Genomic DNA, 67854 nt, shown 5'->3' with positions numbered 1-67854 from the left:
TTACTTTTGAGTTCTACAAATTCAGAGCAATACACAACAAAGACATTATAAGTATGGAAAATTGCAGCCTACTCTCACCAATGAATGTTGACATAAAAATAATAACAAATAAAATCTGGCAGTAAACAAGGGAAAATAAAGTGATATTGTCCCACTTAGGTTTATTTAGAAATACAAGATTGAATTTGAAAATTCACCAATGTAATCAATCACGCTAACAACATGAAAAAGGAAAATCATATGAATCATAAAATTGGAAATCACAATGGACAGAAAATAATTTTATGAAATTTGACATCTGTTTCTTTTAACAGATGCATTTGCTTATTTGAAAGGCAGAGAAGAGGGAGAGACAGGGGCAGAGAGAGAGAGAGAGAGAGGTCTTCTATCCACAGGTTCGCTCTCCAAATGGCTGCAATGGCCAGAGCTGGGCCGAACTGAAGCCAGGAGCCAGGAGCTTCATCCTGGTCAACCATATGTGTGCAGGGACCCAAGCACTTGGGCCATTTTCTGCTGTTTCCCCAAGTGTATTAACAGGGAGCTGAATTGGAAGTGAAGCAGAGACTTGAACTGGTACTCATATGAGATATCAGCATTGCAAGAAGCCGCTTAACCCACTAGGCCACGCTGGCCCCTGGCATCTATCCTTGATAAAAGCCCTTATTATATGAAAAACAGAAGGTGGTCATATTATCTGATAAAGGTAGTTCTAAACAACAACACATTCAGCAAGCTCACTGACATGTTGAGAACTTTTACCTGTGATATGTGCAGAGAGAAAAGAAAGCAGTATTTATCACTCTGCCAAACACTGCACTGAAGATCTTAGCTAGTGCAGTATACAAATAGATTAAATAAAAGATGCAAGGATTGAAGGGGGCTGTGTTGTGGTAAAGTGGGTTAAGCTGCACCTATGATGCCAGCATCCCACATGGGTACCAGTTTGTGTCCCTACTGCTCCACTTCCAGTACAGCTCCCTTCTAATGGCCTGGGAAAAGCAACAGAAGATGGCCCATGTTACTGGGCCCCTGCCACTCACAAGAGACCCAGATGAATTTCCTGTCTTCCAGCTTTAGCCTAGCTCAGCCCTGGCCATTGCAGCCATCTGGGGAATGAACCAACAGATAGAAGCTCTCCCTCTATTTCCTTTCCTTTCCTTTCCTTTCCTTTCCTTTCCTTTCCTTTCCTTTCCTTTCCTTTCCTTTCCTTTCCTTTCCTTTCCTTTCCTTTCCTTTCCTTTCCTTTCTTTCTTTCTTTCGACAGGCAGAGTGGACAGTGAGAGAGAGAGAGACAGAGAGAAAGGTCTTCCTTTGCCGTTGGTTCACCCTCCAATGGCCGCCGCGGCCAGCGCGCTGCGGCCAGCGCGCTGCGGCCGGCGCACCGCGCGGAACCGAAGGCAGGAGCCAGGTGCTTCTCCTGGTCTCCCATGGAGTGCAGGGCCCAAGGACTTGGGCCATCCTCCACTGCACTCCCTGGCCACAGCAGAGAGCTGGCCTGGAAGAGGGGCAACTGGGACAGAATCCGGCGTCCCGACTGAGACTAGAACCCGGTGTGCTGGCGCTGCAAGGCGGAGGATTAGCCTATTGAGCCATGGTGCCGGCCCATCCCTCTATTTCTGTAACTCTGACTTTCAAATAATTAAGTGAATCTTAAAAAAGATATAAAGATCAGAAAGAAGAGAGGAAGAAGCTGGCATTACTTTTGGAGTTGTGAATTGGCACACAATAAGATCTAAAAAGTCTACCTATAGCTTATTTTTTTCTTAAAAGATTTATTTATTTTGAAAGTCAGAGTTATAGTGAGAGAGGGAGAGGGAGAGGGAGAAGGAGAGAGAAAGAGGAAAGAGAGAGAGAGCTTCCATCCACTTGTTCACTCCCCAGATGACCACAATGTACAATGCTGGGGCAAGCCAAATCTAGGAGCCAGGAGCTACTTGATGTGCCAGGGGCCCTGTACATGGGCAATCATCCACTAGTTTTTCCAGGACATCATCAAGAAGCTGGATCAGATGCGGAACAACTGAAAAATGGACCAGTACCCATAGAGAATGCTGGCATCACAGGGGCAGCTTTATTCACTATACATAATGCTGGTCCCCTTATAGCATTTATTTTAAGATTTTATTTATTTATTTGAAAGTTAGAATTAGAGGGAGAGAGGGATGGGGGGAGGGAGAGAGGGAGGGAGAGAGAGACAGAGAGAGATAGAGAAAGGTCTTCCATCTGGTGGTTCACTCCCCAAATGGCCGCAATAGTCGGAGCTAGGCTGATCCAAAGCCAGAAACTAGGAGCATTTTCTGGGTCTCCCAGGTGGGTGCAGGGGCCCAAGTACCTGGGCCATCTTCCACTGCTTTCCCAGGCCTTAGCAGAGAGCTGGACCAGAAGAGGAGCAGCTAGGACTAGAACCGGCACCCGTATGGGATGCTGGCCCTGCTTAGCCTACTAAACCATAATGCCGGTCCTCCTTATAACTTATTAAAAGCAAAAATAAGTTGAACAGTTTTTCTTGAAAAAGGTAAAATCTAAATTGCTTTTTTTACAAACTAATAACACAGATTTAGAAAAATATAACTTATAAGTGCCATTTACATTTACCTAAAAATGAATGTTCATTAAAAAGTAATGAACAGTGAATTTAGTGTTCATAATCCTAACCCAATGTCATCTTCAAAAAGAAATGCTTACAACAATAGAGAAAAACACAAACCCTTGACTAATTGAGGTCCATGTTCATGGATTGTAATATCTGATATTCCAAATTTTTCATTTCTCCCCAAATTGATCTTGAATTTCAATACATTCTCAGTGAAGTTTCTCAGTATACTCTTATGTCTTGTTAGAAATTGGTGATTTATTTCTAAAATCACAGAGGTAGGATGACCAAGATGCAAAGAACAATAGTGTGCTGGGATGCCGTGTTCATGAAGAGCAATGGAAGGCCCTTGCTCTATAAGGTGATTATATTGTTTTCACTGAACAGAGTTATTTGTTAGCCACGTGTTTAATAAACATTAATTAATGGCAGGATTCAAGCTTTCTTATGCAAATTAACAACATGCTGCCAATTAAAGCTGAGGTTTCAGTATTGCAGTGTGTCAGGCGGTCATTGTGAAATAATTATGTTATGCTTATTTTAGCAGAGAAAACTATTGTATTTCAAAGAAAGGATAGGGAGTGGTGCTTAGAAGCAGAGATACATTTCTGCCGCAGCTGTGTTTAAGGGCAGTTTACATTCATTTCATCCCCGGGGATCCAGCTGACTCTCACACCAATACCCAATTTTCAACTCCACGTGAAACCTGGAATACTTAAAGAGATGGCAGAATCATTCAGCTCTCACTACAAAATCTAAGGTTTTCAAGAATGAGGTCCACAGTGAACCAGAATTGCAGTGTGTGTAATTAGCACAAGCTTAATCTTCAGATAGAGATGGAAACTCCTCTCAGGTGAGGGGTAAGCCAAAAGAGCAACAGTTGAAAGCACAGAAATATGAAGAGATGTGGGAAGAAATACAGAGACAATAAATGGCAAGATCAAAAGAAATGTGAGCAAGAGGTAGAATATGAAATATAAATATATTTAGAGAGTAGTCAAGATGATAGAAGAAGAGAAAGTCACAGAAGTAAGAAAAGAAAAAGAATGTGACTTTAGCTACAGTGGAGGAAACTCTAGTCAGAGAAATGCAAAACAGAACTGTGATTCCTTGGGAAATACACTAATGCTTGTAGACTGAGCAGTCATATTGATGCAATTGTCTTATATATAAATTTGAGGTAAGTATTAATTTTTAAGTTACAACTAAATTGTGGATAGCTTTTAGTATATTTTGTGTTAAGATATAGTGCCAAATAGAGTACAGTTGTTAGAAATACAATGTACAATATATTCAAGACAGAAAAATGTGACATTCCCTGTGAATATTTTTGAAATTTGTGACATATATCTTTCTCAGCAACTTTAAGAGAAACTGTTCTGTGTGAAAGAAGTTTTGGAGTTTTCAGCTAAAATGATGGACAGGCTGTAAGAGAGTGGTTGTAGCCTCAGTGGTTCTCCCTCAGTTACTTGGAAGAGGTGAGTGTGACATGAATTTTTCATGCTTCTGCCCTTTGAAACAATCACTGTTACTTCTAGTTCCTTCCTGTTACTTCTCTTTCAACATTGATGTGGTTAAATTGTACTACCACAAATAAATAAGGACAATGAAGCATTGTCAATGACTTACAAATGGAGTAGGAAGAAAATGACCATTTAATACTTGAGTTGACTATTCCATTGTCTATTTCTCTTTTTTTTTTTTTTCCTAATTGGCATGTATGCTTGAACCATTATTCTTTTTTAATGGCTTATTTATTTAAAAAAGTTACAGAGAGAGCGCGAGAGAGAAACAGATAGAGATAGCTTTTAAAAATATTCTTTTTTTTTTTTTTTTTTTTGACAGGCAAAGGTCTTCCTTTGCCTTTGGTTCACCCTCCAATGGGCGCTGCGGCCGGCACACCGCACTGATCCGATGGCAGGAGCCAGGTACTTCTCCTGGTCTCCCATGGGGTGCAGGGCCCAAGCACTTGGGCCATCCTCCACTGCACTCCCTGGCCACAGCAGAGAGCTGGCCTGGAAGAGGGGCAACCCGGACAGAATCTGGCGCCCCGACCGGGACTAGAACCCGGTGTGCTGGCGCCACAAGGCGGAGGATCAGCCTAGTGAGCTGTGGCGCTGGCAAAAATATTCTTCTTTAAAAGTGTTATTAAAATTAAAAAAGTTATAAGAATCATTTTAGGAAAATAAATCAATTAAGAAATCAACACAAATAGAGTGAAACAATACCCATTTTATTTATTTAAGACATATGTAGCAGATATTGTTGTTTGCATATTACTTTGTCCTTTAAAAATTTTTATAGTTACATTGTGACCTTTTGCCCTAAAGATTTATTTTCAAAGTGTGAAAGGTCTGATATGATGATATATATGTATATATATAATTTATTTAAATGTGTATATAAGTATATATTCATATACACATATTTTATATGGGTATTTCAGAAGTTCATAGAAAACAAATTAAAGAAAACTTTAAGGAAAATGCATTTTTTCTAACAATTAAAGCATCCATATTGCATATTGGAATCTTTCAGTTTGATACCTGCTTCTAGTCCTGATTCTGCCTTCCTGCTAACACAGATCCTGAGAGGCAGTAGTGATGGTTCAAGTGATAGGGCTTCTGCCACCCTTACGGGAGGTTTAGGCTGATTTCTGGCTCCCAGCTTGAGCCTCAGCTCAGCCCAGGCTTTTGCCAGCATTGGGGTGTGAAACCACGAATAGAAGCATTTCTCTCTCTCTCTAACTCTAGTTCTCTCTCAAGCAAAAAAATTCATCTTGCACAAAAATTGTTGAAACCCATGCATAGTTTTCCTAATATGTGTTTTCCACAAACTTATGAAAATCCTTCATACTATAAAGCTTGTATATATGTGTGTGTGTATGTATAACTTTTGTTTTTTTTTTTTTTTATCATGAGCATGAGTGGTTTTGAGGTTAGGGGACTATTTGCTAGAGTTAATAGCTAAAATAAAGCAAATGTCCTGAAATTATGCATTTTTTTGTTTAACATATTTTTTTCATTTAATGGAATTTCATCTTTTATCTTTAAAACATAAATGTTTAAATACCGTAAACTATCAAATAAAATAAAAATTTGAATGGAAATTAGGTTAATTTTTAAAAAATCAGTTAAATTTCACAGAAGCAGTAACTAATTCATTTAGGAACATTATTGCCAGGAAGTTTAGTCAAAGCTATAGGTATTCTGACTTTTCTCTATTTTCATATTTATAATTTGTAGTAAATTTTTCTCTCTCTATTCCTGTGTTGCTTAAACTTTGCAGCGTGCTTGATGCAAATCCAACAAACTCCTGGTAAGAGATGATCATATTTGTGCAGACTACATTTTTGCTACAGTTTGCTTCTCTTTAATATTGGAAAATGTTTCTTACACAGAGACCATGCTATACCTTCATTATTGCTCTGTGAAATTAGAGGAAAGATATAGTTTGACTTGATCACATCATGTATGCTTATAGATAATTTTGTAGGAATAACACACAGTGTTTCTCACCATATGCCACATTACTGGAGGATCACCATGGTGATGTGGAATAACAGCAATGCTATGGAAACCATCTTTATCCTGAAGGGTTTTCCTGGTCTGGAATATGTTTATTCTTGGCTCTCTATCCCATTCTGTGTTGCATATTTGGTAGCATTTATTGGTAATGTTACCATTCTCTCTGTCATTTGGGTAGAGTCCTCTCTCCAACAGCCCATGTATTACTTCCTTTCCATCTTGGCACTGACTGACCTGGGTATGTCCCTCTCTACACTTCCCACCATACTTGTTGTATTATGGTTGGATGCTCGGGAGATCCAGGCAAGTGCTTGCTATGCTCAGCTGTTCTTTATCCACACATTCACATTCTTGGAGTCCTCAGTGCTGCTTGCCATGGCCTTTGACCGTTTTGTTGCTATCTGCCGTCCACTGCACTATGCCTCTATCCTCACCAACAGCGTGATTGGCAAGATTGGTTTGGTTTGCTTGCTACGAAGCATGGGAGTTGTACTGCCAACACCTTTGTTACTGAGACGCTATCACTACTGCCGCATCAACCACCTGTCCCATGCCTTCTGCCTGCACCAGGATGTTCTGAAACTCTCCTGTTCTGATGCCAGAATCAACAGCGTTTATGGACTGTGTGTAGTCATTGCCACACTAGGTGTGGATTCAGTCTTCATCCTTCTTTCCTATGTTCTGATTCTGAATGCTGTGCTGGGTATAGCATCCCGTGAAGAGCGGCTAAAGGCACTCAACACGTGTGTATCTCATATCTGTGTGGTGCTCATCTTCTTTGTGCCAGTCATTGGGGTGTCAATGGTCCATCGCTTTGGGAAGAATTTGTCTCCTACAGTTCACATGCTCATGGCTGACATCTACTTGCTTCTTCCCCCTGTACTTAACCCCATTGTCTACAGTGTCCGGACAAAGCAGATTCGTCTAGGTATTCTCCGCAAATTTGGACTAGGAGAGAGGTTTTAGGTAACTTCTGTCCTTTAGTTTACCATTGAAAATCTTGGGGAATCCATTTTTGCATAGGAGAAGTAAAATACTTATATATTGATTATCTGGTTAAATTACTAATTCTTTCATTTCCTCTTTAACTTTTATAAGATTCAAATTTCTTATGGTCAAATTGTAATAATAACAAATATTTTATCAATTCCTGATATCTTTACAAGACAATGTATGTAATAGAATTTATTTTTGAAAACAGTGCAAATTTGTTAATAGTAGTTATTAATTATAGTAATAGCAATAATTTTACTTATGAAATGTAACCATGCATACACAGTTTCTCATATCAATAGTAAAGATGGAAATACATCTTTCTACCTTTCTCCTTTTAGAATAGCTTTGTCCATATTTGTTTCTCATCTCACAAAGTCAGAGAAAGTTTGGAAATGGAATTTCTATGTTGGTTTTGAACTAATCAATCCTAATTATTATTTGTAACATCATCACTGGGCAATGATATGTCCTTCCCCCATTGCCATCCTACATATACTCTCTCTCTCTGTCAATTTGCCGGTACATATTAAGGCCCATATAAGAGTGTTGGCCAAGAAATTCTGCCAGTACATTTCTGAACCTCTGAACAATGGTGTAGAAACTCTATTGAGAACCATAGGACAGAATTCCACATCTCAGTCTGTGAATGGGTTGGGACTTGTGCAAAGTTTCCATTCTCATAGTTTGGTACTATTTCCTCTTGTTTTATGTCTGTGTGGCTCTTTAGTATTTTGTCCTTATCAATTTATCTCTTTTTGATATACAATTACCTCTTCATTTTTCACTGGGATGATCCACATGTATGATTTTGAATGATATCTTATTATTTCATGCACATTCACTTTCTTCTCAGCTTTATTGCCAACTTTTTTGTATTCTTTTATATTTTTGAAAGAGTTACACAGAGAAGAACAGACACAAGGAGAGAAAGATTATTTTGCCTAAAGTCTGTTTCCCAGAGATACCTGGTAGATTGGTTCCTAGAAAACCTATGACACAGAGGAGAGATAAAACAAATTCTCAAAAGCATTATTTTTCAGGCATATGGAATAGGATGAGAACTTAAGAGGAGATATCTGTAATTTTTAACTCCCTAAGTTTTAAGTAGAATATAAAATGTATATCAGCCTATGACACTGGAGACGATATTGTAAGATATATAGTAAAATATCTTTTATACTCTATGTATCCTCTTACTGGTTTCTTTATTCCATTTTATTTGAAAGGCAGACACACACTCACACACACACACACATATTTGCAACACCAGGGCCAACCAGAAGTCAGGAGCTAGGAACTCAATTTGTTTCTTTCATGTGGTTTTCAGGAACCCAAATAATTGAGCCATCACCTACTGCCACCCAGAATACACATTGGCAGGAAGTTGGAATTGGAAATAGAGCCAGAACTAGAACCTGAGTGCTCCAGTAAGGGAAGTGGTATCTTAATCGCTGCACCAAATGCTTGCCTTTCTAAATGACGTCTTTGATGACCATATGATTAAGTTGAATTTATAATTCTTTAAAACTTATTTTTATTACTGTAAAGAAATATTTGCCTACTACATCTATCATTCATGTTTCAAACAGAAGACAAAAAAACTCACAGTGAGTTGAATCAAGTTAGTTAATACCTGTACAAATAATTATTAACTTTGTCAAGGAATTAATTTTAAAGGACAAAGATAACTCTGAATAATACCACAGGGCTAAAGGAGAACATTTAGGGAAGGAGCAAATTTGAGAGCTTGGACGGAGGAGGTCCTCCCAGAACCCAAGTTAGAGATTTCTTTGGAGAATGTGTGGCTTCAGTACACATTAGATGTCATCCATGAGATGACAGAAGTTTGGCTCAATTATCTTGGGCAAGAAGGAAAGACCCCTTTGCAACATAATCAATTAATACAGGCAGACTGAGATACCTTGTCAGGGCTGGGAAAGAGTCATTCTCCCATAGGTATAGGCTGGCTGAAGCTGCTGGTAGGGAATCATTTCTGGGTTTGGCAAGCAATTCACACCACTTTAAAGTGCATAGGTAGGAAGGAAATGAGAGAGCAGAGAGGTTAGGGCTAGAAAGCCAACCACCAAGATAACTGCAAGACTCAGTGAGAGTCTAGCCATAGAAGTAATGCTGAAATTTGGTAAGATGAGTGTCACTGAATATCTCCCACACATACCTCAGTAACCTACTTGGTAGAGCAAGAAGAATCAACTAGAATTACAAAAGTACTTCCCACCAGTGTCCCTGCAGCATCCTCTACTGGCCACACTAATGATATGCTGTCTGAAAGGGAAAAGTGTCTTGAGTGCCATTGCATTACTGCAGAATAGGCGATGAAGGCTATGTTTGAGGCTGGGGGAAATGAATATATAATTAACACAGTTATTGATATTGTCAAATATACTCTTCTGTGTAAATTTTCAAAATTTTATGGCTTTACTTTTTGTATTTGGATATATAACACATGAATTTAATTTTGCAAATAGGAGATCAGAGCAAGGCATATAATTTGATGCATATTTATATATATATATCTCAAAATGATTTACTGAGCAAAGCATTATCATTTTGCCACAGTGCTGTCTTTGTCATATAATATAAATGTATATGTATTAGTTATTTCTGATCTTTGTATTCTGTTTCACTGAAAAATATTTTCAATTTATGTACTAATCCAATGTTGTCATTAATTACTGTGTTTTTTGTCAAGTTAAGCCTAGCAAACAGGTTTTTTGTATTTTAAGCAGTCTTAACCATTTTTTGTGTTCATATATTAAAGTTTCTATTAGATATACAAACTTCTAAAAATCCTGAGTTTGCTTTAGAGACTATTTGCAATGATTAACCATTCTTACAATATGGCATCTTCTGTAAACAGTGCATCTCTTGATTGGCTTGTCTTCAATTTAATTCAGTAATCTTTGAAATTTTCAGTGTGATAGTCTTGTGCATATTTCATTAAATCTCCCGCTGAGGGCTGGAGCTATGGTTTGAAGGGTTGAGCCACTGTTTGTGATGCCAGCAATCCATATGGGCACCAGTTCAAGTCTCAGCTGCTCCATTTCTGATTCAGCTCCCTGATTATGTCAAGCTGACCTCACCAGGTCTTCTCAATTCCTATAAACTCGATTTCCTAATCCCATTAGCAGGTATTTCCTGTATATCTCATTCATTAGCTCTAGGTTAAAGTCTAATTATCTTGTTTGCAGACAGGCAATTTTTCTATCTAGATTCCCATTAGATATAGTCCCCACATGGCCTGAACTTGTATAGATAAGTTTCAGCATGTCTCTGGTATCACCTACCTTCTTTGTTAAATTCCCTCTTTTAGGTCACTTCCGTCTGGTCCTTCCTATGTAGTACATATCTCAAAGGAGTTTTACTGGGGAGAATTTTATTCCCCAACTACGTTCTCTTAACGTCTCTGTTAAATTCTGATTGTTTAAAGCAGCTGAGTTTTTATTAAGAGTTATGTTTTTGAGTATATACTTATTCTAAAACATTTGAGTAATAACTTTGTATTAGTGATCAAATCTGGTCTATATTTAAGCAATGTTTCCAAATACGTGTATTCTTACAATCAAATTTATAGAAGGCATTGGACCTTTTAAATATGTTTTCCTAAGTCATTATTTAATAGTTAAAATTGCTTGGTAATTTTTCATTTGATATTAAATTGACAGCTATTTGGAAAGCCTGACTTGTTCCTTCATTTCTCTATTGTCTTCAAGATAGGAAACTGAGTCTATACTGAAGGACTCTCCAGGATGTACAGTTTGATCTTTAGACCTTATAAAAGTGATGGCTAATATTTTTTCTGTAATAAAATTATAGATGAAATGAGAGCTTAAATTGCCATTTCACATCTAGATTTACTTTTCCATGGGTACAGTAAATAGGCAAAACTTCCCTTTCAGACCAAATGAAGGTAGAGAAAATTTTAAAATGAGGACATAGCTTTCCTCATGGACATTGTCTACCTCACAGAAAAACCTCTATCAGAACATGCCTGTGACTATAGACCTCTAGTTTAGGCTACCAAAGATTAGGGACAGAGCACCCCTTGACTTACTTCCTCTTATTGATTTCTTCTGGTCTGCTTTAACAAAAACCAGGAGGAAGAGAAAGCTAGACAGCAGAAGCAGTGTACAGATAGGTGGTAGGCCACTTAATGGCTGCTTTACACAGTGACCTGCCATCAGGGAGACCTAACAGGCCAGTCCACTGCGTTCATTTTTGAGGTGGGAAATCAGGGGACTTCAACAGAAGTAAGTTTATGAAGAGCCCTGGCAGCTATGCCAGCCAAGAGTTGGGTCACTGGAAGCAGAACTGCCCTTGCATTGAATGACACCCAGGTCAGAGCCTAAGACCTTGTTGGTTCTAAGCCGAAAAGCCCTTCATTTCTGCCCAGGTTCCAAAGTAACCACTGATGCTGAGGGAAAGGCCAAATAGGGTCAACAACATTGCAGGCAGAACTGTAAATTTCCTGTTATAGATGCCACCTGCTTTTACCTGGTCAGTTCTTCTCTCAGGCCATCCAGGTAATGGAAGTCAACAGGGTGCCTTCCCCAAGGAGGTTCTCACCTCCCTTATTATGTACTCCATGTGAAGAGACAGATAGGCCTGGACCTCACAACTGGCAAGGCCTTAAACCCACCTGATTACTGCCCCTCTGTCAGTTTCCATTTGCCTCTCAATTGGAAAACTTATTTATGGTATGGACAGCACCTTTCTTAGGTCCTCCAATAATGTCTATATCCTTTGTTCTAGACCCTGTTTAGCCTACTTGGGGCCTTAGTCCTTTGTAATCATAGCCTTTTCTCTTACATCAATGACTCTATTCCTGACATGTGTGTATTAATGGCCCTCTTTCCACTTAACGTTGTATGACTGTTCAGAATTTTTCTACAGCAAACTCTCTACCTGCAAGAGATGATTGGCTTTTCTCCCAGTCTTGGTTGGGATCAGCTTCACAACATCCTTCTTCTTGGTAGTGACCTCAGGAACAGCTTTGGGCCACACTCCAAAAACAACTCCAACAGTTACAAGAAGAGACCACTAGGTCCACTGAGACCCCAGCTGATGCCATCCGAGGTCTCCAAAGCCTTATCACCTCACTGACAGGTGGTGTGGTACTACAGAACAGACTGACCATAACTGTGTCGTTATTATGTTAACCAATCAGGCCACATAAAAACCACAACCATCAGGCCGGCGCCACAGCTCACTTAGCTAATCCTCCACCTGCAGCACCTGTACTCCAGGTTCTAGTCCTGGTTGGGGTGCTGGATTCTGTCCCGGTTGCTCCTCTTCCAGTCCAGCTCTCTGCTGTGGCCCGGGAGTGCAGTGGAAGATGGCCCAAGTCCTTGGGACCTGCACCTGCATGGGAGACCAGGAGGAAGCACCTGGTTCCTGGCTTCGGATCGGTGCAGTGTGCCAGCTGTGGCGGCCATTTGGGGGTTGAACCAACAGAAGGAAGGCTTTTCTCTCTCTCTCTCTCTCTCTCTTACTGTCTAACTCTGCCTGTCAAAAACAAACAAACAAACAAAAACCACATCCGTCAAACAGTCTTCACTAGGGTCCAGAGACTGCCTCATTCCTCTGCTCTATGAAATCTTCTCACTACTTGGCTAATGATATTCCTAGCACCATGGCTGCTAGTCTCAAACTAGCTTTTATAATACCTTGTCTGTTTAAGTGTTTATAGGAGGTGATAACAGAATGAACCAAAGCCTTTACCAACCAGGTGGTCAACCAAATGGTACTAAAGAAATGTATTCAGCTCCCCACCCAAGAGATCACAACTTGAGGTGTTGCCCCACCAGTGGAGAATGACTCATCATCCCATGTCAGCAGGAAGCAGCTATAGAAGATAGACCATTGACTCTCCATCCTTCCTGGGCTTTTTGGGGCCAATGTAATCCCATACAACATTTGCATTATAATAAACAGAAGGGGGGAATGTTAGTAAAATGGTGCCATGTTATCTGTGGTGCCATCTTAAGCCGTAAGTACCATCTTAGGCTCTGGACCCATAACCATTTTGTACAATAAACTTTGATATTAAACCTAGCCTGGCTTACTAGAGGTCAGGTGACCAAATTGCCCAACCATAAGTGGCAGCTTCACCCCCACCCTAACAGGATTTTCTGCTCCCACTTAGTTTTCTCTGCAAAGCCATGTAAGACCTGTTCTCCTAGTACAGGCTACTGTTTTCTCCTGCACAGGGAGGTAGCCTGTCAGGTTTCCCCCATCCCACAATAAACCTTCCTTACTCCAGCGTCTGGTATGTTTTGTGGTGACCTTTCAAGTGCTAAGTGGGAATTCTAGAAAGGATAATGCAACAAGGACATAAGCCTCAGCTATTTTATGTTCTTGTTATCCCTGCCTTTTTCAAGATATTGGTTCAGTCTCACACTGTGTATAGTTCCCCATTCCACCCCCTGCATTCTTCCCCAGGTTTGGAAGCCAGTGGGCCAAACTTGAAGAACCAGTATAGAGAAGCTCATCTCTGCCTACTGTCCCCCACCTCCTAGCCCACCTAAGATATAGCAAATTTTACCTTTTTGCAATTTATAATTCACTTGTAAATTATATACATGCATACCCTTTTTCCTGAAAGCAGGTATTCATGTGTTAATATCACTTAGGCTGGGATCCATGTCAAAGATCATAAGTGAGGGAATAGGGTGTATTATTATGTGAAGAGTATAATTCAATGAAGACAACATTAAATATCTATATACAAAATAATGTCATCCTCACATTTTAAAAACATTTATTGATCTATGTGGGAGAATTACAGAGAGAGAGAGAGTTAGAGAGATCTTCCATCTGCTTGTTCACTGCCCAGATGGCCAGAGATGGGTCAAGGTGGAGCCAGGAGCCAGGAGCTTCATCTGGGTCTCCCATGTGGGTAGCAGGGGCCCAGACACTTGGGCTATTTTCCACTGCTTTTTCCAGGCCATTGGCAGGGAGCTGGACTGGAAATAGACCAGCTAGGACATGAACCAGCACCCATATGTGTCTGTTGGCCATTTGGATTTCCTCTTTTGAAAAATGTCTGCTTAAGTCCTTTGCCCATCTCTTAACTAGGTTTTTTTGTTTTGTTGTTATGGAGATTCTTAATCTCTTTGTAGATTCTGGTTATTAATCCTTTATCCGTTGCATAGTTTGCAAATAATTTCCCCCATTCTGTTGGTTGCCTCTTTACATTCCTGACTGTTTCTTTGCTGTACAGAAGCTCTCAATTTGAAGTTATCCCATTTGTTAATTTTGGCTTTGACTGCCTGTGCCTCTGGGGTCTTTTCCAGGGATTCTTTGCCCATGCCAATGTCTTGCAGGGTTTCCCCAATGTTCTCAGTTAATTTGATGATGTCAGGTCATAGATTTAGATCTTTAATCCATGTTGAGTGGATTTCTGTGTAAGGTGTAAGATAGGGGTTTTGCTTCATATTTCTGCATGTGGAAATCCAGTTTTCCTAGCACCATTTGTTGAAAAGACTGTCTTTGCTCCAAGAATAGTTTTAGCTTACATTTTGTTACTTTCTTTTTGTATAGGGTATAAAACAGATTTCTCTATTTCTTCCTTCCTTCCTTCCTTCCTTCCTTCCTTCCTTCCTTTCTTCCTTTCTTCCTTTCTTCCTTTCTTCCTTTCTTCCTTTCTTTCCTTCCTTCCTTCCTTCCTTCCTTCCTTCCTTCCTTCCTTCCTTCCTTCCTTCTTTCAAATCCTGCATGTGAAAATCCAATTTTCTCAATATCACTTGTTGAAGAGAAAATGTTGATTGTAAATATCAAACTTATTTCTGGGATTTTGTTCTGTTCCATTGGTCTACCTATTTATTTTTATGCCAGTACCACCTCGCGTTCCAGCCGCTGGTGCATTGATTCCGCCGCTGGTGTCCTGAGCCATGGGCTCCCATGCCCTCCACGCAAGTCCACTGTGAATCACTAGTTCCAGAAGAGTTTCCTCTGCTGTTTCTTCCCCAACTCTTCCTTGAACCTGCAGTATCTCCACTTTTATTAAACTGTCCCTTCCCGGACTATCAGTGTGATCCCTTCCTATTCCGCCATCTTGCTGCTCCAGTACCATGCTGTTTTGTTATGATATTCCTGTAATAAATTTTGAAATCTAGTATTGAAATGCCACCAGCTTTGTTTATACTGTTCAAGATTTCTTTGGCTATTTGGGATCTTTCACATTTCCATATGAATTTTAGAATTTTCTTAAAATTCTTTGACAAATGCCACTAGTACTACTTTTATGCTTTACTTATTTATTTGAAAGTCAAAGTAATGGGGGGGCATCAGAGAGTGATAGCTGCCATTCACGATTTTTTCCCCAAAATGCCTGCAACAGCCAAGGCTCAACCAGGTTGAATCCAGCAGCCAGGGACCCAAGTACTTGAGCTACCACCTACTGCCTTCCAGGTGCACTAGCAGGAAGCTGTATTGGAAGCCTGGAGTAGATAATACATGAGTCAGGCATTCCAGAATGGGCTATTAGTTCCCCAAGCAGCAGCTGAACCCTCTGTACCACAACACTTTCCCTTTACATTGATATTTTAAAAAGGATTTCATTGACTCTATGAATTGCTTTGAATAGTTTGGAACATTTTAATAATATTAATTCTTCCAATGCTTGAAATTGGGGAAGTTTTTCCAATTTTGTTCTCTATTTCTTTCATTAGTATTTTGTAATTTTCATTGTAAATATCTTTCTCATCCTCAGTTATCCCATGGTATTTAATTATTATTTTTGTAGCTGTTGTGAATGATATTGATCTTATAATTTATTTCTCAAGATCACTGGTGGTGTTTAAAAATGCTACTGATTTTTGTATTGTGTAATTTTGCTGAATTCTTCTGTTGGTTCTAATAGTCTCCTTGGTAGAGTCTTTTGGATACCTTATCTGTAGAATAATGTCAGTCTGCGAACATTGATAATTTGACTTCGTTTTTTCTGATTTGTGTACCTTTTTGTTCTTCCTCTTGCCTAATGGCTCTAGCTTATTTGTCCAGAACTATACTGAATAAAAATGGCAAGGTTAGAATCCATGTTTGGTTCTTGGTCTTAGTGGAAATGCTTCCAGAATTTCCCCAATCAAAGTGATGTTATCACATTGGGCTTATCACATATATTCTTTGTTTCTGTGTTGGGTTATGTTCCTTTTGTAATTTGTCTAAGTATTTTTTTAATCAGGCAGAGATGTGTTTTATCAAATGCTTTCTCTGCATCTATTGAGATAATCTTATGATTTTATCCTTACTTCCATTTTTGTAATGTATCATATTTATTGATTTGCCTATGTTAAGCCTGCAGTAGGATAACTATATTATGCAGGCTTCCTTGTTGCTTAATTTCTCTTAAATGTTAAAATATTAATGGCATTATTGATGCTTACATGAAACATTAAATTGTGAAGTTTCATCTAAACAATTGACTAAGAATTGATTAATTGTGTTTTTTTTGCCATTTTTTGCCAGTAATTCTAGAAAATAGTGAATTATTATAAATTTTAGGAAAATTTTCTAAAAATAATGTAAACATATTAAACATTTTTGATTAAGAAAATATCATAAAGCCAAATATTAGGAAAGCATACATTTGATGGATCAGCAAAAAGAATGTATTCTTTGAGGCAGATATGGCATCCCTAAAAGCCAAAATGAAGTCATTTTCTTTTGAATTAAGATTTTATTTGAAATCACTTGAATTACTCTAGCATTGAAAAGAATGAAAACAGCATGATGGAACCGAGAGATAGCTACATTGTTATCAGTGATATATCAATTAGTTACACAGTGAGTTAAGAAACAAAGAAAAAAAGAAACAGCAGCAATGACAAACTTGAGATAAATTTTACTGTGGCAAAAGATAAACAGCAATAGAGAAGGAAGACCTGAATAATTTAGGAGGAAGAGCAGGTACCTTTTATAATTGTACTTTAGGGGTTTTTTATTTCTTTACTAAATAGTATACAGGAGGTGCAAGTACTTGGGCCATCCTCCACTGCTTTCCCAGGCACATTAGCAGGGTGCTGGATTAGAAATGGGGCAGCTGGGACTCGAACCGGTGCCTATATGGAATGCCAGCACTACAGGCTGGGGCATTAACAAGCTGAGCCACAGTACCGGCCCCATGGACTTTTGTTACTTATGTTTGCCACTAGAAGCACTGGTTTTGAGTACTGAGTTTATATTTTATGCACATGATTTTAAACTCTTTACAGTAATTTAATAATGTATATTTCACAATTCATATAATATAGTTGCAGAATTGTGGTCTTAAAAAGGCACTAATTTTCTCAGCATCAGTTGGTAACTGCTGTGCCTATACATAATTCTGAGTGACTAAGCTCATTGCTTTGTCCCATTAGATGATCCCAGGACACTTCTCAAATGCTATCTCCTGTGCTTGAGCGAGAGAAATAACTTCAGAAGCTTTGATATCATTTGTCCTCCCTAGTGGTTGTCTTCAGAGAAAATGTGGTCCCAGGGCAATAGAGTAGCCAAGAGAGGCCAACATGTTAGAGCAGTTAAAGCACAGAAATTCAGTGCTGCTAAAGCACCCAGCTAGATATATGCTGAAAGTGATAGAAACCCTGCCTTGCCTCTGTAGTCACTGAAGAAGAGACTGATGCCTTGCTAAGGACATCTATGTGTCCTTGAGGAACTGTCTGCCTTAGGATACACTGCATATTTTATTCTTAAGCCCATCTTCAGTGGTTTTTTTTTTTTTTTTTTTTTTTTTTTTTTTTTTTTCCTACAAGAAATCCCTAAGCTTGACATCCTGGAGATCCAGACAACTTGCACCACAGTGATTGGCTGTCTGCACCTGAGGGCTCAGGCATACCAGAAGGGAGCATTTGAGGTGAGAAGAATGGGTAAGAGGTTAGTAGTTAGATAATTGCAGAATCCAGGTAGTGCAAGGAATGTCAAGAGCTAGGACTGTTGACTCATGTTAAAACTGCTTTGGGGTAGGTCAGAGGTACGGATCGCCATTCCCCTAAAATGACTGTCATTCTCACAAGCTTCACAGGAGAACTCTGGGTTGGGATAGTCTTTTAAACTCACCTCCAGGCCCCAGTGGACACAAAAATATACAGAATCATTGACCTTATAACATATATTTTTAAAATTTTTCTCACTCAATATCTGATGACACACATTGTTTATGTTATATTTTTCTTCCAAGATGGCTTTTATAACCTATCTATTCTCCATAATGCATACTATCAGATTTCACTTTCAAGTACTTGGTAATTACTTCAGTAGATTCCTGAAGACATTCCTTGTTTTCTCTCCAGCCAATATTCAGACCAATTTTAACATTGATCCTAGTTTGACACTGATATAATATAAACTTAAAGAAATTATCTATTTTCATTACAATTACTGCATTATGTGCTCTATGCCCAAGGTCTTCATTTCTACACACAATTTCCTTCAAAAATTCTGGTACATTTTGATCTAATCTTAGCTCCAAAAAGCGTATGAAGAGCCAGATCCTCTAGTTTCACTTTATTATATTTGCTTATACTTGTAATATAGCAGTCTCCCACCCACCCATGCTTTCACTTTCACTGTTTCAGTTACCTGTGGCCAACTTCAGTCCAAAAACAGTTGTTGGAAAATTTCAAAAATAAACATTTCATAAGATTTAAGTAACATTTATTATAGTACATGAACATTATCAGACTTGTTCTACTTTATTATTAGTTATTGTTGTTAATCTCTTCCTATGCCTAGTTTATAAAGTAAATCTAATCATAAGTAGATATGTATAGGAAAAAACAGTGTGTGTGGTTTCAAGTGTCCACTGAACGTCTTGAAGCATATCTCCTGGGGGCAAGTGGGGGCTGTTCTGTAGTCTCTAACACCTTTCTGTATTTACATGGGTGTCAATCAGTGCAGGATACACATCAAATCATTTGATCCCATTTAACCCACAGTCTTCATTTGAGATCCAATTAAAGATTCACTTGCAGTGAATCTTCCTGACCTCCCTGTATCAAATCAGTTTCCTCTTCTCTGTTTTATGCCTTCTTGTATTTTTATATTACTTTTAAAGTATCAATCTAAGAACTTTCCTGTAGCTCTCTCTCCACTGGCTTGTGAGTATTTGGAGTCATTTCTAATACATTTCTCTATTCTTACAACTACTTAATTTCCTTTAATAAAATGTTCTTAGTGAATTTCCAATTAATAAGGGGCAAATTAATTGTTAAAATAAATCTGATGGTAATTAAATGTAATAAACAGATGGGTGGTTAAATGTCTAAAGGCAGAGCAGCATACATCAAAGCATTGTTCCTGGTTATCATGTTGACTTTTGCCCTATTTTTCCATATTCTTGTCTCCCTATCTAGACTGAAAGCAGTGCCATTAACACAATGTCTGTCTTCAATAATTCTGCCCTATACCCATGCTTTCTTCTGACTGGCTTCTCAGGCCTTGAAAGCAGATATGGCTTGATTTCTCTCCCCATCCTCTTGGTTTATGCCACCTCAATTGCAGGGAACATTACCATCCTCTACATTATCAGAACAGAGTCTTCTCTCCACCAACCAATGTACTACTTTCTGTCAATGCTGGCACTCACTGACCTGGGCCTATCCACCACTACCTTGCCTACTATGTTCAGGGTTTTCTGGTTCCACGCTCGGGAGATCCCCTTCAATGCTTGTTTGGTCCAGATGTACTTCATTCATGTTTTCTCAATAATTGAATCAGCTGTGCTATTGGCCATGGCCTTTGACCGCTTTGTAGCAATCCGAGAGCCCCTGCGCTACGCTGCCATTCTAACCAATAGTGTAATCATTGGCATTGGATTGGCAATTACTGGCAGGGCTGTGGCTCTTGTCTTCCCAGCTTCCTTCCTCCTGAAGAGGCTTCAATATCGTGCCGTCAATGTCCTCTCCTACCCCTTTTGCCTGCATCAGGACCTCATAAAGACAACAGTGTCCAACCGTCGGGTCAGCAGCATCTATGGCCTCATGGTGGTCATCTGCTCCATGGGACTTGATTCGGTGCTTCTCCTCCTCTCCTATCTCCTCATCCTAGGCACGGTGTTGAGTATAGCTTCCAAAGCAGAGAGAGTTAAAGCCCTCAATACTTGTATCTCTCACATCTGTGCTGTACTCACCTTCTATGCACCAATGATTGGGCTATCTATGATTCGTCGCTATGGGCAGAATGCTTCCCCTATCATCCATGTGCTCATGGCCAACGTCTACTTGCTGGTTCCACCTCTGATGAACCCTGTTGTCTACAGTGTGAAGACCAAGCAGATTCGTGACAGGCTCATCAAGAAATTTAAGAAACACCAAGTTTAGGTGAAAGAGTAGCATGGGACTTTCCCACCTCCCTCCCTCCACCTTACTCTCCACAGCCTTTGGTGACAGATATTCAACTTTCAAGTTGCATGAGATTAACTGTTTCAGATTACACATGTAAGTGAGATCACAAGAGTTGTCTTTCTGGCCTCTCTTATTTTACTTAATATAGTGTCTTCTAGGTCCATCCATGTTGTCAAAAATAATATGGTTTCTGTCTTTTTCATGATGGATTAGTATTTCATTGTGTATTAATACCACATTTTGTTTACTCATACATCAATTAATTGACATTTATGCTGATTCTATATTTTGGCTATTGTGAATAGTGCTGCAACTAGCATGGGATTGTAATTTACTTAACAAACTGAAATGCATTGTTAGTGTGAAACACACATTGTATTAAAATAACATTTTGAAAATTTAAGAAATGTAATTTTCTTGAGAAACATGTGATATGTGTATTTCTGTGCCTGGCCTATTTTTCTTAGCATAGTGATCTAGAGTTTCATACATTATGCTGGAAGTGCCAGTTTCACTAATTTTTATGGCTGAATAATATTCCACCATGTATATTTACAATACTTTTCTTATCCAGTCAACATCTTATGGATATCTATGGTGACAATACTGGCAAGAAAAATGTAAGAGGATTTGGATGAATCCTGGCCATTAAAATATTTAAATTTTCCTACTTTTATGGGGGAACACACAAAAGAAAGGGCAGTGAATGTTCGGGAGCTGGTTTTGGTTAGAAAAAAAAAACTCTCCTAATAAAAATGTAGAAAATATAACAATATTTTAAGGCTATGTGTCAACTCCATTTCCTATAGTGCAAGTGCTAATCTGTTGAATACGTTTCCAATACAAACTCACAGGCATCAGGTGCTTCCACAAAGGGCTTTTAGTGACTTAAAAGTTTCTATGAAGAGTGGCATATATGTGGAGATCTTTAGACTTCTTGAGACTATTTGGCCAAAGCTTGGACATACAGAGGGAATATTATCCCTCTCTTTTGTACCTGTGGTTCTGCCACCATTAGGGGACAATTATGTGTTTCAGTATTTCCATTATAGAGGCTCTAACTCTGGGACAGCATATATTTGGAATATATAGTGGTAATAACATCCACACCTAATGTTTAAAGCAGACACAAGTAATGCATTATCATATTATTTCTCATGGAGCTTAGCAAGATTCAGAGGCAGACCTTCTCAAAATGGTACACCTGCCATTTGCCATCAACTATAGATACTAATGTTATAGATGAACCAGACTTTCCCTACTTTTCTCAAAAGTTGTAAGTGTATGGATCTATTTGAAGGTCTCATGATTTGCATGCTTTCATAAATTGAACAGTAAGAGTATCCTCCTATTGGACTGTTCTCACCAACAGATGCCCACTCAGTATCAGATTCACCTTTTGACTGTTTCTGTCCATATCGAAATCCATCTGTCTACTCTGGCTCATAAGGAATCAGTTGGTTTAGTGTTCAGGACCCGTTGCTTCTAACCCAGGCAGATATGGATTTATGTCTTAACTTTTCCATGTACTGATGGCCTTAGACAAGTCACTCCCTAAGTGTTATTTTATTTATGTATAGAGGTTAAGATAATAGAAAGTTTCAACCTCATGTGACTCACCCTTATAAAAAATGTTATGTATGATATACCTAACAAACTATCTTGGCATTGGATCTATATTAATGTCAGGTAGAATAATTTGTTATTATTGTCCATGAGTTTTCCTCTTGCTGCTAATATTTGATTTCTACATAAAACACAGACATTTTACTAATTTACTAATTTACATACTAATATGTAATTCATTATCCTAGAAAGGACCATGTGAACTGTGTTTCCACCTTGCAGTCTAAACTGAAACCTAGGACTTTACTCCAATTAGATTAGAAGCCTGAGTGTCAAAGCATCTTTATTATATTCTAGGAATATCCTGCATATTTAGTTAGGGAATAATTGGTGAAACTTTCAGGATCTTTTGTGACATCCATTTAGAAATTAATATACAAATCATTTAAATGTTATCCTGGAATATGGACTATGTAAGTTAAAATTGCTGAGATCAGAACAAACTGTGGCTCTAACTAAAATTTTTATATTATTTTTTGTCACTCAAACTGGGAAAGACACTGTCAGCTTTTTACAATCTGATCCCGGACACTGATTAATGTCCAGATGGAAGAGGTAAGGGTATACTTAATTTGGATCCCAGAATGCAAAAATCATCTGCAAGGGCTTATGTCTGGTAATATCCACAAACTGTTTCTTTTTTTTTTTTTAGATTTTATTTATTTATTTGAGAGGAGAGTTACTGACAAAGAGAGGGAGAGATTGAGAGAAAGATATTTCATCTGCTGGTTCACTCCCCAAATAGCCACAACAGCCAAAGCTGGGCCGATCAGAAGCCTGGAGCCAGAATCTTCTTCTGGGTTGCCTACAACAGTACAGGGGCCCGAGCACTTGGGCCATCTTCCACTGCTTTCCCAGGCCATAGCAGAGTGCAGGACTGGAAGACGTGCAGCTGTGGCTTGAAACGGCGCCCATATGGGGTGCTGTCGCTGCAGATGGAGGCTTAGCCTACTACACCCCAGGGCTGGCCCCAAGCTGTTTTCACTAAAAACTACCACATTGGTCTTTTGATAGATTCCAAGATTCTGGAAACTGATCAGTCAGCTAGACCCATGTCTGCAGTAAAAAAGTACACTACACCATGTCTGGGTGTTCACTCCCTCTTGCTGAAGTAAAGGGAGCCTGTCACTTTCGTCTGTGAAATGCCTGTGTGTGGTGTGACTGGGTGATGCACCCATGGAAATGCTCCTCAATGTCCACTGGGCTGAACTGACCCGCTTGTATCAGACTTGTCATGGGAGACCCCCTCAAATGCAAAATACAACCTGGACTTCTTTTCCAAAGGCAACGTTTTGTTTCTTCTTGCAGTGTTAGGCTGACCTTCCTGCCCAGAATCCCCCAGTAGGAGGCATTCATGAAGAGGAGGTGGCTCCTCTGAGATGGACAGGGGTATCTGAGAGGCTGAATTACTCAGCTATAGTTGGTTGGTTCAAACTAAGCCAGTCTGTAGTAATAAAACTTGGCATGTTCTACGTGGCTAATTATTTTGTCTCATAGGAATACTATGAATATATATTTTTCAAGTATGTCCTATTCACCTTTTATTCACATATCTGAATTAATAGATATGCTCTTGCTTTGTATAATAGCATTTTATTTTTTATTTTTTAAAGATTTATTTATTTATTTATTTGAAAATCAGAGTTACACAGAGAGAGGAGAGGCAGAGAGAGAGAGAGAGAGGTCTTTCATCCAATGGCTCACTCCCCAACTGGCTGCAATGGCTGGAGCTGCGCCAATCCGAAGCCAGGAGCCAGGAGCTTCCTCTGGGTCTCCCACATGGGTTCAGGGGACCAAGGACTTGGGCCATCTTCCACTGCTTTCCCAGGCCATAGCAGAGAGCTGGATCGGAAGTGGAGCAGCCAGGGCTCGAACCAGTGCCTCAGGCCAGGATATTAACCCATTGCACCACAGCACTGGCCCCTATATAATTGCATTTTAAATTATGTGATATCATGTTGACCCCTACATTTTTTCTGAATATTTTTTCATCTACTTTATGCTTGTTTCTACATTAAATCACAGAAGAAAATTAAGAGAATGAGATCCAGATCACCAATGAATAGCAGGAACTCCAGTTACTTGAGAAACCACTGTTGCCTACCAGGATATTCTTAGCAGAAACTGAAATCAGGAGATGGAGTAGTAGAATATCAAATCCTGCACTCAGGTGTGAGAGGCAGGCTCCTCAATTGGGCTCTTAGCCACTAGGCTAAACACTCATTCTTCATGAAATATTTGAAGGGAATGTTAATTTAAAAAGTGAGAAGGCATACCTGCTTTTTATTTTATGAATCTGTGAAATCGTTTTGTTTGACATGGTCATCTGCATGTCAGTCTTTGTTTTGTTAACTATGAAAATATTTTATGAGATTATTCATCTTCCTTTCCACTGCCCATTCTCACTTTCTTTTTTTTTTTTATTTTTTTGACAGGCAGAGTGGACAGTGAGAGAGAGAGACATAGAGAAAGGTCTTCCTTTTTTACCGTTGGTTCACCCTCTAATGGCCGCCGCGGCCGGCGCACTGCGCTGATCCGATGGCAGGAGCCGGGTACTTATCCTGTTCTCCCATGGGGTGCAGGGCCCAAGCACTTGGGCCATCCTCCACTGCACTCCCTGGCCACAGCAGAGAGCTGGCCTGGAATAGGGGCAACCGGGACAGGATCCGGTGCCCCAACCGGGACTAGAACCCGGTGTGCCGGCACCGCAAGGCGGAGGGTTAGCCTATTGAGCAGCGGTGCCAGCCTTTCTCACTTTCAATTTGTAGTATTGCTATAAGCCAACCCATATGAGCAAGATATCCTGAAGTGGATCAGACAACAACAACAAAAAAAAAACAGTATAAGCCTTCGTATTTTTTCCTCATTTACTCATGCTAGTTTTCAGTAATATTGTTCTCTCTTTAGAAATGGAGTTTATGTTCTTTTTATGCAGCTTTCTTGCGATTCATAAACCTTTCATTTCTTCCAATTAAATGATTTGATTGTGTATATATTAACCTCCCCTTTTCCTACAAATCACCTCTCCTTAATACTCTCTATTATATATTATCCTTCTTTTGATTCTCTTAACTATTAAAAGGGGTACTATGTAGTGATGATTTCTTACTGTAGTTATAATAATTCAATGAGTTAACACAAAATTATGACATTATACCTGACTCATGATATGCACTCTATAAAAGCATGGTATTACTTTACTACTCACTTTCTACTAACTCCATATGCTTTTTCATGTGGATTCCAATTTATTTGTTATATCATTGGAATTTGTGGAAAAATGGTTGGAGCTATACTTATATAAAATGTTAATTATAATTTATTTGGCGTTTCTCACCGATGTAAGTGAAAGATTTATGAATCTGTACATAAGATACTGTACTACCCCCAGGTGCTGAAAAGTAGAGAGTAAGTTCCATTTCTTCTAAGCAGATCTCTTAATCTGTGAAGTCCAAGTTTCATAATTTATTTTTGAATGTTCTCATTACTTGTTCTCTGATTTGCTTAGTTCTGACCCCATAAATAACAGGGTTGAGAGCAGGTGGGATGACAACGTAAAAGTTAGCAAGAAGAATATGAATGTATTGGGGGACATTCCTGCCAAACCGATGGGTCATGAAAGAGAAAAAAGCTGGCGTATAAAAGGCCAACATGACACAGACATGGGAGCCACAGGTGCTAAGTGCCTTCAGTCGGGCATCTCTGGAAGGAAGGTGGAACACAGCACGGAGGATCTGGACATAAGATAGGATAATGGCTATGATGTCAAACACCAGGATAGAAATGGCACATAAGCCATAAATTATGTTGACCTTGATGCTGGCACAGGCCAGGCGGGCAATGCCCATGTGTTCACAGTAGGTGTGAGGAATGATTTGATGTCCACAGAAGGGAAGTCTTAGAATAAGCAGAACAAAGGGGATTGCAAAGGCTAAAGGTCTCAGGAGGATGATCAATGCTATGATGGACACCACCTTGTTTGTTAGCACTAATGTATAATGAAGAGGGTTACAGATGGCCACGTAGCGGTCATAGGCCATGGCCACGAGCACAGCTGACTCCATGCCAGTGCACAAGTGGATAAAGAACATCTGGATGAGACATCCTTCAAAAGCGATTTCTTTCAGATTGAACCAGAAGATGCCAAGCATCTTGGGAATGGTGGATGTGGACAGGCCCAGGTCAATGGAAGACAGAATGGCCAGAAAGTAAAACATGGGCTGATGGAGACTTTGTTCAGTCTGAATCACACAGAGAATTGTGATGTTTCCCAGGAGGGCAGTCAAATATACAGCACAAAATGGAAAACCAATCCACATATGTACATCTTGAAGCCCTGGGATCCCCAGAAGGAAAAAATAGTAGGGATGAAACCGTGTGCTGTTAGGAGGGACCATGCTTCTGTGGCCCTTTTATAGCTGCACACAGGCCAGGTGTCCAATTCCCTGAGAGGCTCCAGTTCTTCTTATCCAAAGGCATTGATGTCCTATAAAATTACATAAAATGTAATTTGTATTTTCTAGTAACCAAACCCATCATGACATAAGTATAACTTTTGTGACAATTTGACTATGTGCTATTTTTGCTTGCTTTAAATAAAATTAATCAGATTAATTACATTTTTCCATTCATATGGCCAACATACTTAAATAAACCTTTAGAAACACCAACATTACCAAGAAAATGGTAGATATTTGATCTTCAGAGACGTACTATGCAATAGTGTTACTTTTAGGGAAGTTCTGTGCAATTTGTTCTACATCTTGGCTATTGATAATAGAGCTGTGATGAAAATGAGAGTGTTAATATCTATTCCAGATTCTGTCTTCAATTATTTTTAATAATTGAATAATGTGATTCAAAAGTGATATTCCTGAATCACATAATGGTCCCATTTTAATATTTTGATGAATCTCTGTATTGTTTCACATAATAGACACATTATGTTGCATCCTCACCATCAGTGCACAAGGGTATTGTTTTTTCTACATCCCTGCCAACATTTGTTTTATCATACACACATATATGTAAATATACTCACATATACATATATATGTCATTCTAATAGGTGTGACATGATATTATAGTTTTGAATTACCTTTTCCTGCTGATGTATGTGTTTAGCTCCACTTCATATATCTGATAATTTTCTGTATGACTTTACAGAATTATCTGTTCGAGTATTTAGCCCACTTTAAAATTACATTATTGATTTTTTTGCCATTTAGTTGTAGGAAACCTCCTATATGTATTTTGGATACTTACTTCTTATCTTTTTTACTAACATAAAGAGAATAGATTCCATGTATTTCATAGATACAATTCTAAGATTATAATTATACTTTCCTCGCTCCCTCCTTCCTTCTACCTTCCTTACATTTTTCTTTTAAATGTTGAGATGGGCTACTTTCCATTTACTTTATAATCACTGACTTGACATTCCTCTAAATAAAGAGTTCTACAAGTAAAAAAATAGAAAGATCACTGATCCACAGGAATATAGACAAGGGTTATAAATAATAATCAAAGAATAAGATGTCAATTTTGTTCATATAGACTAAAGCTTTTTGGGGGGACTCTTTACATTAGCAACCACCAAACAGAGAAAATGTAAAGTATTTGTCTTTTTGGGTCTGGAAGTTCATGGAAAATGTGCATTATGAGGAACCACACACAGAGTTCTAAATATGTTTGTATTAAAATAAACTTACCTTTTAATTATATAGTATGTCATTTCATTCAGTCTGTTGATTGTTTCTTTTGTTGCACAAAAACCTTTTAGTTTGTTGTAGTGCCACCAGTCTATTTTTCTGTTACCTGCACTTTTGGTGTCATTTTTTTAAAAATGTAACAAATTACTTGAAAAGTAGAGAGAAAGACACGCACACACACACACACACACACACACAGAACTGCAGCATCCTGGTCTGGGTCAAGCTGAAGCCAGCAGCCAGGAGCTCAGTCCATGTCTTTTCACCTGGGTGGCAGCAACCCAGCTATTTTAACCATCATATGCTCCTCCATGGGTGTGCATTTTGCAGGAAGATATAATCAGGAAAATAGTTGGGAATCTGATATATGTGACATAGGCATACCAAACAGTGCCTTATTTCCTGTCAAATGCCCAACCCCGGTGTCATTTTTATGACTTAATCATTCCTGTAATTTTCAAGTGTATGAAACTGCGAAACTGCTCTGTCTTAGACATTGAGTTAGTCTCACTCCTGGTTTACTATCATCCTAACAGTCATTTCAATTATTCTTCTTTAATTCTTGTTTATATTCTAGGGTGCTCTTGTCAGTTCCTGCTTTGCTATTGGTTAACACAGCTCTGAAGAATATTATAAACTGGACTGGGTGAAGAACCACGTATCTATGAGAAGTTAATGTGCTTCTTGTTCATACTTTGCTCCAAAGAATGACTTCTCATAGATGAATGGTATTGAAAATTTCTACTGAGTTTTATTTATTTTTTCCCACTCTTAGATGTTTACAGTGCACATCAATGTTATAAGAGACTCTCTTGAATTTAACTGGTGATTTCACAAATGTATTTGACTCAGGAAAACTTCTAACAAAATATAAACAAGATCACTGCAGAATAAAGTTTCAGACTCAAAAATGTGAAAAAAAGACTTTATAGTGAAATGAATGCTTTTCTGTAGTGTGTTCAAGTAAGTTTAACTGATGAACAATTTATATATAAAGCATAAATGTGTAATGGAAATAAAAGGTAGATAAAGGACACTGTCAATATTATTCTTAGCATAGTATCTGATATTTTTGGAGTTATTCAATTTTATAAATCTTCACGAGCATGAATTAAATGCAGATAAGTGTCAGAAATCTGGCATACATTATTTCTTTTAATTTCATTTCCATAATTTTAGAATGACAAGTTATGATTGCCTTAATTATAATGAAGAAGAGAGTGAGGCTTAGATGTTCATATAGTCACCTAGTCATTTAGTCACCTAGTTAACTCTCTTCCAAAATACTAGAATGAGTTCAGATTCAAAATCCACGGTTGTTGCAATATGTCATGTTGCCATCTAAGAATTTAGCGAACATAATCAACTGGTTATTTATAATTAAAACACCTCCAGCGTAGGGTATACTGGGCTCAAATTGAAGGATGAGATTCAATATGATTGAATTTTACATCCAGAGAGAGAAAGTTCAGATATTAAAGGCATGTCACTGAGAACATACATACTAGCTGGCTGTTCTAAATCATGCTGGAATATTGTAATCTTTTACTATTTTGCTTGTCTTACTTCTTCCTCTTTCATGCCCACACTCCACTTCGTATTTCTATGTCAGATATTGACCGTTCTTGAAAATTGCCTGTTACTTTCCCTTAATTCATAACATTAATAATTTTTCTATTTAGTGTCAAATGTTTACTTAACATTGTATTTAGAACCGGAGATTGAAAATTGGAGAGGAAATATCATGGCTTTATTGAACTTGTCCTGTGTGGCAGCACGCTACTAGGCAGTTAAATCGAGAACAGCTGAACTGCCCTTTAAAGCTACAATACATTAAAGTAGACAGGGAATGAACTAAGGCTTCCCATTAGATCCCTGTAATCAAACACTAAGAGGTGGCTTCATAGCAAAGGGCTTCTAACTGTGACTACGTAATAAGCCCAGTGTAGTGTCAGATGGAAATCCTGACACTGGAGATTCTGAATCTTTAGCTATACAAGGAAATGTGTCAGGATACAATAACACACAAAAGCAATTATTAGTTGAAATGTGTTCATTTTCTACAAATGAAATTAATATAGCAAAGTGTGATTCAGTATCTCTAAATTCTGACTTCATATTTTCCCTTCCTTTCATTGCAGTATTGAAAGAAAAGTATGGATATTGATTCTACGCTCTACCCTGCTGCTTTCTGATCTGCAGTGCTTTATCCCTACTCTCTGAGGTTACATGTGGGGAACTTTTTGCTTCACTGCATTTAATCTTCCAATCACTTAAACATACAACTTAATAATTCTCAAAAAATGTATCTTAAGGAAAAAATGACCATTATATGTCAAATATAATAACAATAAGACTAGTAAATCTTTCTTAGGATTAGCACAAGTCTGCACTATCCTGTAAAGGGAAAATGAATAGCAAAATGTATACAGTATTGACCTGGGTAACTCATTTTCTCTCTTTCAGAAATGAGCAATGCAGGCTCTTGGAACTCTTATTATTCTCCAGCTTCAAGCTGAAGATTTCCATGGATTTCACAACTGCTGTGCAAAACTACCAGCTAATCAAGGAAAAATATTTTCTTTTTGGGCCCTATTCATATCAAGAATAGCACTTTAAATGATCAGGGACTTTTCCGTAAACTTCTATGATAATGCTAGAGACAAGGGAAGAATAATAAATTTGCATAGAAGATATGATGATTGATGATGATGATATATACCCAAGAGTTACAATTATGAAGTTAAAACTTATAAAAGAGATTTCTTTGCCTATATTCTGGGCTCAGATAGACAAAAACAGCTTTTGGATATGTGATAAGAGAGTTCAAACTTTGGAACTGGAAAAGTTTCTGTTAAATGATAGTTCTGTTTTTTTCAAACTGTCAATATTCATATACTTTCTTTAATGATAAGCTGCAGATTTAATTCAGAAACTGTAAATGAATCTGGGCGATATATTAAAAATCAAAATAAATTAAAATTATAACAAATTATGTGCTAAATTTCCTTTTTATGTTTCATTATGTTTGTAGTATTTATTAAATTCCAACTAGGAAATAATGTGAAGTAATTTATAGAATTATAATTATATTTAGATAGAATATTTCTTAGGTATCCTAAACTAGAATGTTTAGAAAATTTGGGGGCTGGATTTCTGAAAAATTTTTATTAATATAAAAAGAATGAATTGCATGGATCCCATAGATGCTGTTGCAAGAAGACAACCACTTCCTTCCCTCCTCTGCTTCCCTCCGAATCTCCTTCCTCCCCTTCTCTCTCTTCATCAGCTCTTGCAAAGCCATAATTTTAATCCATTCTATATTCAAAGGCTTAATTAGCCACTAATCATAATACTCAACAAGTAAAAATTAAGAAGACCAAAGTTCCATGGGGTATAAAGAAGGGCTATAAATGACAATCATATCCCCAAATAACCATTTAATTCCTATACATTTTGGGGGATTCAAAGATACTATTGTAATTGCTTTGGGAATTTAAAGATTATTGTTCTGGTGTTTCAAATCACCACGTTAGATGTGTTGTGATGCTTCCATGTCAAGAGGGAAGTGGAAGATTAAGAGATCTACAAAGTTAGGTTAAGTTTCAGAGGATAGATTTGAAATAGTTACAGCTAGGAGAAAGCAAGGATTAAAGGTTAAAATATGAGTGCAATATGCAAGAGATTAAAGTCAGATGGTCTATCAAAAGACAAACAAATAATTAAAGGCAGGCAGCAAGAAAGTTATAAAGGTATTTGCATAAGTACACACACAGATACACATCCTTCTCCAAAAATTTCAGATTATTATCTAATTAATCTTTATTGGAGCACACACATCTGAGCTTCTGTGAATTGGTATATTGTTATACTATGGGATCACTAATGTCTTTCATATTTGGTAATCTTTCATTTTTCATTTCTTGTTGACTATTTTACCTTCTTAACCTAAATCTCAATGGAATATCACAATAAAATAGTTCTTATCATAGTGATGGCTTTCTAGTCCCAAAGACAGACTTACCAGCAAAGTTGTCTAGAGGAGCTGGTTCACCTGTCCCAGGATGTTTCCATTCTCACCCACTTTGACTGAAATGAGAGCCTTATGTTATAACCACTGTCCTTAAAATGGAATGCAAAAACATAGATGCTCCCTGGAGAATAGAGATACCCAAAGGCAGTGATGTTAGATATCATGTAAATCTGAAGCATGGCACGGCTAGCCGTGGAGGCGACCTATGATGTAGGGACTTATGTCTATGCAAGAGAGGCTATGACAAGGGCTTGACTGCCTTGCTTGTCTTCAAAATCCCTCTATTTCTAGATCTGTCCTTAATGTCCCATGTCAAAGTTCAAATCACAAAGAAACAGGGGTGATTAGGCAAAACGGCCTGGTTGGCAGGTTGGCTGGCTCACTTTACTGCTCCCTATATCCTTCTCTCTCCCTCTCCTGCCACTCCCCTCCCCCCAGGCACTCACTGGTATTGAATAGTTTGAGAATCCATGTTAGTTATTCCTTAAAAGTTGACAGAATTTAGTAGTGAAGCCACCCAGCCCTGCACTCTTCTTTGCTTTTCTTTGTGGGGAGATTACGTATTACTGATTGAATTTCAGCCTGGGTTATTGGTCGACTCAGGTTTTCTGTCTTTGTGCCTCAATTTTCATAAATCAAACATGTCCAGAAATCTATCCCTTTCTTTTAGATTTTACAATTTGTTGCCATATAGCTGTTCATAATAGTTCCAAAGAGTTTTATTTCTTGTCCCTCTTTTTATGGTAATCACATTGCAATATCTCTATTTTAGAATAATTTATATGGCTCCATATTTCTGGCAATATATGAGGGTGGTAAACACATCAAGGTGAAAAAAATAAAAGAAGTGTTATAGCCATTCTGATGTTAAAGGAGACACAGAAATACAAACACACACACAGGTTTCATGAGTTATATTGTGCAAAGACTGTCTAATTTGTTGGGTTTTGTTTAAGATTTATTTATTTATTTGAAGGGCAGAGTTACAGAGAGGCAGAGGCAGAGAGAGAAAGAGAAGTCTTCCATCTACCTGTTGGTTTATTCCCCAAATGGCCACAATGGCCAGGGCTGGGCCAGGCTGAAACCAAGCAGGACTTTCTTCTGGGTCTCCCACATGGGTGCAGGGACCCAAACACTTGGGCCATCTTCTGCTGCTTTCCCAAGTGCATTGCAGAGAGCTGGATTGGAAGTGGAGCCCTGTGGGTTGCCAGCACTGTTGGCAGAGGCTTAATCTATGCCAGAGCAGCAGGCCCCTCATTTGTGTTTTTTGTAATCTGAGATGTCTGGGTGAAGGCTATGGCTCAGTCACAGTTGGAAAAGAATAAGCCTTTTAGATGTCATGATGCTCACTTTGGGGGTCACTTCTGGAAGTAATTGCATCACCACCAACTCTATTTCATTACCCACAACCCATTGCAGAAGCAGATATTACACTTGATCAACCAACCATACAATCACTTTGTATATAAATTTTAAATACCTCAAATAGTCTATGTGTTATAAAGTGAACTGGTATCCATTTAAAAACTGCTGATATTCAGAAATTGATCTATATTGTACATATAGATATTAAGCCCAGTGATATCAGCCATATTTGATCATCTCTCTTGTATTTGACCATAATGCAGACCAAAATCAAGAGAAAATTCAGCTGCAACACTTCGTTTTTCATAAAGAGATTGGAGAACCCTATTAAGCAGCACAGCACTATATTTACTTTTTATTTATTACAAAGAGAGTAGCTTTATGTTAAGGTTCTAGTTACTTACAATTTTGTAAAAATAGAGTTAATTCCATGGTCTACACTAAATGGCAGCCACTATGGGGTTAAATCCTGTGAGACTGACAAAGAAGACCCCTGGACCCAGGTCTGGCCAAACAGAAGTGCAAATTGACATGGATAGGATTTACCTGTAATAACTTACAGATGTGGAGACAAGTTATATTAGCGATATGGCGATATGATAGGTACTTCCATTTTCCTCTATGTATAATTTTACAGCAAAATTCTAAGGCTTGTTGTTTTCTAGATACAAACAGTTTTCCATCCATATTAAATAACCTAAGTTAACACAGGAAATTCTGGGATTTGGAATTCCTTTTTCAGACTCAGCTCTCACTATTCCTATTCATTGGCTATAAGTGTTTTCTATTCATTGGAAGTTTGACAGGGCTGGCACTGTGGCATAGTGGTTAAAGCCACCACATGCAGTGCCAGCATCTCATATGGGGACCAGTTCTAGTCCTGGCTGCTGCACTTCCCTTCCAGCTTTCTGCTATGGCCTGGGAAAGCAGTAGAAGATGGCCCAAGTCCTTGGGCCCCTGCACCAGCATAGGAAAACCTTGCGGAAGCTCCTGGTTCCTGGCTTTGGATTGGTGCAGCTCTGGCCGTTGCAGCGAATTGGGGAGTGAACCAGCAGATGGAAGACATCTCTCTCTCTCTCTCTCTCTCTCTCTCTCTCTCTCTCTTTGCCTCTCCCTCTTTTTCTGTGTTACTCTTTCAAATAAATAAATAAATCTGAAAAAAAAGTTTGACTCTATGGATAGATAACATGGTCTTCTGTGCATGGTTATTCCTCTCACTTTATTCCTTGCCAATTTTGCATGTCTATATTACAAAGACCATATAAAGAAGTTGTAAGAATACTCAGTTCTGGGGTCAGTTAACTTCAGTTCAAATATTGGATTTCCTATACAATAACACTATCATCTTGAATGATTTTCTAATCATTTCTACATCCCATTTTTCTCAGCTAGAAAACTAAGGATGAGAGTAGTACCAACAGTGTAGGCCATTTTGAAGAAGATATGAAGTAGAGACTGTAGGGAGCATAGTAATAAAATCTGCACGTTCTAAGTGGCTAGTTAAAGTTAGTTTCCTTTTTTTTTTTTTTTTTTTTTGGCAGGCAGAGTGGACAGTGAGAGAGTGAGACAGAGAGAAAAGTCTTCCTTTTCCATTGGTTCACGCTCCAATGTCCTCTGCGGCCGGCGCACCGCGCTGATCCGAAGCCAGGAGCCAAGTGCTTCTCCTGGTCTCCCATGCGGGTGCCGGGCCCAAGGACTTGGGCCATGCTCCACTGCACTCCCGGGCCACAGCAGAGAGCTGGCCTGGAAGAGGGGCAACTGGGACAGAATCTGGTGCCCCGACCGGGACTAGAACCCAGGGTGCTAGTGCTGCAGGGGGAGGATTAGCCTATTGAGCCGTGGCGCCAGCCGTAATGTTAGTTTCTTACCAATCAGTGGTTCACTCTTCAAATGGAAGCATCCAGGCCTAAACTAGGATGCTTGAGCACAACAGTTTTTTCACATGGGCATCAGGAACCCAATTACTTGAGTCATCACCACTGCCTTAACAGGTCCAGATCAGCAGGAATCTGAAATCAGGAGCCACATCTAGGTATAGAAACCAGACACTCTGAAGTGGAACACACACATTTTAATCGATATCTTCATCACTAGGCCAAGTTTCTATCACCAATTCTCAGAATTTAGCAAAGGGAAATGAAAGAAAAATATGTTTAGTGAACAAACTGTAGATAAATGTTGATGACAGCTTCATTCATCATATCCAAAAACCTGAATAAACCTAAATTCCTTTCAACTAGTGAGTGAATGAACCATCTGTATTTCATCCATGTTAGACTACTACTCAGCAATACAAATAATTAACTATTCATAATGTAGGGATATGGATGAACCTCAAATGTACTCTGCTGAGTGAAAGAAGCCAGACTCAAAAAGCTCCCGACTGACTTTCTAGAAAAGGCAAAGCCATAGAACCATGAAGAGAAGGGCCAGGGTTGCCAGAGTCTGGTGGTCTGGGGAGAGATGGATTACAGGTGAACGCAAGAGAATCTTAGAGTAATTGAACTGTTGTATATGCTGCATGTGATGATGCGAGAGTCACATGACCCTATATTTGTTAATACTCACAATTATGCACCAAGAAGAGTGATTCTTAGTCTATGTAAATTGTCCCTTTGATAGGAAAATGGAAGATGTTTATTATAGGAAGCATACAATAATATGTAACGCATACATTCTAAAATGTTAATGTCTTTCACAATTGAACTTTTCTCTGATTGTAACTGTTTTTTCTCAAGGCATTTCAGGTCATGTAATGGTTATAATGGCCATTGTTTCATTTCACTGAAACAAAGACAATGGTTTGTCTCACAGTCACGGTGTCTTACATTTCATTATGTGTGCTATGCATATGCAATATTTCTGGTTAGTTAAGTAACACATACTTAGTTTAGAAAATTTGCTAAATATATATGTGAGAAGATGAAAGTGAAATTAGTGAATAGTTTTAGAAACTAAAGCAATGCTATTTTTGGAAAAATAAAAAAGTTAAATTCTATTTTCATAAAATTCAACACACAACCTTTATATTTCTTGAACAATCAGATTAAGAACTTTTTCAGATTTTGTCTTGGGCCAGCACTGTGGCATAGTAGGCTAACTTTCCTTTCTGCCTGTGGCACCAGTAACCCATATGGTCACAGGTTCGTGTCCTGGATGCCTCTCTTCCAATCTAGCTCCCTGCTGTGGCCTAGGAGGGCAGTGGAGGATAGCCCAAGTGGTTAGGCCTTTTGTGCCCACGTGGGAGACCCTGAGGGAGCTCCTGGCTCCTGGCTTTGGATCAGTCCAGCTCCGGACATTGTGGCCATTTGGAGAGTGAGCCAGAGGATGGAAGACCTTTCTCTTTGTCTCTCCCTCTCTCTGCCTGTAACTCTACATCTCAAATAAATAAATAAATAAATAAAATATCTAAAAAAATTATGTCTCAATGCCCTCATTTATCTTAAACATTATATCCTATTCTCTATTTCTCTGCCAAATGTATACATGTGAGAGTTCTTTTAAAAGTTCACAGTAAAATTCAATTACATAAAAGTTTACTTTGGTGCAATTTTTTTTAGAAATCCATGATTGATTTCAAAGTCAAAGGGCCTTTAAATATTTTGTGGCAACATGCAATATGAAAAAAATTTTGTATGGATTTCAGAAAAATCACGCCAATATAAACTTACCATTTAATTTCATATTTTTGTAAACCTAAAAAATGTTAAAAGATTTATCCACTTATTTAAAAGCAGAAATACTTAAAGAAAGAGAAAGAGAGAGAGAGAGAGAGAGAGAGAGAGAGAGATCTTCCATCCACTGGCTAACTTCCCAAAAGGCTGCAATTCCCAGAGCTGGACAGATAGAAACCAAGTGCCAGGAACTTCTGGGTCTTCCATGTGGGTGCAGGAGTCCAAGAACAGGAGAGGGGTACAGGTATTCTACAAAGACACATGAAGAGTAATCAGTTCGGTGTAGAGCTACAGAACTGAGGGCACTAGGAGGAAAGTAACTAAGAGGAATGGAGTTAAATCTGTATCTGCTGGAAAATTTTACATTATAGGATTTTGAAAAAAAAATTCATTAATCATTAAAGATGATTTATCGACTCCAACAACAATAAGTTGATTTTATTTTATATTCAAATGCTGTTTGAATAACTAAATGGTATCATTGGAGAGCAATTCATTTTTAATATATGGTGTTGAAATTCTGTTTCTTATCATCATTTTTTTAAAGATGCTCTTCAAATGGAGCCAGTATATCCTTAACAGCTTTCAACTTTAAAGACTTATGTATTTATCTACAATGCAAAGTTACGGGGGGCGGGGAGAGAAAGTGAGCTTCGAACTTTTGAGACTTCCTTACTCACACAGAGAAAAGAAATGACCCATTGTGCAAATATCTTAAGATTGATTTTGATTAGGCATGATGATATGATTAGATCCAAGAGAATATCTCATCGTATATATGTATAGGTAAATAAAAATGGTGAATTTGGAGGAGATAGCTTTAATGTTTAAATGGAATGCTGAAGAAGATAGAAAAAGTCTGAAAAAAAGATGACTTCTCATGCTTTGTTTCCAAAGCCTGATGCTGTCTTTTGGAGATTCTTACAAAGCTCAACTATGTGATAAGAGATCTAACTTTTTCACTCTGAAAAAATCAATCACATTCTAATAGGAACTATATAATATAAACATTATTGACTGAAAAATAGACAGAAAACGTTTGGTATCACTAGAGCATTCAATAGAGAAATAGCTACAGAATTGGTAGTGTAAGTGATTCCTTAATCTGTTTTGCATAACTCACATCTGAGCACTCTGTCTTATGAGTTGAAGACTAAAATGATAGTAATAATTTAAAAAGTCTATGATTGACAGCTTACTATGTACAAAACAGCATTCTAAATGCCTCAGAAAAATCTAACTTATGTCTCAAGTTTTCTTAATTAGGGAAGTGCAGTTATTATTCCCATATTTTACAGTTAAGGAAATTGAGATGTGCATGATAGATAAATAACACAAAGCCACAACACTATTACATGACAAAGCCAGGTTTCGAACACCACCAGTTTGACTCCAGGATAGAGAATTTATACTGTAATGAATAGATTCTTAAAGTTCTATGTAGAACATTTTGGTGGAAGAGGTGGGGAACTTGCAGGGAGTTAACAGTATGGACAAATGATCATGGCTCTGTGTCCTTGTGCAAACCAGGGGAACTGAAAACAGTTAAATTATGTTGGAAAAGTATCAGGGTATAAAATAGAAATATCCGAAGTCAAAAAAGAATCCTGTCATCCTGATTAAACATTTGAAATTAAATTTACTAATTTTGTCAACTAGAAATGCAGTTATGTATTTTGATGCTTGTCAAGAATAGATGACAGTAACTGTGCTTTTTGTCCTCTTTTTTTTTTTTTTTTTGGTGTTTATTTACATACTCTTCGCTTGCCTCTATGTCCTTGGGCTTTTCTGCTTATGGAGCATCAACCAGGAGATTGTGAGCAGTCTCTAAGGACTCAATCCCAGAGCTCCGTCTAAAGTTAAGACTAAAGGGATGTGCTCTTAGCAGCATCCCTTAGGTGCTAGAGACCGAATATAAACATGCTTTCCTGTACTCATAATTTGGAGAAAGTTCCGTGCAGCTTGATATTTTGTGTGATCTTGAATCCTGGGGAAGAATGAAGAGAATCAGCTGCTAAATTTTTGGTGAGTAGGTGTAGCAGTCAATGGAGTTATACATTTCCAGGGCAGGCTGAGTGCTGGATCATGTGGCTAACATGAACCACAAGCAGAAACAAGTTATTTGTTAAATCATAATGCATAAAACTAAAATGTACATATATATACACAAAAGTTCTATATTAAATTATTTATTCAGTTTAAAAGTCTTGTATGAAATCTCACAGGATGACCCAAGACGTATGACATCCTATAAATTTCAAAAGATGAAATTAATTTCTTTGCAGTAGAAAGAAATGAAGCTAGTAGAGAGGGCTCCTAGATTTAAGTGCAGAGAAAGCCGAAGGAACTCAATAGCTTTGGTGTTGCCATTATCTTTCTATGATGCTTTTCTTGACCAGGTATCTATAATTTTATAGAACATGAATAATTTAATGAACTTTGTTTGCCTATACTTCTGGGGTCTTTTCTAAGAAATCTTTTCCTATGCCAATGTTTTGCAGAGTTTCTCCAATGTCCTCTAGTTATTTGATGACATCATGTCATAGATTTAGGTCTCTGACCCATTTTGAGTGGATTTTTCTGTAATGTGTGAGGTAGTGGTCTTGCTTCATAATTCTGCATGTGAAGAACCAGTTTTCCTAGCACAACTTGTTGAAGAGACTGTCTTGGCTCCAGAGATTGATTTTTGCTCTGTTGTCAAAGATAAGTTGGTTGTAGATGGGTGGATTGATTTCTGGAGTTTCCATTCTGTTCCATTGATCTACATGACTGTTTTTGTGCCAGTACCAGGCTGTTTTGATTATAACTGCCCTGTAGTATGTCTTGAGATCTGGCAATGTGATGCCTTCAGCTTTATTTTTGTTTTTTAAGATTGCTTAAGCTATTTGGGGTCCATATGGATATTAGCATCATTTTTTCTAGCTCTGAGAAGAATGCTGTTGGTGTTTTCATTGGGATCATACTGAATCTATAAATTGCTTTTGGTAGTATGGGCATTTTGATGATGTTGTTCTTCCAATCCTTGAACTTGAAAGATTTTTACACATTTTTTTGTCTCCTTCTATTTTTTCTTTAATGTTTTATAGTTTTCATTATAGGGATCTTTGATGTTCTTGGTTAAATTTATTCCAAGGTACTGTGCAGGCATATCCAGGGACCAGCACTTGTCTGAGAACATCTATTTCAGTATCTGTGAGGCTACATGGTTCGGGCCAGAGTTTATGCCAGTCAGTAATGAGGAGTCAGAAAAAAGTAGATTTCATTGTGTTAGTGTCAATACACTTAAGTCCATAATTTATTTCTTGTACAGATTGTACCAGGGCTTTGTGATTGCCTCTGTAGTGCACTCACTTTACAGTATTGATGTTTCCAGTGTCACTCACCAGAGAGTATCTTCTCAAGTGAAGAGAAATGTTGAATTGTTACAAATTTAATTGAATTTGCTTCAAACCTCCATAGTCAGCAGGAAGAATAAAAATTCTGAATTTGGTAACACCCTACTCTATTTAAATGGCTAAGAGAATAACTCAATATATGATTTCTATATCACAAGTAAAAGTGACTTCAATTCTGTGCTAAAACAGAGCTGGCAATGGATCCACCATCTCTATCATATTCTCTGCCTCTGCTTTTCTCTCAACAGGAGAAAGTTTCTCCTCTTCTGACCAGTGCATGATGATATATCACAACAACGGGAGCATTTTTCACCCAGCCACATTCTTCCTCGTTGGAATCCCCGGTCTGGAAGATGTCCATGTCTGGATCTCCCTGCCTTTCTGTTCTATTTACCTTGTGGCTTTATTGGGAAACACCACAAATCTACTTGTCATCCAGACAGAGCCATCCCTCCGGGAGCCCATGTTCTACTTTTTGGCCATACTTTCCTCAGTTGACTTGGCCCTTTCCACAACATCTGTGCCCCGCATGTTGGGTATCTTTTGGTTTGATGCTCACGAGATTAACTTTGGGGCTTGTGTGGCCCAGATGTTTTTGATCCATGCATTCACTGGCATGGAAGCTGAGGTCCTGCTGGCCATGGCCTTTGACCGTTATGTAGCCATCTGTGCTCCACTCCATTACACTACCATATTGACCTCTAGGGTGCTAATGGGCATCAGTTTGTGTATTGTCATTCGTCCAGCTATGTTTATACTTCCCCTGGTCTTTCTCATCTATCGCCTGCCCTTTTGTCAGGCCCACATAATAGCCCATTCCTACTGTGAGCACATGGGTATTGCAAAATTATCCTGTGGAAGCATCCATATTAATACCATCTATGGGCTCTTTGTAGTCACCCTCTTTCTTCTGAACCTGGTCCTTATTGGCATCTCATATGTTTATATTCTCCAGGCCGTCTTTCATCTCCCTTCCAAGGATGCACGAGTAAAAGCCCTAAGCACTTGTGGGTCTCATATGGCAGTCCTCTGTGTTTTCTATATCCCCTCAATATTCTCTTTCCTCACTCACCGATTTGGTCACAACATACCACACTACCTTCACATTCTTATTGCCAATCTCTATTTAGTTCTCCCACCTTCACTCAACCCAATCATTTATGGAGTAAGGACCAAACAGATACGGGAGCGAGTGCTCTCTGTGTTTACTAAAAACTAAAAACTAATACTCTTGCCACTTTGTTTTATTAAGGATTTTAATCTTCCTAGGAATATTCTTATGTTCTTGTCTCAGTATCTCCTTGCTCTTATCTTATTGCTACCAACTTGCAATACAAGTTGATTTGAACCTAGCTACTGACTAATGGGTCCAAAGAATTCCAGTAACTATTGTCTTTCAAGTTCAAGGATTCATGGACCATCTATGTTAGGACCCCCTTGGAGAGAGATATGTGGCCTCTGTGCATGGCCTCATGCATAATTCCTGATAGTAAAAAGCTACTTATTTTCAGGGGAATATATAATACTGGGTCTTGCTACTTTGTCATTTGGGATACATTGTACTGGAGATTTCACCCTGTAAACTACTTATTTTTTTCTTTCTCTAGTCTGCCTTTCCTTCCTTCCTTCTTTCCTTCATTCCATCCTCCCTCCCTCCATCCCTCCCTCCTTCCCTTCCCTTCCCATCCCTTCCCTTCAGGTTTTCTTCTCCTGTCTTTCTCTCATGCTTCCATTCTTTTCAATTTTCTTTTAGTTTATACTAATTTTATATTTATTGTACATCTTGAAAAATTATAAATGCTGGGGCTAAATCGAGGAACCACATTCACACTGATGTCTGGCTCTGTGGCCCTTGCACTCTGTTTGCCTTTATAGAGTCACAACCTTAGGTTCAAAACATTCCCTACCAAATCTGTGGCTTGAAGTGGAAGATCTGCCAAATATATAAGATTCATGCAATGATGGCCAAAACAAATAACTTGTATTATGAAACACATAATTTCAGAACTGTTTACCATTAATACCAGCAGCAATTTATCACTGAATTGCCCTCTGCCATTAGGCCCATAGCATAATGCTAGGTATGGGCTTGCTACCTAGTTACATATAGTGAATTTTTTTTTTTGTAATCTATGAGATACATGCTGCCTTTGCCTATTACTTTATTCAGTTTCAGTCTTTCAATTAACATTTGACCCTGAATAATCTATTCTTCAAATTGAAGACCTCTTATCCTAGACTGACTGTAGTTCTCCCACAGATGTTAAGGTAAAAATCGTCAGACCAAGATACCAATAGCCACTTTTCAGGTGAAAGCTTTTGATTGACTTAATAAAACTCCCAAAGACCATGCAAAGACGTTTTGTATCATGAAACTTGTCACTCTTCTTTATATACGTAATATATATCATTATCACAATACTGATCATTTGTTCTTGCAATCTGGAATTAATATTTTATATTGCACTCATCTCTAAGATAATACTTAATAAAGAAAACAAAAAATTAAAAACAAATCACCTGGAATTCTTCTCCAACAAGTTTATTTCCTGTTTTTCCAGAGATGAAGTACAGTACCTGTTTTTCTGATATCACTATATAAATGCTTAGTTTTATTGTCAATTGCATTATTTTAGTTGGATCCATTGTGGTTAACTTATATAGATTAGAATACATTGCTTTGTGGCATTAATTTCATTTACATGTTGATATATCAGTAGGTATTAATGTTATTATTTTTAAATTAGAAAATAAGCTGTACATTCTTTCATACAAGAGGTATTCAGAGTTCATGAAAATAGGTTTATATTCATTAAATAAAAGTAAAAAAAAAAGAAAATAGGTATTAAGAAAAAACTCATGGATTTCAAAAGTTTTGTACCAAAATCAATCCAATTTCTATTTCCATTTTCCAGGAACTTTTATAAGTTACCCTGTTAATCTGGGTACATTTTTGTTAATTTATTTCTCCTACCTTCACTCAACCCCATCATTTATGGAGTGAAGTAGAATTGTAAGGGAGCAGAATTATAATCAATCACATGTCTGTTTTCTTGAACTTCATTTTTAATTCACTCTTAAAATTATCCATTTCCCATATTTTTCTTTTTCTTTTCTTTTCTCTCCCTTCAGCTTCATGCTTTCCATTATTTTATTTCATTCTTTGTTAAGCATTCTGATATCCTAAAATTGTATTATGTTGCATTTAGGGTAATAATTTATTTAAATAATGTTCAGTATTCAGTAAGTTCTTATATTCTAGAACTTTATATCTCTATGACTTCTAAGATATTTTAAAACTTTACCTCTTTAGCCATTTTCTTATGAATTCTTTCCATATTTACCTATAAAAATTTTAAAATAAAGATTAAACTCTTGTCTTTCTTCAATGGATTTTAACTTTCTTTCTTCATAACACTTTACCCATTTACTGTAGTCCTAAGAATTCAGTACAAATGAATAAATCTTTAACAACCACAACAAAAAATAGAAAGGGGGTGGTGTAACATTATGGCATAGGAAAACCCTCTATTGGTAATATCCCCACAAAAATTTTTATATGAACAACTATTCACACATGAAAATATCTTCACAAAAGCTAGGGAAATCAGATAGGTGTAAGAGATTACAATACTGGATTTTAGCATAGCAATGAAGAGATTCAGGAGTAAGGCAAGATGGAGAGAGTGGACCATTCCACCAATTCCAAACAGCAAAGCTTGGGGAGAAATATTTCCCATTTATTGAATGCAAAGGGAGTTAAGTGTAGGCTCTGATGTACTGTACCAGGTTCACTATGGTGAAATCCAATGCTGGCGGTCCTTGGCATACTGCCTATAGACAGATCCTCTGGACACATATTGACTTTGGCAGTTAATGCATTACCTCAACCACCCCTCCTCCAACATTGGCAGTACAGGATAAAGAAATACTCTAATTGTTGCAGAGTGGGTAAGTCAGAGAAATAAGCACAAAATGTTGCCTTGGAACTCAACACCAAACATGCTGTGATAAAACTAACACTAGGCAAAATTGAACAGCCCCTTTCCCTAAGCTAATACCTATGTGTGGAGCTTCTGGATGAACCTCATTGCTACAGTATGTTGCAACTTGTGTTTTGTATGGATTATTTCAAGTCTCCATGTGTTTGCATATATTCTAGAGATTCTTGAGTTGTTAACTTCCTGTTTTATTCCATTGTGATCAGAAAAGATGCATGGTATGATTTCAATTATTTGGACTTTGATGAGACTTACTTTATGACTTACCATATGGTCTATCCTAGAGAAAGTTCTATGCACTGATGAAAAGAATGTGTATTCTGCAACTGTGGGATGAAAAGTTCTGTAGATATCAGTTAGGTCCATTTGGTCCATAGTGTCAGCTTGTTCTGCTGTTTCTTTGTTGATGATTTTTTTTTGTCCAGTTGATCTGTCCCTCGATGAAATTGGGGGGTTGAATTCCCTCTTTACTATTGAATTAGAGTCTGTCTGTCTTTATATCCAGCCTGTATCTTTTAATTGGATAATTTAGTTCATTTACTTTCACGGTTACTATTGATAAGTAACAACTTGGCTCTGTCATTTTCTTGTGAATACCCTTATTCTTGGCTTTATATGTCCCTTGTAGTTATACTGGGAGAATGTCTGCCTTCACATTATTTCATAAGGGTGACTATCCTTCTGTGTTTCTGTGTGCAGTACACCTGTAAGCATAATTTGTAAGGCTGGATGAGTGGTGACAAATTCTTTCAATTTCTGTTTGTTATGGAAGTTCTTTTTTCACCTTCATTCATAAATGAGAGCTTTGTCGGGTACAGTATTCTGGGTTGAGTTTCTTTCTTTTATGACTTGGGCTATATCTCTCCTTTCTCTCCTAGCCTGTAGGGTTTCTGTCTTCCCTTTATGTTTTACTGTTGAAAGTTTGATTTCAATGTGTTGTGCTAAAGATATTTTTTGGTCATGTATATTAGGAGTTTTATGTGCCTTATGTACTTGGATATCCATTTCGTTCTCCAAATTAGGGATTTTTTTGTAATTATTTCACTGAATAGGCCTTATAATACATTCTCTTCACACCTTCAAGCACTCCTAATATCTGTATGTTGGGTCGTGTGATAGTGTCCCATAAATCTCCAACGCTTTTTCTAATTTCTCTTGTTCTCATCTTCCTCCTCTTCACACAAGGTTGCAGCTGGGCCCAAGCAGAAGATGGCATCTGAGGCTTCAGATAGCACCCCAGGTAAAATGGCACCATTTTACTAATATTCATCCCTTGTGTTTTCCATAAAACATTAAATTGCCCCCAAAGCCTGGGGGATGGAGGGATGCTTATGTATCTTCTAGAGCTGCTTCCTGCTGACGTGCGGTGATGAGTTGCTCTCTGCTGGCTTGGGGCAATGACTCAAGTAGTGATCTCCTAGGTAGGGAGCTGAGCATATCCCTGTAGCAGCATTTGGTTAACTACCTGGTTGGTGAAGGCTTTGGTTTGTTCCATTATCACTTCCTGTAAGCTTTTAAACAGACAAGGTAATAAAAAAGCCAGGATGAGAATAGAAAAAAATGGTCCTAGTAGAGGCATTAACCAAGTAATTTAATATTTTGTTTTACCTGGCCTGATTGATTAACATAATATCAACATTGTTCTTTGTGGGAGGCAGGGCCCGTCTCCCACAACATGGTGCTGAGAGGGAGTAAACAAATTGTGCACAGCTGCTTCATCAATTTGATTAAGAAGCTGCAGGAGCTGATCCTACCTCTGATTGGAAGAGAACAGCATACTCAGCACGTGGACAGCAGAGCACGGATTGGTGGGAGAGGACTATAAAGGGGGAGAGAGACGGCACGGTGGGGGTTGGTTGGAGAGTTGGTTGGAGAGCTCTCTGGGGAGTTCGTTATCTCGTTCTTTCTTTCTTCTCTTTACTTGTGCTTGCTTTACTGTAGAAAAAACCTACTGAAAGGGAATAACAGCGTCCGGTCTGGTGCCGCTCCTCCACTTGCGGAGGAGCAACATTCTTCCAAAAATATACAAGTTTCCCCTTTTTAGCTTTTATAAGGCCTAAAGACTGTTTGGTAGTACAATGCCAGTTAGTGAGGTGATTTGGCTTTGATGACCTTGAATAGAATCAGCGGAGATTTCAGTGGACCTAATGACTTCCTCTTGTAACTGTTGGAGTTGTTTTGGAGTCAGTTAGTTGAGATAATGTGGCCCAAAGCTGTTCCTGAGATCACTACTGAGGAGAGGGAGGCTGTGAAGATGATCCCAACCAAATCCAGGAGAAACACCATTCATCTCTTGTGCATAGAGGGGTTTGCAGAAAAAAAATCAGAATAATCATACAATGTTAAATGAGGGAAAAGAACCACCAACACACATGGGCCAGGAGTAGAGATATTGATGTAAGAGTAGAGGTTATGATTACAAAGCAATGAGGAACAAAGTGGGCTAGACAGGGTCCAAAACAAAGGACAGAGTCCTCACTGGAGGACCTAAGAGAATGCTGTCCAAACCACAAGCAATTCTTCTCATTGAAAGACAAATAGAAACTGACAGAAAAGGCTCAATAATAGTCAGGCTGGCTCCAAAGCCTTGCCAATTATGAGGCCCAGACCCATCCATCACTTCACATGTGGTACATCATAAGGGAGGTATGAACAACCTTAGAGAATGTGCCCTGTAGACTTCCATTGCCTAGCTGGCCTGGAAGGAGAGATAGCCAGGCAAAGGCAGGTGGCACCTCGAACAGGAAATTTGCAGTTCTATCTGCAATGTTGCTGACCCTTCTTGGCCGTCCCCTCAGCAGCAGCGGTTACTTTAGAAGCTGGGCAGAGTGAAGGGCTTTTCAGCTTAGAGCCAACAAGGTCTGGCTCTGGCCTGGGAGTCCTTTGATTCCAGGGCAGTTCTGTTTCCAGCAACCCAACTCTTGGCTGGCAGAGATGCCACAGCTCTTCATAAGCTGATTTCTGCAAAGCCCTGGCATTCTACCTTAAAAATCAATGCTGTGGACCTGCTTGTTGAGTCTCCCTGATGGCAGGTCACTATATAAAGCAGCCATTAATTGCCCTGTCACCTATCTTTACATTGCTTCTGCTGTCTAGCTTTCTTTTCCTCCTGGATTTTGTGAAAGCAGACGAAAGGAAAACTTTAAGAGGATGCAAGGTGGCCTAAACTAGAAATCTGTAGTCACAGGAGTGTTCTGATAGTGGTTTTTCTGTGAGGTAGACAATGTCCATGAGGAAAGCTATGTCCTCACTTTAAAACTTTGTCTCCTTTTAGTCTTAAAGCGAGCTTTTGCCTATTTATTGTACCCATGGTGAAGTAAATCTGGATGTGAGATGATAATTTAAACTCTCATTTTATCTACAATATTATTACAGAAAAATGTTAGCCATCCCTTTTATAAGGTCTAAAGATCAAACTGTACATCCTGGAGAGTCCTTCAATATAGAGTCAGTTTCCCATCTTGAAGAGAATAGAGAAATAAGGGAACAAGTCAGGCTTCCCAGATCACTTACTGTCAATAACTTAATATCAAATGAAAAATTACCAGGCGAATTTAACTGTTAAACAACAGCTTATGAAAACATTTACCAAAAGGTCCAACACCTTCTATAAATTTCAAGGTAAGAATACATGTATTTGGAAACATGTCTTAAATATCTAGCATAGTGTAACTTGTTTGAGCAGCAAACTTGGCACAAACATGAAAAAAACACTTACAGTTTATTACTATCAACAAATTTAAAACATCTGATATAGAGATTTTTTTTAACTTTTATTTAATGAATATAAATTTCCAAAGTACAACTTATGGATTACAATGGCTTCCCCCCCATAACGTCCCTCCCACCCGCAACCCTCCCCTTTCCTACTCCCTCTCCCCTTCCATTCACATCAAGATTCATTTTCTAATCTTTTTATATACAGAAGATCAGTTTAGCATACATTAAGTAAAGATTTCAACAGTTTGCTCCCACACAGAAGCATACAGTGAACAATACTGTTTGAGTACTAGTTATAGTATTAAATCTCAATGTACAGCACACTAAGGACAGAGATCCTACATGAGGAGTAAGTGCACAGTGACTCCTGTTGTTGACTTAACAAATTGACACTCTTGTTTATGGCATCAGTAATCACTCTAGGCTCTTGTCATGAGCTGCCAAGGCTATGGAAGCCCCCTGAGTTCACCGACTGTGATCATATTTAGACAAGGCCATGGTCAAAGTGGAAGTTCTCTCCTCCCTTCAGGGAAAGGTACCTCTTTCTTTGATGACCCGTTCTTTCCACTGGGATCACTGGGATCTCAATCGCAGAGATCTTTCATTTAGATTTTTTTTTTTTTTTTTTGCCAGAGTGTCTTGGCTTTCCATGCCTGAAATACTCTCATGGGCTTTTCAGCTGCATCTGCATGCCTTAAGGGCTGATTCTGAGGCCAGAGTGCTGTTTAGGACATCTGCCATTCTATGGGTCTGCTGTGTATCTCACTTCCCATGTTGGATCGTTCTCACCCTTTTTTATTCTATCAGCTAGTATTTGCAGACACAATTCTTGTTTATGTGCTCCCTTTGGTTCTTAGTCCTATCATTATGATCAATTGTGAACAGAAATTGATCACCGGGACTAGTGAGATGGCATTGGTACATGCCACCTTGATGGGATTGAATTGGAATCCCCTGGTATGTTTCTAACTCTACCGTTTGAGGTAAGTCAGCTTGAGCATGTCCCAAATTGCACATCTCTTCCCTCTGATATAGAGATTTTTTAAAAAAGATGTATTTATTTATTTGAAATCCAGAGTTACACAGACAGAGGAGAGGCAGAGAGACAGAGAGAGGTCTTCCATCCATTGCTTCATTCCCCAGTTGGCTGCAATGGCCAGAGCTGTGATGATCCAAAGCCAGGAGCCAGGAGCTTCTTCTAGTTCTCCCACAAGGGTGCAGAGGCCCAAGGATTGAGCCTTCTTGTACTGCTTTCCCAGGTCATAGCAGAGAGCTGGATCAGAAGTAGAGCAGCCAGTACTTGAAGCAACACCCACATGGTATGCTGGCACTGCAGGTGGCGGCTTTACCCACTATGCCACAGTGCTGGCCCCATGATACAGAGATTTAGCTAGGTTATGTAAACCAAAAGGGTATCTTTGGTTAATTCAGCAGTTTAAATTCATGAACAATTTTTTATCTTAAGCCAATTAAAACAGAGTTCTTAATAAATACATTTTCCCATGTAGACATACAATATGTACACACATATAATATAACCTACAAGATAGGATAGCAGTCAGTAATAGCTTCTTGAAATCTTTTTTTTAAAATTACCAATTTTAATTCAAATTACTTTCTGCTCTTAGTAACCTCAATTAACCATACTTTCTCTCATTTGGAACCTATAGTCCATCATTGGCTTTATATGCTTGCTGAGCCATCCCAAACTACTGAAGACATTAGGAGTCACTGGAGAAGTCCTTCAGAACGTATAGGAGGACACAGTTAAACACAGAACCAACAATGTCTTAGTTTTCATGAGCAGCAAATCTATTTTTTTTGTGTGTTTGGAAAAGAACACAAACTATGGATGACATAAGACTTTAAATGCCATGGTTAAAATTACAAACTCATTAACCAACAAGAACAGGCACTTGCTTACTCTATGCAGATTTTAGAAAGCACCTGTAGGATTTTACAAAACATTTATCCCTTTTAGGCCTCTGAACCTTTCTCATTAAGATAATCATTTTGTCTAGTAATACAAGATCATTAGACTTTTTAACTTTTAGACATTTTTATTAGTAACATTTTACATTATCATAATTTCAAATTGAGCACCACTTCACATCTTGATAGAGCCTATAATATAATCAAAATAGTCTGATTAGTTGGTTTCTCTCCAAGATGAGAGACATATATCTTTTCATATTTCCAAAGGGCCAACTGAAAATAATCAAGTCCAAAGAATTTGGAATTTTAATTTTTTGAATGCCTGTCAAAGATGCCAAGAAGGCTTAAAATATCTGATAGAAAAAGGATCCCTTAACATCATGACATAATATAGACCAGATTTGATCATTGCTACAAACTGATTACTCAAATGTTTTAGAAAAAGCTTATATTTATTTTATTTTTAATTTTTTTGAGAGGTAGAGTTATAGGCAGTGAGAGACAGAGAGAAAGGTCTTCGTTCCGTTGGTTCACTCCCCAAGTGGCCACCATGGCCGGTGCTGCACTGATCAGAAGCCAGGAGCCAGGTTCTTCTTCCTGGTCTCCCACATGGGAGCAGGAGACCAAGCACTCGGGCCATCCTCCACTGCACTCCCGGGCCACAGCCTAGAGCTGGAGTGGAAGAGGAGCAACCGGGACTAGAACCCAGTGCCCATATGGGATGCCAGCACTTCAGGCGGAGGATTAACCAAGTGAACCATGCCACTGGCCTGAATAAGCATATATTTAAACAAACTATAACTCTTAATAAAAACTCAGCTGATTTAAACAATAAGAAATTAACAGAGACATTAAGAGAACATAATAGATTATCTTAACAGAACACAAAATCTGTGTATCTTTGGTAACCTTTTAAAAATCTACAAATTAAGACAACATTTTCTAAATAAGATAACATAAAATTTCAGCCTTAGTTACTTTTAAGCATTGAACTATTTTTCATATGGACAATTTATGAAAAGATGTTAGCAAACCCAAATAGTTTTTCTTCATAGAATATACTGTGTTAAGAGTGCCAAAGTTTACATTTAGACATATTTATATCATTTGCCTTTACTCAGTTTACATTTAGCAATTACACCTAGTTGACTTAAGATGCTGATATTACATATATATAGAGATAGATATAGATATAAATATAGATATATACCTCTATCTGAATTAAGGTCAAATTACATTTATAATATGTAATTTATAAGGATTCTACTCTTTTTTTCATAAAACTCCAGCAATAAATTAATGCCATTAAACCAGATTGCAAAATCCACCTTATGGGCTGTAATGAGTACTGATTACCCATTGCTAAATCAGCAGAAACTTGATAAACCAGATTGCAAAACAATTTGGCAAGTTATTGTTCACTATTATGTTAGGTTTAATGGGAGATGACATCCATCAGTGCAGATGGGCACCCCTCCAGAGATTCCTATAGAGAATCTGATAGATGACAAAATAAGGTGCAGTTAAGGAAAAGGAGCTGTCTGGAAATATTAATTGACTTGGGGACCTGCTGGTTTGAAGGGCCAGTAGTCTTGATCATTATTTCACATAGGTTGGGAGAGATATCTCTCAGGGTAATGTTGTCTTTGGAGGGGGATCTTTATTTTGTTAGGTTTTAGGTTTTAGTACTATCAAAATATCAGCTATTCCACCAAGGTTGGATGCATTCAAATCTGATATACGATCATCCACCGATATTGAAAATAACAGAAAAATATGGCACAACCTGGTAAAATGAAATTATCAGGGAATTGAAGAGAGAAGAAGGAAGCAACAGTTATTAAGAAGAAGAGGGATAAAAAGCAAGTGGCAAAATGATGCATTTAAATAAGATTTACAATGAATATGTAAGATTGAAAAACAATTTTGGGATAAGGCATCTCTTTGGCTGAACTTTCACAAAATTCCAAATGAAACTTCACATGTGTTAAGTGCTATTTCTTTTCTGTTCCCAGCTTATGTAATAATTTCTTCACACCATGATAAATCTGCTTGGTTCTGACTCCATATATGACAGGATTAAGCATCGGTGGCACTACAACATAAAGATTAGCTAAAAGTATATGGATATAGCGGGGAACATTTTGGCCAAAGCGATGTGTCATAAAGGAAAAGAGGGCTGGTGTATAGAAGGCAAGGATTACACAAACATGAGAACCACATGTGCTGAGGGACTTGAGTCGTGCTTCATGGGAAGGAAGACGAAAAACAGCACGGAGGATCTGAACATAAGAAAGGGCAATGGCTATAATATCAAACACCAGATTACCGATGGCACATAAGCCATAAATAATATTGATCTTGATACTGGCACAAGACAGACGAGCAAGTCCCATGTGCTCACAGTAGGTGTGGGGAATGATGTGATTCCCACAGAAAGGTAATCTCAGTATGAGAAATACAAATGGAATGACAAAAATAATTGCTCTCACTAACACACCAAGACCAATCACAGAAACAACCTTATTGGTGAGGACAGTGCTGTATCGGAGGGGGTTGCAGATGGCCACATAGCGATCATAAGCCATGGCCAAGAGGACTGCTGACTCCATAAGTGTGAAGTTGTGGATGAAAAACATCTGTGTGAGGCAGGCATCAAAGATAATCTCCCTGAGACTAAACCAGAAGATTCCAAGCATCTTAGGGATGGTAGCTGTTGAGAGTCCCAAGTCAATGGTTGCCAACATGGCTAGGAAGTAGAACATGGGCTGGTGTAGGCTGTTCTCAGTCTTGATTACCAAGAGAATGGTGAAGTTGCCTATGAGTGCAATCATGTACACAGCACCAAATGGAAAGCCAATCCAGATATGAAGAGCTTCTAGTCCTGGGATCCCCAGCAACAAGAAGGAGGAAGGGTGAAACTGAGTGTCATTGAGTAGGAACATTCTTCTTGGTATAGCATAAGTCCATGGTCCCAAAATGCGTGCTCACATAACCTTCATGTTACCATACAGCTTTAACTATGGAGCCCTAAAGGTAATACAGAGAACGTTATGCATTTGTGTGCTTGTTCTGCAAGCAGTTTGATCAATTTTCAATGCACTATGTATAGAGTACTTCAGACAAGTGATATCTGAGGCATAACTTCCCTTGAGGAAACCACAATAAATTGAAATAAAATGTCCCACATGATGCTTTCAACTGAGCAGCACACCAATATTTTAATCTAAACACCCCTATTATTAAATTCAATCATTTATCCTCAAGCCATTTTAATCTATTCTGAAATTTAATCATTTTAATTCATTCTTAAATTCACAAAGTGAAATTCTCAAAATTATAAGACATTCTGATAGATGCCTACATGGAATATTTCAATAATGTGATCAAATGCTTCCCTATAAAAATCAGCATTGCCTTGTATACTGACTTTTATAACTGTGAAGTTACATAATCAATTTTTATAAGCCTGGATGGATGAATACTATAGTATTGAATATTTATGATTTTCTCTCTCCCTAGTTTCATCTTAGTCTTCCTGGAAGACATTTGTTCTTATGGCAATTTGTTAAATATTGATGACTCTTAACCTTTCTTTCTCCCTCCCTTACTCCCTGCTTCCTTTCTTCCTTCTTTTTTCCCATCCTTCCTTCCCTCCTTCTTGGTAAAATAGAAGAACACTGATATGAATTTGGGGAGTTACTATCCAACCAAATATGTAGAACATTCGTTTTCCAAATTTATACCCCAATTCTTATTTAATGTATTTAAGTGTTAAAATAAATAAATACTGGAAAAAAATAATATCTTCACACAACAAATATTAAACATCTTCATGAAAATATGTAAATAACAAAACAATTTAAGCTACTACTTTTCTGAATATATGACTTTATAGATTGTAGCTGTTTGTCAAAAGATATCTAAAATAAAAATATCAGGTGTTGCACTGTATTGCTGAGAAATAAGTGCTCCCATCCAGTTTTATATCAAATAATCCTCATATGTTAAAATGTTTTCTGAACGAGATTATATCTCATTCAGAAATCCTTAGGCAAATTTTCCAGTGAAATAAAATAATATATTTCCAATTTCAGGAGAGAGTTTCTTCTTAGAATCACCCTTGAGAAAGTGTGATGTTACATCTTCAAACTGAAGAATTACAAAGTTCCTTCTGAATTACTTTATTTTCAACATCAAAGCATAATTTGAGAAAGATATACCTCAATCAATGTGAACTGGAAATAACCAAGGAGATTATCAGAAATAAAAGCTATTTTTAAGTAAAGAAATCAAACAGACTTTTTTTATTATTTTAGCATGTACTACACTTTATATAATATGTATTCACTTATTGATTACAATTTTATGTACTTTACGTATACTATACACTATGTGTATTATATACATACACACAAACACTACGTAGATAATGTTTTACATACCTATAAAACTTGAACACATTTACGCCAGTCACATATATATAAAACTGCAAAAACGGGATAAAACAGTACTCATTAGCTTTCATAGCTAAGTTGGAGTACTAGCACTTTAATATCAGTTTTTCCATACTTTTTTCTTTTACTTTTTCATGATAATATAATGTTATTACAAAGAGAACAGACTCAATGTAGTTCATAGATACAGTTCTATGACAATCCTTTACTTCCTCCCGCCCCCATTCCCTCTCTTCCTCCTTCCTTCTCCTTTCCTTCTTCTTGTCTTTTCTCATCTCATCTGGTCTCCTCTTCTCTCCTTTCTTTTCCTTCCCTTAAAAATATAGTAGTATATCATTCTTAACCATTGGTTTGGCAAAGATATACAGCAAGGTTTGACACAACTGTATTTGCAGTAGAACTGATACACACAGGCTTTTCTTTATTTTGAATTTGCTTTCTTTTTTCTTTGAAAATTGTATCTTCTTTCTATATGAAGAACATGCACTACCTGTCTTTCTGCGTCCAGCTTATTTCATTCAACATGGGATCCTCCAATTGCATGCATTTTGCTGCAAATGGAAGAATTTCATTCTTTTTATAGTTGAATAATATTTCATTGTATCCTGATATAACAAATAAATAATAAGCCTGTGTATCTAATATCTGTGTATTTATCCCTTTACTGATCAACCATCTATCCTTATTTGTGATGATCAGATATCATGAGATGATTTCTTTTTTCTGTTTTATTTTTAGTAATTTTTATAATTTTAATTTTATTTAATTAAAATCTTTTTTCAGATTTAACAATTGTTAGCATTTTGTCATATTCATTTCATCTGTAAATATCATGTATATACACATGCAAACTATTTTTATTGAAAGGAGGGATATTAGTCCACATAATGTGGGATTCATGAGATAATTTCTTTTACTTTTTCTGTCTTTAAAGGCAGAGAGAGAGAGAGCAACTGAATGAATAAGAGATAGAGAGAGATCCAATCCACTGATTCACTTCCAAAATTCTAGGTTTGGGCCAAGCAGAAACCAGGAGCCAGGAATTAAGCTGAGTCTCTCATGTGAGTGGCAGAGCTCAGCTGCTTGGGCCATCACCTCCTGCCTCTGTAAGTGTACATTAAAAGGAGGATGGAATCAGACTCATAGCCAGTGCTTGAATCCGAACACTCTGATATAGTATGCGAGTGTCCCAAGTGACATCCTAACTGCTGCAAAATCCTTACTTTCTTTTGATATTTTAACCCTCATAAAGCCAATTTTATCAGTCAAACTCTTAGCTTGGTGTTCTTAGCCAAACTGAACTTTTAGTTGACATTTAGAAAGTAGAGATTCCCATCATCGCTTTATCATTTTTTAAAAGATGGAGTAATTTTTATGAATCAGTAAAAATTGATTAAATATTCTTGGTTGCATTAGTCATATGGTCTCCTTTGTTTTCCTTCACATCTTCCATTTTATTGTATATTATTTTCATAGGGCTTCTAACCCCTACTGTCAACACATAGACACAATATATATGCCCACATACTAGGTGACCCTAATTTTTCCAGAGAAGAGCCAATAAAATATTTATTTCATCAAAAACTTTAATATAAAAATATTTGGGTTATAGATGGAGTAGTCTAACACCCATTTAGGAAAATATACTTATAAAACTGACTAGGAGACATTTCAAACACATGGTATAATTGTAAAGTAATATGTTATTTATAATGCTGTTTCATTTCAGCTCCATATTATGAATATGTTTGTACCACCTCTTCACAAAACTAGCACTTTCAATGTCTATATATTTTGAGGCCCCTGAAAATTTTATCTCATGGCACAGGATTTGACTTGCTCCACAATAGTATAGTTTGTATAATTTCTTAAATATGTTTATGTTTATACTCTACATAAGCTGGCACCTACTTAGTTGCTCCTTAACTTGAGAGGTTTATCTACACAACACCATATTTGCAATTGTGAGGAACTCCTGTTCACTCAATTCAATCTCTATGAACAGTCTTATCCATGTTAATTGTTTTGGTAGCTATTTCATGGTTATGATGCCCAGATAACTGTCTCCATCTTCAGTATTGTAAGGGCCTCAGATTCCCATAACCACATCCCTCCTAGATAAGCACTGTCATTTTTATTTTGCAAAAATAGTACAAATTAGATGTTTCTAGAATTGAATTCTCAGCCTTGCTTCTTCCAAAAGTCAACTCCTAATTGTTTTGCTGGTGTCTATCTCTGTGAATGCCATTATCACTCAGTGATTTATTCAGAAATATGGCCATCATTTCCTTTTTTTTTTTTTTTTTTGACAGGCAGAATGGACAGTGAGAAAGAGAGATGGAGAGAAAGGTCTTCCTTTGCCGTTGGCTCACCCTCCAATGGCCGCCACGGCTGGCGCACTGCAGCCAGCACACCGCGCTGATCCGAAGGCAGGAGCCAGGTGCTTCTCCTGGTCTCCCATGTGGGTGCAGGGCTCAAGCACTTGGGCCATCCTCCACTGCCTTCCCGGGCCACAGCAGAGAGCTGGCATGGAAGAAGGGCAACCGGGAAAGAATCCGGCGCCCCGACCGGGACTAGAACCCTGTGTGCTGGCGCCGCTAGGTGGAGGATTAGCCTATTGGGCCACTGCGCCGGCCATCATTTCCTTTCTTTACCTATTTGAAGAAAAATATTAATTCAACTTTTAAAAACTATCAAAATCTCTATACTTGTTTCTGTTCTTATTGGGACTGTTCAAGCCACTACGTCTTCTTGAGATGCTTACAGCACAATGCTTTCTAATGATTGACAGCACAAGCTCTGTAGTCCAACTAGTCATGAAGGTGCACTGTGGATTTAGATGGAAGCAAGTAACACACGATACTTATTAGCTGTGTGAACTTGCCCAACTTACCAACTCTATTAGGTAATTCTTTTATATAGAAAATAGTGACAGTAAGGTTAAAATTCTTACATTTGTTATTAGTTTTAGGGCAGATAATGCTTTCAAAACACTTTGAACCATGTTATGAAGATATAATGCAGTCCATCTGCTCTAGATATCAGGCAGACTAATTTTTCTAAAAGGTGCATTGAATAGATTTATGGTGAATCCAAATATTTTGAATGTTTACTAGCCATGATCTATTCTTTCCCTTCATACTTAGTCTTCTTTCCAGCAAAATAAATCCCTTGTCTCCTATCTCCCTCCTTCATCCCACTTCTTTCCTTTTGTTCATCACAGTGTACCAAGGTTGCACCTGTTGTCTGGGAGACGGGGAAGACTCACCAGGCTGAGCACCAGGATGGACTCCTGTCTTGTGTTGTCTCAACCTGTTCAGTCTTTATGAGAATGCTGCTCCATGCCTGAGCTAAGCTTTCGTTAGAAAATCCCCTGGAAGCAGTGTTGTGAAGGACACGAGGTCTCTGAGGATTTCTGTTTTTAACCTGAGCCTACACCTGGTATCCTGGTTTATAAGGAAACACAAACTGAAAAAAGTGAGATTCTTGATTACTTTGCAAGTCTCTGTGAACCTTTTGCTAACTCACTCTGCATTAGAGCTCACAGTGTTTGAAGGAGCTCCGTGTTTCATTACCCTGGACCATCATTTGGAGGGAAAGTATACCTTAGCACTAAAGTAAAAGGGGGTTGTGTGTTGTGGCACAGTGGTTTTCGCTGACACTTGTGATGTCAACATCCCATTTAAGAATGCCTCTGTCTGTCTCCAATCCAGCTTCCTGCTAATATACTGGAAGGCAGCAGATTGTGGCCCAACTACTCAGGCCCCTGCCTCTCAAATGGAAGATTCAGATGGAGTTCTTGACTCCTGGCTTTGGCCTGGCCAAATAACCTTTAAAATTAAAAGTGCAAGCCCTCTGATTAGAATATCTCTGTTCTACATGTAGTTATAGAAATTGAGTCGTTAAAGTGATCTTGTACAATTTATTTAATCTTTTAATTTATTTTCCTTTTGTTTACCAGTTGCTCCTTGTTTTTCTACCATAACCAATATCTCATTCATAGTTAATCTCATTACTTTTCCACTTATTTTTACTGTTAATTTTGCACTTAAATCTGGAATAATATCCAATAGACATAAAATATATAATTGTATACCTGTATATTTACCCCTAAGTTTAACATATGCTAATATTGTGTCTCATTTGTTTCAAGTAAATTTTATTTACTCTATGAACAATAAAAGTATTACTGGTGCAAGCATGTCTTCTTTATTTTTGTGGGGGAATGAAACAGTGGGTGGAAGATCTTTTGCTCTCATTGTCACTCTGCCTTTCAAATAGATGAAAGCATAAATCTTTAAAAAATATTTATTTTTTCTTTATTTGAGAGACAGAGACAGTGAGAGTGAGAGAGCTCATCTACATTGATGTACTCATCCAGGCAATCATCAGAGCTGGACAAGGGCTGGAGGCAGGAATTGAGAGTGCAGTCCAGGTCTCTAATGCGGGTGGCAGGCACTCAAAAGCTGAGTCATTACTTCAGCCTTATAGGATCTGCTTTGACATGAAGCTGTAGTCAGGAACTAGAGCTGGAAATCAAACCCAGGTATTCTGATGTGGGATTCAGGCATCTTAACTAGTAGGCGAAATACCTGCTCTGAGTGTAACAGTTTTGATGTGGAGTCTTTAAAGTTATATATATATATATATATATATATATATAAACATCATTGGCAAGCAGGGATCATTTTAATAATTCCTATATGGTTTGCATGATTTTGTTCCTTTTTTTGTTTAATTAATCTGGCAAAGACTTTCATTAATATGTTGCATATCAATGATGACAATGGGCATCCTTGCTTTGTACCAGATATTAGAGGAAAAGTTTTCTGGTGTTTGCTTACCATTGCGTATAATGTTACATGTGAGCTTCATGTATATGACTTTTGTTATACTGGCATAAATTCCTTTAAACATAACTTATTGAAGGCTGCTATATAAATAGAATTTAATTTCGTGAAAATTTTTCTGTGAATCATTGAAATGATCACATAAACTTTGTTCTTCAGTTTGCCAGTATGGTATAATCCATTTTTTGATTTCCATATGGTGAAGGAAATCTGCATCCAAGAGACAATTCTCAGTTGGTCGTGTATAGTGTGTCATTCTATTTATGTATTGTTTAGCTGGGTTTGCTAATATTTTGTTGAGGATTTTGTATCCACGTTCATCAGGAATATTGGTATGGAGTTTTCTTGTAATATCTTTGTATGTGGATCCTCTGGCCCTATAATATTAATTTGAAGTTTCTTTGGTGTTTCTCTGCCTAGTTGATCTGTCCATTGATGAAAGCCAGTTGTTGAAGTCCCTCGTCACTATTGAATTGGAGTCTATGTCTCTCTTTAGATCCAATAATATTAGTTTTAAATAACCAGGCATCTTGGCATTGGATACACAGACATTTGTTATAGTCATGTTTCCTGTTGAATTAATCCCTTGATCAGTGCATAATGCCCTGCTTTGTCTTTTGTAACAAATCTTGTGTGACAGTCTATTTTGTCTGATGTTAAGATGTCTACACCTGCTCTTTTTTGTTTCCATTAGTAGAGGATATCTTTTTCCATCTTTTCAATTTCAGTCTGCATGTATCTGTTGGTGAGGTATTTCTAATAGGAAGCAAGTAGACAGGTCTTGTTTTTTAAGCCAATCAGCTAGTTTGTGTCATTCAATTGGATAATTTAGGCCATTTACATTCAAGGTTATTATTGATAAATAATGATTTGTCCTACAATTTTTTCATACATATTCTTATTGCTTGCTTTGGATTTCCTTTATACTTTTACTAGATTTTATACCTTCATATTCTTTCATAATGATGACTATTATTCTCTGTTTCTGTGTGTAGTACAACCTTAAGGATCATTTGTGGGGCTGGACAAGTGGTGACAAATTCTTTCAATTTCTGTTTGTTTCAGAAGGTCTTTATTTTACCTTCATTGATAAATGAGAGCTTTGCTGGATACAGAATTCCAGGTTGATAGATTCTTTCTTTAAGGACTTGAGCTATGTCTCTCCATTCTCTCCTAGCTGGTAGAGTTTTTGATGAGAATTCAATAGATAGTCTAATTGAGAATCCTCTGAAGGAAATCTGGTGTTTCACTCATACACATTTTAGCCTCTGAGCTTTTTTTCTTTTTTACTGTTGAAAGTTTGATTATAATATGTCATGGTAAAAATCTTTCTGATAATGTCTGTTAGTAGTTCTATATACTTGGATGTCATATTCTTTCTCCAAATTAGGGAACTTTTCTGCTATGATTTTGTTTTATAGTCTTTCTAATCTAGTCGCTCTTTCCAAGACTTCAGTAACTCCTAAAATATGTGTGCTTGATTGTTTGATAGTATCTCATTTAACTCAAGCACTATTTTCAGTTTGTCTAATTTCTTCTTCTTTTTTCTTTTTGCTTAACTGTGATAATTCCAAGGATTTGCCTTCCAGCTTGAATATTATTTTTTCTTCCTCACCAAGTCTGTCGTTAAGGTGTTCCACTATATTTTCTTTTATTTAGATTATTTATTTATTTATTTATTTGACAGATAGAGCTACAGACAGTGAGAGAGAGAGAGACAGAGAGAAAGGTCTTCTTTCCGTTAGTTCATTCCCCAAGTGGCCGCAATGGCCGGAGCTGCGCCGATCCAAAGCCAGGAGCCAGGTGCTTCCTCCTGGTCTCCCATGTGGGTGCAGAGGCTCAAACACTTGGGCCATCCTCTACTGCCCTCCCAGGCCACAGCAGAGAGCTGGACTGGAAGAGGAGCAACTGGAACTAGAACTGACACCCATATGGGATGCCTGTGCCGCAGGCAGAGGATTAACCTAGGACACCACGGTGCTGGCCCTCACTACATTTTCTATTTGATATATTGAATTCTTCATTTCTAATATGTCAGTTTGATTTTTCTTAAATATCTCAATCTCTCAGAAAAAAATTTCATTCATATCGTGTATGGATTTCTTTAACTCATGAATTTGTTTCTCTGTTTCTGTGTCATTTTATAATAATTCTTTTGAATTCATTTTCAAGCATTTCTTCATCTCTTTTCTTCACATTCTAATATTGAAGGGTTGTTATGTTCCCTGACTTGAATCATGTTGCCTTCCGTGTTCTTGTTTCTTGTATTTAGGAGTTTATGGAAACACTTCTTGGTTTTTTTTCCACTAATGGAATTTATCTTGGGACTATGCCTCTGTGGTTTAGTAGAGTGTGTGCTCCTTCAGTGAATACTGAGATGTATATGCAGATGAGGTCAGAGAGCTCTGGTCAGTGCTGAATTGTGAGAATTCAGGGTGACACTCAAGTTGATCATGGTATATCTGCTCTATTGTCAGCAGGCCAAGGGTATGATCACGCCTGTATGTGTAAATCGCAACATCACCTCCTCTTTTCCAAGGTGATCAACCCCCAGGGTTAGCCCACAGTGGCACATGAACCTCACTAAGGATCTTTGCTGTTCTCAGTGTGAGCACAAATGATATGAAAGATATGCAATAAGCTGCTCCAACCAATCAGGGAGTCCCGAGCCTCTGAAGCCAGACAGTAATTTCTCAGAGACCCAACTACACCTTACACCCTATCATGCAGTCACAGAATTCTGAGAGTGGCAACAGAAAATGCTCCCACAATCACCGGGTGCAGAGGATCCCCACTCAGCCCTGTGATTCTGTCCCATTCATGGAGAGAGCAGAGTGTTTCCCAGATCCAGTTGCCTGTAGGTGCTCCACATTGGCAGAGCCCCAGAGCCTATGATAGTGTAAGAGGATGGAAGAACCACACAATCCTAAGTGAGTGCCAAGCCCCCAATCAGCCCTCCCATCCAAACTCAAAGTCAGTGAGAAACATGGATTTTTCCTCTGGAAAGTTTGCTTTTTGAAAATAGAAATATAGGAATCTGTGTTGTGGCATAGTAGGCTAAGCCTCCACCAGCAGCACCAGCATCCCATATGGGTACTCGTTCATGTCCTAGCTGTTCCTCTTCTCATCCAGCTATCTGCTCATGGCCTGGGAAAGCAATGGAAGATGGCCCAGCTCTTGATCCCCTACACCCACATGGGAGACATGGAAGAAGCTCCTGTTCCTAGTTTCAGACTGGCCCAACTCTGGCCATTGCAGCCATTCGGGGAGTGAACCAGCAGATGGAAGATCTCTCTCTCTCTCTCTCTCTCTCTCTCTCTTCCTCTCTCTGTCTGTAACTCTGCCTCTAGAATAAACAAATAAATCTTTAAAAATAAAAATGTATCATTTGTTTTATTTCAGGTTAAAAATCTCTAAGTGTGAGATATAGTGGGTGAAACAAGTAGTGGAAGGCAAACCAAGGCCCAAATTGTAGCCAATCTTGGTGGCTCTGAGTAGCCTTGAGGGCAGGAACCAGATGGAAACACAGAGTACTGAAATACATAAGCTCCCTGTCCACATTAGAATTCAGGATAAAATGTTTTCCTTGTCATTGGATATGAGGTGTGGACTCAGGAGAAGGGTGGCAGTGAGCAGCAGAAAGGAAGCAGCTGTTTCAGCAGAAAACTCGTGTCCCTGCATAGAACTCACTCTGAAGCAACGTAGGTATTTTGGTTCTGCTATGTATGGAATGGGGCTCTGGGAACAAAGGACTGGACTGTATTTTGGAGCTCTGGCCAGGACATGCACTGTGGAATGCATGAATGTCTAAGACATGATGAGCAATCAAGATTCACTGACTAAAGGTTGGATAAAGCTTAATTTCCCTTTAATTTAACGTTGACCTTAACCATGCAAAAAGATAATGCAGAGCCTGGTAATATTTCCAAGAAAGAAAATAAATCCATGTTTATCTCAGGATATTTATTATGCATATCCTTTAAGAAAAAGAAAACTCCTAATTGGAGATGTCTAAACTGGACATCTGGTGGGGTGTAGGGTGTGAAAGAGATGTAAGACTCCCTGTGAAATCCAGTCCAGGATGAATTCTGTGGGTTGCATTTCTGGGCAAGTTTCTGAAAACCAAAGACACTGACTGAAGCATGTAGTAAGCCATTGATGATTTCTCCTTTTGCCTTCAAGAGGCCCAGCCCTTTGTCTGAATACAAGATACCATTCTCTGTTTCCTGATGTCCATGTCTAGAAGGAAATGACTGTGGTACTTCAACCTCACCAGGGTGTACAATGAGTGGGATTCCTTTCTTTTTTTCCAGGGAACACTTTTCCATGGTATATGCTAAAAGCAGGAGTGAAGGCTCTTTCCTCAGAGATGTCAACTGTAATTGAGAAGTAGAGATATACATAGAGGGTACACTTCTCCATGGCTCACTGCTTACAGCTCTTAATACACTTGGCTTCCTGGGGGACACTCATAAACTTTTAGGAACCTTCACAATTCTCACATTTTATTCGTACTTTTAGTTACAGAATCGTGTTTTGTTCTAAGTAAGTAGCAGAGAGGTGTTAAACACAGACTAGCTGCAAAGACTTTGCAAAGCCAGGTTTATTCTATGATGAGGACCTGTTTTAGTTAATGGACAAATTAAGGGCTCATCTTGCATACGCCAAAAATCCTAGATAGAGTGGGACCTACAGCCTCATAGCATCAAGCCAGGGCTGTTCTGAAGAAAGATGTAGCTGTCCCTCTGCAGCCACTCTTAATTGATCTGAAAAAAGATTTGGCAGCTCTGAAAAAAAATTAAAAGATAGAATGCGAAAGAAAGGAAGAGGGGGTATGGGAGCCTGGACATGAAGGAGTGTAGGTTGGGAAGTTTCATTATGTTCCTAGATGACTGTAAGTAAAATACATGGATTTTGTTTACCTTATATAAACACAAAAACTAAAACATCTACTGAGTCAAGAGGAGTCTGGCACTGCAAACATGTCACACTGAGGAGGCCTCTTCCTGCTACTGTCAACCCCCTCAGAAGGTCAGGGGGCACCAAAAATACCTCCACGTTTGCCTTGTGGAGAAAACAGTACAGGAAGAGAGATGTTTTAGCACTATTGGAAGCACACTGTATATCCAGAACTCTCAGTAACACAGCAGAAGACTGATGATAACTTGGTAGGAATTTAGGGAAGAGGAAAAGGACCAATTGACATATGATTTAGGAACAGTCTAATTTCTCTTCTCACTTTGCTCTAACTTTTCAAATCTCCCTCTTTCCTTTCTTGTCCACTTGAACACCTGACTCATGGCATGACGCTAGCCAGGCACTGCCCTTCCCTCCACGCAAGTCTATCACTCCCCTTTCTCCCACATATTACATCTGTGAATACATGTGAGATGCCACAAAGTGAAGGGATAGACTCTAAGTTGTTTCAATTCTAATACCCTTCATCTCCTGCACCTACTCCCATTCATTTCTTCAGTACTGATTGTGAACTGTTGTATGTATATTTCTGTATCTTTTCAATACATAAACATATACATTTTCCCATAAGTACCTCTAATAGCATTACCTGAACATTATCTGTCTGTGAGAAAGACTTCCAACCAATGGAACGAAATCAAGTACATTGCACATAAAACCAAAAATCAACTAAAATCTACCCCTTGGCTTGTGCATATGTAGGTGAAAAACACCTCTTCTGCAGTGCGTAATAGGAATAAGTGTAATAAATTGTCAGAGATAATTAAAACAGTGTATATACATGTTTCAACAACTGCAATGCAGTTTTAAACTTTGTAACTTTCGAAGTGTAAAATCTACCAACCTTTGGAAAAAATTGCATGTTTAATTACTTGCCTATCATTTACAATTTTAGTTTTGTACACTTTCAAAGAGACATTTAAAATTTTGTCGCTCTTTGCCATATGCAATCAGAGGAAAGAGACAATAAAATGAAAATTAAGAAAATCTATAATTATGTCTAGTACAAGGAAAATTAGAATAGCTGAACTTTCATACGATGTTCTGATTTTTTTAAGATTTATTTTTTATTTATTTGAAAGGCAGAGTTACAGAGATGTAGGGACAGTGAGAAAGACTTTCTTCCACTGGTTCTCTCCCGAGATGGCCACTACAGCCAGAGCTGAGCAGATCTGAAGCCAGGAGCCAGGAGCATCTTCTGAGTCTGCCACATGGGTGTAGGGGCTTAAGCAATTTGGGCCATCCTCCACTGCTTCCCCAGGCGCATTAGCAGGGAGCTGGATCAGAAGTGGAGGAGCCATGGCTCAAACCAGTGCCCATATGGGATACCAGTGCTACAGGCCAGGCTTGAACCCACTGCGCCACAGTGCCAGCCCCCAGATGATATCCTTTATAAGTTATAGCTTTCACTCCTGTACAATTATTGAAGCTTAAGTCTGCATGATGGCATTAGGAACATCTATATATACATATTTGATTATGTTGAAATGATAATGTTTCTCTCCGTTCTCATGGGTGTGCATGTGTGTGAATTATGTAAGGATCAGTGTGCGCACAAACTTGTAGAAGCCAAAAAAATCACCTATAATTGCTTTGGATTTCATCTTCCTAATATATGTTCCTTCTTCCTTTGATAAAAGTATCTGCCTTCCCACTGAACACGTCCATCTAGTGGATATCTTTGCCTTTGGGATCCCATAGTACCTTTATAGTACATCCTTATGCCAATAATTGTGATAAAGACTCTCATTTATTGAATACTTACTCATGTGTCATATGATACAGTAAAATTATCATATTTTTATTATATTAACCACTGAAAATTGGTACTTCATTCCCCATTCAGATATATAAATAGGCTGAAAGAAGATTGACATTGCTGAAATTCTTGTAGGGTTTTGTTATTATTTTGTCACCTTGGATTGTGAGTTCTCTAACAAGAGTGGTCTCAGCATGTCCTTCCCTGTAACCCTACTAGTTCAGTGAAGGGAATAAGGATACTCACCAATTGCTGAATAAATATTCATTGAATAAATAAATTAATAATGACAAAAATCAGTGTTATGATATAATTATTATCTTAAGTATTTGCCATCCCACAAAGACCTTGTGAAGGAAAACAGTGTGAGATTGAAGGGGTGATTGGTTTTTCTGATGTATAGGTCCCCCAAACGACATATTCCCCAGATACTTTGCAAGGAGTTTGAAAAGTAAAAGTGAGCCTTTTATCTTATTCTTCATCTCAAGTCGCCTTCAGGTTTCACTGTAGTTCAAGGATAGGAGTGGGGATAAACGATGCTGATGTTTCTTGATTTTTGATTTTCAACTCTGTTCAAATTTCAGAGCAACAAAGAAGAGCTGCAAAACTTAACAACAATCAGAAAGAAAATATAATTGCCTACAAATCAAAGACAATTTGGACAGCAATGGACATCCTCAAAGAAATAACAGATTTTAGAACACTGGTAATGAATTTCAAAAGGCTAAAGAATGTAATAACTGGGAGATTGAATTATATAGCTAGAAAAGTAGAAACTGGGGTGAAATAAAGAAAATTGTCAGTGAACAGGTAACAGCAAAGTAAGCACTTAGAGACTCTCATTAAAGGGAGAGTTGAGTTATGTACTTCGCTAAGAATGAAATAAGTTAAGAAGGAAGGACAGCGATGAACAGAAGGAAATTTGTAAATGTGGTGACACATAGTAAATGGTCAGCCAAAGACCTGGGGATCCATATGCTGTTACTTTTCAATTTCTCTTGTTTTCTAACCTCATATGACTCTCATTTTTTGTTTTATTTTCATTTGGTTTTGAATTTCTTTTTGATAAACCATCCTACGTTTAGTAACATAACTGTCTCACCATAACAATGCTCACAAGCTTTACAGATCTTGGCTAAAGAGGGTGTCAGATTTGAAATGAATAACAACATTCTGAAGGATTTCAGGCAATATACCCAAATATTTTCTTTATTTTGGCAACCTTTGATGTATCTGTACTCAGGATACTGAATATACTTTTTTTGCAGTACTTTATTTATTTATTTTTATTTTTATTTTTTTTAACTTTTATTTATTGAATATAAATTTCCAAAGTACGATTTATGGATTACAATGGCTTCCCCCCCATACCGTCCCTCCCACCCACAAACCTCCCCTCTCCCACTCCCTCTCCCCTTCAATTCACATCAAGATTCATTTTCGATTATCTTAATATACAGAAGATCAGCTTAGTATACATTAAGTAAGGATTTCAACAGTTTGCTCCCACACAGAAACATAAAGTGAACAATAATAGATGATTATTTTTTAAATGATGATGAAATCAGATCAGACCCATTGTCATGTTTAATCCCAGTGAGAGTCAAGTTGGGAGTTAATAATTTCTTTTTTTTTTTTTTTTTTTTTTTTACAGAGGATCAGTTTAGTATGCATTAAGTAAAGATTTCAATAGTTTGCACCCCCATAGAAACACAAAGTGAAATATATTGTTTGAGTACTTGTTATAGCATTAAATCTCAATGTACAGCACATTAAGGACAGAGATCCTACATGAGGAGTAAGTGCACAGTGACTCCTGTTGTTGACTTTACCAATTGACACTCCTGTCTATGGCATCAGTAATGCCCCAGTCA

At 38.0% G+C, this 67854-nt stretch overlaps 5 protein-coding genes across 6 annotated transcripts; 3 read left to right on the top strand and 2 right to left on the bottom strand.

The window, feature by feature from the left end:
* Positions 1–6138: 6138 nt before the first annotated feature.
* On the top strand, positions 6139–7086 carry OR51L1 (olfactory receptor, family 51, subfamily L, member 1). The gene has a single exon (NM_001171437.1). It carries the CDS (start codon positions 6139–6141, stop codon positions 7084–7086), a length of 948 nt encoding a protein of 315 aa, NP_001164908.1.
* Positions 7087–19511: 12425 nt separating this feature from the next.
* On the top strand, positions 19512–20453 carry COR51P3 (cOR51P3 olfactory receptor family 51 subfamily P-like). The gene has a single exon (NM_001171438.1). The coding sequence runs from the start codon at positions 19512–19514 to the stop codon at positions 20451–20453; it is 942 nt and encodes a 313-aa protein (NP_001164909.1).
* Positions 20454–25561: 5108 nt separating this feature from the next.
* On the bottom strand, positions 25562–30343 carry OR52E1 (olfactory receptor 52E1). Of its 2 annotated transcripts, XM_089333676.1 has the most exons (2): positions 30294–30343; positions 25562–26504 (listed from the first exon to the last, which is right to left on the bottom strand). In XM_089333676.1, exons 1-2 carry the CDS (start codon positions 30341–30343, stop codon positions 25562–25564), a joined length of 993 nt encoding a protein of 330 aa, XP_089189802.1. The 2 variants fall into 2 exon arrangements, with proteins under 2 accessions (XP_089189802.1, NP_001164910.1); NM_001171439.1 differs by lacking the exon at positions 30294–30343 and having other exon boundaries at positions 25562–26500.
* A 10218-nt stretch (positions 30344–40561) lies between these two features.
* OR52J3 (olfactory receptor, family 52, subfamily J, member 3) lies at positions 40562–41500 on the top strand. The gene has a single exon (NM_001171440.1). It carries the CDS (start codon positions 40562–40564, stop codon positions 41498–41500), a length of 939 nt encoding a protein of 312 aa, NP_001164911.1.
* Positions 41501–51931: 10431 nt separating this feature from the next.
* On the bottom strand, positions 51932–52882 carry OR52E2 (olfactory receptor, family 52, subfamily E, member 2). The gene is given in 1 exon segment (NM_001171441.1): positions 51932–52882. A coding segment is annotated over 1 exon segment (951 nt).
* Between the last annotated feature and the right edge of the window lie 14972 nt (positions 52883–67854).

The sequence above is a fragment of the Oryctolagus cuniculus genome, chromosome 1 (genome assembly GCF_051225735.1).
Source record: "Oryctolagus cuniculus isolate XC-2025 breed Fujian yellow rabbit chromosome 1, ASM5122573v1, whole genome shotgun sequence".
In the NCBI taxonomy this organism is placed as follows: domain Eukaryota; kingdom Metazoa; phylum Chordata; class Mammalia; order Lagomorpha; family Leporidae; genus Oryctolagus; species Oryctolagus cuniculus.
The sequence above is the reverse complement of the archived record's forward strand: the minus strand, read 5'-3'. Positions and strand labels throughout refer to the sequence as shown.

Excerpts from the sequence above, each read along its gene's own strand:
- OR51L1 (NM_001171437.1), top strand. The coding sequence starts at position 6,139 with ATGGTGATGTGGAATAACAGCAATGCTATGGAAACCATCTTTATCCTG.
- COR51P3 (NM_001171438.1), top strand. The coding sequence starts at position 19,512 with ATGTCTGTCTTCAATAATTCTGCCCTATACCCATGCTTTCTTCTGACT.
- OR52E1 (XM_089333676.1), bottom strand. The coding sequence starts at position 30,343 with ATGGAAATCTTCAGCTTGAAGCTGGAGAATAATAAGAGTTCCAAGAGC. Across the intron at positions 26,505-30,293 it reads AATAAGAGTTCCAAGAGCCT|AAGCATGGTCCCTCCTAACA; the intron begins GCATTGCTCATT and ends AAAGGGCCACAG.
- OR52J3 (NM_001171440.1), top strand. The coding sequence starts at position 40,562 with ATGATATATCACAACAACGGGAGCATTTTTCACCCAGCCACATTCTTC.